Genomic DNA, 55203 nt, shown 5'->3' with positions numbered 1-55203 from the left:
ATGTTGACCTTTGTTTATTCTTTTACAGATAAAGCATGGCATTGAGTGAGGAGGAACAAATTCAAGTTTTTTGACTATAGGAACCCATATTCAGAAAGCAGTTGCTAATGAGTTATCAGGCTGCATCCAAACTGTTGTGTTTGATTGATGAGAGGTGTGGATGCATTCCATCAAAATGACTTGATTTCATTCCTCCTTACTCACAAATCATGCTTTACCTGTAAAAGGATAAACAAAGATCAACATAACACCTACAGTTCCATACTTATATAAAATGAATCTATAAGTGAGGTATATCAGCATGAATCTACAGGTGACATATATTGCAAAATGTTCTTAGATTTTCTACTTTTCATATTTATTGTTTTTAAATATTATTTTCTTATAACTTGTATTTCCTGTCATTTCTTATCTTTAAATTTTCTGTTAAACAGTGCTTCTGCTTATGGAAGAATCTCTTACTTTCCTTGCAGCATTATAGATATTCATCAAGATAAGAATACAAATATTAAACTTAGAATGAAATATATACATTAAAATGCATGAATTATCAGGAATGTGCCTAGTATTATTTACAAACATATATACTTATTCTTATATCAATGTATAGCATTTTTATGTTGATTTAGTTTTTCTATATACAATACAGTTAATAAATTTAACATGTAAATGGCAGTTTGTTTTATATTGTTTGTATAATTTGCACAAATTACAATTTTGTATCAATTTCACCTTTATCCAATGATGCTGATGAACTTATATAGCTGGAAGTTTCATGTGGAAGGTTGTCTTTTTGAGTTTTTTCTAATAATCTTGGAGCTGATACTGCTATTGCTGCAGCACCAATTGGAGCTGTTAGAAGAATTGAAAGTACTGCAATAGTTAGTACCTATAAAAACATTTGATTAACTTTAAAATAGAAACTCATATGATACATATTATGTAATGTGATACATACTTGTATCCCTAACTTTTCTTCTGTTTTATCGCTGCCTAACTTTCGAGCTAAATCTAATGCAAATGGACCTATAGCTGCCTGCAAAGAATCATTTTGTCATTTTATTTTATTTTTTTAATTCAGCTGTTCCCAGCTTGTGTTCCACAGAACCCCAGAGTTCTGCCAATAAAATTTGGGTTACAAATAAAATTAGTTCTTGAGTTTTAATTAATAGTTTTAAATAGTTTTTCAATATATATTTTAAAGAGTTTCAAAAATGATTAATATTCCTTAGAGATAGGGGACATAAGAACAGCTTACATTTGTGAAATATAAAACGGAATTGAGTCTAATGGTAGGAAAATCAAGTCATGTATTTGATTATTGGGCTGCAATTTGAAAAAATGCAGACTTATAAATTTCCACTGCCATCTGTCTGTCTGTCCTTCCTTAATCTCAAGATAGATAGATGAAAGTCAAGACCAGATATGGAAAACTTAGGAACAGGAGGCCCAGATTAACTATGTACAAACTTCCAGTACCAACTGGAAGTCATGTTATTTCAATTCAAAAATTTTCCTCTGAATGGAGTTAGATAGAGATGACCAACATGACTCTATTGCTAAGAGGAAAAGTGTGATGTACAAGGACAAGACACTACCAAAAATATTGAGAACAGTGTGATAAAAAATTGCAGCCCAGCCCTGTGCCAATGTCATAATAAATAATTGCTCATTTTCAAATTTTTGAATTGAAATAACAACTTCCAGTACAAACTGGAAGTTATGTTATAGTTAATCTGAGTCACCTGCCTCTAAGCTTTCCATATCTGGTCTCAACTTTCATTTGTCTAACTCCATTCTGACGATTAAGAAAGGAAAGACAAACAGACAACAATGGAAATTTATAAGTCTACAATTTTTTCAAATTGCAGCCCAACTAAGGTATCATTCCTGTTGGAGAAATTGTTGCTTAGAGATTAGCAATACTCAAATACTTGAGTGTTCATTTAGCAATTCACAAAAAATCAAATGTGTTGATTCTCCCACTGGTTGAGCTCCCACCATATCTGCTGACAAAATCATCTGCAAAAGTTAATCCTTCATATTAATTATTAGTTTGAATTAATATTATTTGCTTTTCAATTATTAATCTTTTTTCTTTTTGCATGTTAAATAAATCAGACAAAATTGTCAATTTTCAAAACATTTTGTTAAGATGAAAAGGGTTCTGTGATTAAATTAAGTTGGGAACTACTGTTTTAATTTATAATTTTTCAAATTAAACATTTAAAATAAAATTTAAATAATTCAATATAAGTATGGAAAAATTGATATTGTATATAGCAGGGGTGGCCAACTTTTGTGCACATAAGATCTACTTTTTATCGTAAAAATGTGTCGCGATCGACTCGTTGTCATAGGCATAGTCTAAGTGGGGAGGGGGAAGTGTGAAATACATACTATGTTTATACACTGTTTTAGTACGAAGTGCACTCACTGCTTGTGAGTCGAGTCATAACTGCATGCACACAGTTGCGTTCAGTTACAAATATAATACATTAAGTCAAGACATCGCTAGCGATCGACCAAAATTGACTTGGCGATCGACCGGTCGATCGCGATCGACTTGTTGGCCACCCCTGGTATATAGCAGTGACAAATAATTCATAAAGTTATTGGTATGTAATTTAAATTTATAGTGTAATAAAAATTGAAATTTATAATGTTAAAATATATATTTTTTATACTATCATACAGATTCACATACAGTAAACTTCCACTTTTACAACCAAATTGGTTCCTGGAAAAGTTTTCTTAAGTGATATACAGGTATCCCTTGATTAGAGTGATTAATTAATCTCTCAAAGCTACCATGTATATAAAAATTGCTTTAATCAAATACTATACATTGGTATCTTGAACAAATTTTCAGTTAATAATGAATATTTTTGTTTTAATTTTGTCATCTGTATGAAAAGTTTTTGATGATAAAAATCACATTTGGCATGTCTAACATTTAGGAGCATCTTCCCTATACAGTATGATTATTTTTTACTGTTTGTATAGCATTATATCCTTTATGAAACTTAAAAAGTATACATAATGTGCCTGATATGCATTTTATTTGCAGACAATTCAATTTGACTTTACATGAAAAAAGATATGAAGAAAAGTTTTAAAATTAACTTCTAAACAAAGAATGCAATATCACATTAGCATTAATGTGTTAAATTTTGCAAGTATCATGATTAAACTATATATCTATATCAGAAATCATCTTCAGCATGAAAATAGCAAATTCACCAACACCTTATTTGCTGAGAAAAACATATCTATATTAAGTAAAGACAGCTGTTACAGCTGCATTAATTAAAACCTCTGCCACATATATAAAAAGACTGCAAGATTTGAATGAAATCTTGCAGTTCCTTTATATACTCAAATCTCACATTAAACAAGGGATACCTGTATTACAAATCAAACACCACTTTCCTCATAGATCAGGGGTTCTCAACTTTTAAAGAAAAATATTTTTCCATTAACCCCTTCAATATTATATACCGTATTTTACGGACTATAAGACGCACTTTTTTCTTCGAAAAACTGCCTCCAAAATTCAGGTGCGTCTTATAGTCCCTAGCGTCTTATAGTCCGTAAAATACGGTACTACATATATTATATATAAATATACTGTATATGTCATAGTCTCTTACATAATTTTTAAAAACACCTTCCTATACTTATCCAAGAGCAAAAAGTGTGCAAAATTTTAAATATTTTTAAATAAATTTCTTATATTTGCAAAGTCATATTAACCCCCCTCAAACTTTGTTTGACCTGTAAGGGGTCAATACCAACCCATTTGGGAAACTCTCTCATAGAAAAAAACTGAAGTTTTATTCTGATGAAAAAATTTTCAGCTTTACAGAGTTTAAGTAAAATGTTTTTGAGCTATAATTTGAAAAACTGTAGACCTATAAATTCCCCCACTGTCATCTATCTGTCTGTCTATCTTTCCTTAATTTCGAGAACAGAGTTAGATAGATGAAAGTGGAGATCAGATATGGAAACCTTAAGAGGCAAAAGACAACAATTAACTATATACAAATTTCCAATGCAAACCAGAAGTCATGTTATTTCAATTCAAAAATTTTTCCGTAAAGGTGTTAGATAGATGACCAGCATGACTCTATTGTTAAAGGAAAAGTATGAAGTACAGGGGCAAGCCACTACTAATTTGAGATGGAGAGCATATAAATAAATTAAAAATATAATTAAAAATTGCAGCCTGGCATTGTGATGATGTCACAATAAATAATTGCTTGTTACTGTATGCATAGAATATATCTACCAACTTTGGCTACACAGAGAAAAATTTCTAGTCAACATAGGTCCAAAAATCTCTCATTTGCAAGAAAAAAGTCCTTTATACATATACAAACATCCCTAAACTTGGTCCCACTCCAGGCTGCATCTTTTCTTCCAGAACATTCTAAATTATTTAATTTAATTATAATTATTAAATTTAATAAGAGATGGTGCCTAACATCTCCCTCTAGTAACTAATTATTTAGAAATTAATTAAAACTAATTGCAGAAAAAGTAGCCCAATGTAATCCAGTAGTTGTTTGGCTTATTAAAAGTCTTTTAAAGTTGTAGCACAGTTCTGTTTAAAAATATACAGCAGGATATTTGCATATCTTATATATTTAAACAGACCCTTGCTACAATTTCATGGCACCTTTTCTCACAAATGAGAGATTTTTTGGACACACACAAACTAGACATTTTTCATTTGTTTTTATGCATAGAATACATCTACCAACTTTGGGTACACATTTTACATACACTCTGTATAATAATATTGTAGTAATATGTTAAATAAAAATGACATGCAATATTTAAATATGAATTTTCATACAATCATACTGGTAATAATTTGATACTAATCATAAAAATTGTGATTATAAAGCAAAAATTATTTTACAAAATAGAGGTTTACTGCAATTTTTTGAAAGTTTTGCAAATTTTAAGCATTAAAAAAAAAAAAAAAAAACAGAAATGAAAAGATTTTGCAATTCAACTATAAATAAAATTATAATTACATAAAAAATCTAAATGAGATTCAAATATATTTTAAATTTTAAAAATCTATTTCTAAACATATATTTTTGTATAAAAATTATTTTTGAAAGATCTTATGTATTGTTATATATAATGAGAGATTTACCTGGACTGTAGCTTTGGGAAGCCAAGCTATTGCTATGAAAAATTGTTCACGTAGAGATAGACCAGCTTTAAATACAACGAATGAATGAAGTTAGCATTCGAAAAACCAAGGCTATTAGTAGTATAGCTATTCCAAATCCTTGAGAAAATAAATAAATAAAACTTTTTAATTAATTCTAATATAAAAAATTTTAAAAAATATTTGTTTAAACTAGTTACAATTTACTGTATTATAAAGGATATTATAAACCTCTAATTTAATAAAATTTTTAAACTATTCTTTATAAGTAATATATTTAAAATTTCATAATAATTTGCTTAATTTTATAATTCTAATTACTGATTTATAATTACTGGTCTTGACAAGATTACTGAAATTGTGCAAGAGAAAAAAAGCAAATTGAAATGATTTATATGTAAAACTGTTAGTATTAAAAATTCAGGATTTGTTATCAAGTCAAAATATCTAAACATTTCATTTTTAATGCTACAGTTCAGCCAAACATTAATTAACAAAACTTTGGTGTAAAGCAAACAGTTAGGTTGGCATTTTGTATTAATAACAACTAAGATATTAAAAATAAATGAAACAGTTTAAAATATTCTAAAAGAAAAGAATGATCTAAAGCAGGGATGGGCGACCTTTTCCTATGTAAGGGCTGCATTCCAAAACTTTTGAAGTAACACAGGCCGCATACAAGAGAAAAGAGCCAATAAATCACAATTATTCATTCATATATAATTATAAATTAGCATAGGTATACTTAATTTATTCTCTGGAACTGATGTAAACATAATATATTGGAAATATTTGGTTAAATATTAGTCACCGCTAGTTTTAAATTAGTTTTGATGTCTCTGTTAGCCAGTTGCTTGTTTTAATTTTTACTAAATTCATTGTAGGAAAACTATTCACATACATAAGTTGTAGCAAATAGCATTTGAATTTTTGCTGCATACTTCCTTAAGCTGGGAAATTGATATATTTATTCATATTTTATGCGATATGGGCTGCAAAAAATATTAATACAACCCGAAGGCTGCGGGTTGCCCATCCCTGATCTAAAGCAAGATTTAAATCTGTAACTGTTAACTGTATTCAAGTATTGCCATTTATTCTATCTGCCCATCCATCAGATCCATTAATTACTGCAAAAAACTGGATATACTACTTATAATTAACTAAAATTACACCTAAATCCAGTAACAAAAAAACAAATTTAATAAATGAATTCACATTTTCAATCTTATTTAAAGATATCATCAGGTTCTTAAGACAGAACAGAAAATAACTTCAAAAATACAAACAATTAAATAATGTGAATCATATAACATATCACTTGTGCAAGGGTTGAATATACAAATTGATTAATATGTAACATAAGAATAGTAAAATAAAATATCTAATGAAAATTAATTCAAATAAAAATGTGAGGAGTCTAGTCTGAATTTTACTTTTATTTTCAGGGTTTTATTTAGTTCCTGTTAGTATTTATTTTGGAAACATTTTTATTTTGTTAAAGGACAAATCTCCACATCAAACCCAGAAAAAAAGTCTAAATTCTAAAAAATAGTAACCCTTACCATGTCTGACACCCATGCTGCCTATGTTGTCAGTCTACCATGGCATCTCAGATTAAGTGATTTCCAAATCAGAATTAAAGAATGGTCCCTTAATCCCAACTGTAACTGATTCTAAAAATCAGAATTGTTTTATGGAAAAGATGAATACGTTCAAAAGATTGTAAAAGAAAAATAACAATTATGTTAGACTAAGTATGTAAATGAGTTGGAGTGGCACAGCGGTGTGTTACATCACACTAGGGAGTATAAAAGCCTTAATTAGACTGAAGAAAAGTGAAGTGAAGCTACTGTAAGCATGAAATGAAGTTTCTGATCTGTGGTAATATTCTTTTAGTAATTTTGTAAATATTCTAGTTCTGTATTACTTGATAAGTTTTGTAGAGATAGTCTTAAGAACAGTTGTTAGTTCTAACTTCCCAAATGTTGGGAAGTTTTGTGAACTGTTGTTTTGGTTTTGTTTTTAAATAGATAAATTTTCATTGAGAATTTTATAACTTGTCTAAATCTTGTTTTCCAATGCTTTTCATATTTTGTATTAATAACATTGTACATAGTTGGTCTTGATTAATAATAAATCTACTTATTTTTTGACGAATAGTCAAGTATTTATTTTTGAATTTTTACCGATAACACTGATTGGTAGTTCTTTTTGAACAAATTCATTTGTGTTTGCCCATTTAAATGTCCAGGCCTGGCATCAATCAACTCTCATTTTTGGTTTATGTAACACCATAAATGCTATGTTAATTCCAGGTATTGAAAAATTAGATGTTATAAAAATAATACATAAAATGAATTTAAATGGAAAGTATGTTACATAAATGAGTAAACATATAACAACAGATGGTTAAAATTAATAAAAGTGTGACAATAACAAACATTCAATAAACTAAACTAGGTAACTTCAAACAAAGCCCTTCACAAATTTGACAGTGACTCCAGATCTCTGCTAGATCTAGCTAGGTCAATCTTTTCTTCTAAAATATTCTAAATCATTAATATTATTATAAAATGATAACTTATTTGCCTCCTTTTAGATCAAATTTGTTTTATCAATAAAAAATTTAGCTGAATTATAGCCAGAAAAATCCAGTATTTTGATTATAGATTTAAATAAAAACAAAAATTCTTATCACAAAAACATTTAGTCATAAATCTTTATATCTTTATGTCTTTGGTTACCATTTTTCAAAGAAAAAATATAATACAATAATGTGCTTTAAGCTGACTTTTTATTAAAAGAAAAACATTATTAAATGTTTACTTAATTATTGTAAAAATGAAAATAATGTAAAATTATTATTATTATAGTCTTGATGGAATTTTTGCTATGCAACATATATACAGTGCCTAATGTCATGCCAGACAAAAGTCAAGACATACTACAGAAAATAAAAGTTTTGTTTATGTACTGTTCATGTATGTATCTGTATGTAAGAATTTCCTGACTATGTGACATGTATTTAGTATGGCAGTGTAATGCATGTACAGTACTTTTATGAAGCCCTAATATTTTGAGACTTTTGTATACTGTATGGGTATAATGCCTGTACAAGAAAGGATTATTGGTACAATAAGTATCTTATTCATTCTCCACAGGCACTTTATTTCATGGGTGAGTTCTGAGTATTTACTAATTTTTTCAGTGTTTGTATTTTGTATGTTGTACTTTGAAGAGCTATGTCTGTAATGTATGTGATTTATTTTGTTTGTCAATAAATGTGATGTTGGATTCTGTTGCAAAGGATTGTTTTGTCTGTGATTTATAGCTTGGTCATAGTATATTTTGTGTTGTTTTCTATAACCATCTGAGGTGGTGTGTATTAGTTTGTTTGTATGCATGCTTTTGATGTATTACTTCTTCATACAGTAGAATCTCGTTTTAACAGACCATGGAACAATGGATTTCTTGGAATAACAAATTTTTTTTACCAAGGCCCACCAAATCAATGTAATTTTACCTCCTTTTTAGTAAATCTATAACTTGGAATAAGGGCTTTTTCTAGCCCCATCCATTGTAAACTTTGTGTTTTTTCTAAGTTTAAGTTAATATTTGGGTGTTTCTGGGAATTTTGTAGAATTTGATTATGCACTTGTTACATCTGGAATACGTACAGTACAATTGAAGAATTGTACAAAGGCTATCAGTAGGCTGATATGATTGAGGAGGAGCCACCTAGTGAACATTTTGACACAGGGCCAAGTGTAGTGCTGAAATTTAGCAAGGTCATTGAGTCTTTCCAAGTCATAAAGACCTTCCTTTCAAATTTCATAATAAAAGAACAGACTGTACATGACATTAATATCAGGTGGTGGTTGTATTTAATAGGCAGAAAAGCAGCATCAAAACAAACTGAGATGGACAAATATTTTTAACAAATTGAAGTCAAGTGAAATGCTAATGAGCTATATGATCTTGTAACAGGTGTTTCTATATACTAAAGAACAGAGATCTCAAGATTGAATAATTTTAAGTATTGGAATTTCTTACATGTAGTGGATCAAAACAAAAAATATTTTCAAATAACTGGATTTCCCATATGCTCAGGAAAATATCTTTGTCCATGATATAACATATTCTTGGAATAACGAATGATTTTCAGCTGCCCAAGCGATCTGTTAAAACGAGATTTATATTGTATTTGCTATTTGATTATGTCAAAGTAAGTAGTCATCCCTTAGTCATGTTTAAGTGACAATTAAATAATTGATATCTCAAATAGAAGACAAGTTGAGAAAATGGAGTCTTCTAAACTTAATGATCTTAAGTTTAAAAGCCTCCTGGTGTCCCTCCAAGAATCATTGTTTAGTTCAGTGTAAATTAGTAATAACTGTTGTATGGCTAGACTATACATAAGTTATGTAATAAGCATTTGTTTTGTTGTTTTAATACATTGACTATATTGTAGTGTTACACCCACTATTGTTGTTTTATGTGTTTTTTTTTTCTTCCATGTATATGTATTTCCTTTCATCTTGTGTCAGGTGTTACTATTTGTATGTTAATTCACATTGTGTATCCATTTTGTGCCTTGGTGGCACCTTTTCCATGTGGATCTGTGCAAGCTTGTTGGTTGGGCATATAGTGTGTCACGTGTGGGGAAATGTACTTCTGGATGGTGAAAGGTATAAATTGTAATGTTAGCACCTAACGAGGACCTTTTTACCTCTTCCCTTTTTTGTTGGGTTGTCTTTGGTAACCTTGCCTAGGAACTGTTTTTGTGAGAGGTAAGGTGCTGGTGAAGAGGTATGATGGAAATCGTGGCCAAGTTGGTGAATAACAAAGGGACTGATCAAACAGTCTCAGGGAATCCACATCCATCCATTAAGACTGAAAGGATTCAGCCAAGATTGTGCTAAAAACATGTAAAGGCGTACCAGTTGTCATTATTCAAACTATTATTTTTAATCAATATTAACCACGACCCTGTGTGGAAGGTATTTGTGATTAGTGAGTGGTTCTTAACGTGAGTTGGAGGAATCGCGTGCGTAAAGTCATGAGAGATTAAGGTCATCATATGCGAATGTGTTGATTGTGTATGTGTAGAGTGTAGCCGTGCGCCTTATTTTGTATATTGTATATATTATTCTTAGTATTTATTCCATTTTCTTCCTCTTCGTTAGTTCTTTTGTCTATCTTTTCCTAGAAACTTCTGTCTTCCCTAACCCTTCCCTGTTCAAATGGTGGTGACCTAATTAAAAGACAAAGAAAAGGTGGTAGCCTGAGAGCTAAGTAGAGGACAAGAGGTCACTTTTCGACTGGGACGTTGGAGAGATAGGACGTGTGGTGAAGGCCTCCAGGTCATTCTGGCATCGACTGGAGAACAAAGGAGATGACAAGCCTAAGCTGGCTTTCGAGAGAAAATCCGAAATATATCCCGATATAGAAACCCCGAAGCTTATTGAAAGAATCGGATAGACGTCCTCAATCAACAACCCGAAAAGTTAATAATCTAGCAAGTGCCACCATCACCCCAAGATTGCCAACACTTTGGGTACCCATTCTTTTCTATCGTCATATATCCAACTATCCTATTGTCTATCTTTTCTTCTCTCTTTTTTTTATTTGTATAAATAGTTTTAAGTATTTAGTCGTAGTTCTTGATTTTTGTACCGCGGTGTATGTTCTTTTGTCGCGAGGTTGCTTAACGATTCTACTGAATATCTGCAGGAATTATATGTAGAAAAGGTTAATAGTGAAAGAACGAGGAGTGTCGGAATTGTAAAAGAATCTTGTAAAGTAAATAAACACGGGTGACGAGAACATTTGTGTGTGTTATATTCTCTTGTTGAATAACTCACCACGTGCATATCCTACAAGAGATATATGTATATATATGTAACATAACCTCATGGAAATATTATCGTGTTACGTGTATCGGTGTGTTTCAGTTGTTGAGTGTACTTTCATTTTTGTTTTTATATATATGCATGTGACCACTTTATTTTCCTATAGTTATGTTACTGTGAAAGACCGATATCTATCTGGCAAATGTCGAGATTCTCCGGTGAATGTCAGCATTCACACAGTTGTTTCATGTATGTATGAAATATTTGCTAAATATCATTATTTCTCACTTACACTGGCAAATGTCGACATTCAGAATGCTCTGATGGTGAATGTTAAATAAAAATATTTTTCTTACATTAAGTCAAAAATGCAACTTTTTAATATGCAATATATGTCAAAATAGGAGAAAGCTTAAGTATAACAGCACATGTAAATAAACTGTTGAACCTAAGACAAACAGTATAATCTTAATCAGAAAAGAAAAATAATACCAATAATAAACTTATATATAAATTATGTGATTAACGTCATACAATCTTATTTATTGCAACAACTTAAACTGTTATGACACTTTGAATTGCACAAGACTCCCTTGCTTTTACAACTGCATTTACTCGTGGAACACTTCTTTTTGCAATTACAGCATGTATAGCTTTGCCTTCCACTTCTCAAATTAGTTGCAGCTGCTTCTCCCAGAGAGAAATCTTACCTAATCTAACCTAACATTGCACACACCAACAAACCTTGCATAAGACTGACAAACAGCAGTGTTCGAGAGTATAACAAATAGATGTGGCTTTTCATTTCAACCTCCACCAAAGCTTATCTGTGCTTGTCGACATACACCGACAATTGTTTGAATGTATAATAATATAGCCAAATATTCGGTCTTTCGCCAACGTATTTTGTATGTGTTGACATTCTCTAATTTAGGTCTTTCACAGTAACAGTTATATTAAATAGTTTTTGTGTCTTAATAACATACCAGACTAATGTGGTTAAGTCCTCAATTCATTACCCATCCTACATACTCTGTATATTATGATATGCTTGGGTTACTACAATATAAATTTGTAAGCATCTGGGGATTCTTTGTACTAAAAGTAAACAAAAATAATGAAAAACCTTTAACTGATGTTGACTTAATAAAAAATGAATGAGATGTTTGGAAAAGTAAATAAATCATAAGAGAAATATTTTATATATAAAAAAACTTTCATAATCAAACTATATAATTTCTACATTATAGGCTATGTAACATGCTTATAAGTCATTATTCTTAATGCAGGATCATAACTTTTCACAGTACATTAGCTATACTATATTCAAAATCATTAATTTCAATAATTAAGTACTAACTCACCAACAGTATCACCTTTTAAGTCTTCAAATTTTATTTCTGTACCAATTAATCCAAATAATATTGGCTGAAACAGTAGCCACAGATTACCCAGAGTAGAACTGACTAAACTCTATAATTTGAAGAAAAGCAGAACAATTTTTCTTCTTTAAATTTGAAATTTTTGTGTGTGTTTTTATATATATATAAGAATATTAATACAGTATCTATATAAAAATTTAATAATAATAACCTATATAATACAATCAGGCATAATATATCTTTATATATATCAGGGCTGTGGAGTCTCTAGATTTTTACACGACTCCGACCAGGGATGGACTTGTGAACAAAGTAGGCCCGAAAATTCTGATGTTATCATGTGACCTCAGAATATTAGTATCAATAAATATAGTTCTAATAAAGATAGAAAGTAGAAACAGAGGAATATTTTAGCTTTGGAATAAAAAACAAAGTAATGAGTTAATAGGATAATTTTTACTTTTCTGGCTGTTAAATGTTCTACTGAAACTTGGTTGGTGGCAATTCTATGACAATCAATGTTGTATTTTGGATAATGTCTGGATAGTGCAGTATTGCCGTTTTAACATCCAAACTTGAACAGTGGTCAATGTGAATTATTATTTTCAGTGAATAATAATTCATCATCTTCAAATTTTGTCAGATTTCCTTTTCTGTCTGTACTCATTAGAACTCAAGCTTAATTTTGAGGGTAGAGACGAGTTTTATAAGAAAAAACTAGCAGATGAGCAAGATGTTGCTCATGCAAAAAGTAACGATAACGAAGATTAAGATATTTAGATTATAGCCAATTTTACCCGTTTTCACTGAGTGCAAGAATTAGGTCCTCTCTCTTTTGAGACTAATTAGAGAATTTCTAGATGAGTCTAAAAGTATGTTCGATTTTTCACAAAAATGCAAAATACCGCATCTAAAATAGTACGGTAGAAATAGTACGAGTTCTTCAGTGTAATCCTTTACCCTCTCCCTCTTCCCTCCATGAGAGGAATTTCAAAAAATCCCTTCTTAGTGTACATTCTTATGATGAATCCTAACTGTGTACCAAATTTCAACTCTTAACTGTTTGAACTCTGAACTCATCATTATTATTATTATTATTAACCCATCTAGATTATATTATCAGATTGTGAATGCTAATAACAAGTAAAATATTCATTAAGCCCAACTACACTAGAGATATGACACATGACCCCTTCTATATCTCTACCCTGTCAACCTTTAATAAAGAACCAAAATTTAATAGCCTTAATGCCCTTTATACATATACTACTGTGCCAAATTTTGTTTCTTAAACTTTACTCATTCTGAGATAATGTTTAATATTTCAGAACAGAATAAAGAAATTAAACAAATTAGACGCCAACATACGCGCGTGCAAATTTTTCTCTTTATTTGACAATTTTTTGGTTCCAGAGATCTCCAAACGTATAGATTTGCAAAAAACTCGGAGGGTCAAATGTGACAGGATTCAAATACTTTTTCGTTTTTTATATACATAACAAGTTGGGAAAGTAAGGAGTCTGAGTTGGGGGATTTTTGACGACTCTGACTAAAACACCAAAACTCCACGACTCCTACTCCACAGCCCTGATATATATAATAAATACAAGATATAATGATAATTTATATTTATCTGGAACTGTCATGTATGAATAATCATTCTGTAATTACAGCAATCAAACATGGATTCTGAAGATTTTCACAAATCAATTCACATAAGAAATTTATAAGGTAAAACTTACTTTAAAATATTTTCAAAAATAACTTTTACCTCATCTTCAGAAAACAAAATAAAAGTATTTTCTGAAGACAAAGATAAAAATTTCATAAAATATTTTAATAAAAAATGTTGTGGAAAAATTTTTATTGAAGTAAAAGCAATATTTTTTATTTATTCTCTTAGGAATTTGGTTAAATAATAGTAGATGTGAAAACTTAAATTTTATCTCCATGGATAATGAAAGAAAACTACAGAAATGCTATATAAAGTATAGGAGTCAATATTTATTAATGGCCACATTGAAAAAATGGAGGTTAAGTCTGTTGTATTGTATTCAGTGTGATTTCTAATACTATTATTTATCGTTTTCAAAAATGCACCTTTATACATAAATTTTAAAATTCATCTTCAGGAAGATGTGTTTTTAAAGACTTTATCTTTACCACAATCAATTAAAAAATACAATTCAAAATCATAATACAGTATTTATTTATAAAATAGAAAAATTAATTTCAGAGTCTACATTAAAATCTAAATTAAAACACTTTGAAAGTTTAAATATATTTGTACAAAAAGCTTCATATAATTTTAAATCATGAAATTATTAAAATGCTGCGCTGCAATTTTTTCTCATCTTTTAATTTTAAAAAATTACGCTTTCTGATCCAGATCAGAAGTTTATATATGGTTAATTGGGGGTCTCCAACCCCTAAGCTTTCCATATCAGATCTGGGTTTTAGTGGAGTCTTTCCTATATACATCATACTTCTGATAAAAATTGAGTCATGCTGATCATCTATCTAACCTGTCTTGAGAAAATTTTGAATTGAAATCATGTGACTTCTAGGCCTTCAATCTGTAACTTTCCATATCTGGTTTCAATTTTCATCTAACTGTCATTGAGATTAACAGACTGTGGCAATATGCCATATTAATGTATATATTAGATATAGGTTTAGTTTTAAGTTTTCTTTCTTCTTTCTCTTGTTTTCTCAAATTTTCTGTTAACATTCCTTCCTGTGGGTGGGGTAACCCTTTCCACAAACCATGTTAACAATGGGAAGTGAAGTCCCTGAGGCTACTAGAACAATAAGAAGGTTCATTCTGGGTCAGACTCTCGGTGAAGGTAGACGTACGAAAGTTATGCTCCTGCTCGTTGTCTTGGGGGACATAAGGGAGACAAAGGTGGCCTACAGAAAGAGAAAGGATCCTGCTAACGTAAAGAGAGAGAGACAACATCCCTTGTATAAGAAGAATCTTCGAAGATATCCGAAAAAAATCAGCAAGAAATGATTTAGAGTGGTTCTCCACCAGAAGAGCGTCAATACCAAACAGAGAACCCGAGGTATATCCTTATAACCTCCTCTATCATACTAAAACTTCTTGCTATTCTTCCTTTCCTTTTTAGTTTATAATTTAGTGTAAGTTAGTTGTAAGATTACCAGTCCATCTTTTCATTTGTCGCAAACGTGTTATTTTGTTCTGTATTTGCTCAGTTCCTCGCCCAAGTTTGGGATATTGTATAACATTAAGAGTTGGAATCCAAAAGAATCCTGTACATTGCTAATCACGTAAAAATAAATAATTGTTATTTTTTTGTGTACGGCCTCTTGTGGACTATTGTACACTCGTGTGACTATCACAAGACAGACAAACAACAATAAGAATGTATAGGTCTGCGATATGAAAACTGCAGCTCAAAAAGAAAACATTAGTAGTGTTAGAAACAGTTGAACAGTGATCATTATAAAAAAACCAGGGAATTTGTGTAATAGATTTGGATATCTTTCATAGTGTACACTAGTACAAATGTAAGTATGGGAAGAAAATTTAGTACTTAATATCACTAGTGTTAATATTAGAGAAATATTATCAAAAGGTCTAAATTATAATGGTTTGTCAATAGTTAAAATAACAATTTACTTGTAGGTATGCATGAAGCTGTAAGACAAACAAATGTCTCCAAAGATATTTAAATGTTGATACAGCAAAACAAATAATTCACTTTTTACTCTGAATTAGAAATAACTATTACAATGAGTTAGTAAAAACTAATATAAAAGGTTAAAAGAAAATCCATTTAATAAAATTAAAATAGATCTGCAACATACAGGAAAAAACTGTAAAAAAGTTTATTTTCTTTGTTGAATGTAATTTTACATTAGAAGATAGATACTAGATACCAAAGTTAAAAATAAGGTTAAAAACACAAACCTGGAAATGAATATAGACTTATAGTGGATCATAAATACTCCCTTCTTTATAATTTAGAAATTCTACTAAAGCATAGATTATTCAGAATTTGAAATTTGATTTATAGTATTAAAAATGGTAATGATTTAATAGACTAAGAAATTGTCCTATTTGAGCTTCTTTGTGGATGATGTCACTAGATGTAGTTAGTATGTATCCTTTGATTACACATGTTAATTATAGACAGTTTAAGAAAATTAAATGTTAAGAATAATATAGTTAATTTAATTTGTTTTAAAAGATACCTGTTTTATTACAGAAGATAAAATATAAACCCATATTGAAAAACACATTAGAAAAACACAAAGGAACATAATGTTGCAATTAGATTGAATTATAGACAATCAGCAGTTTGCATACATCGTAAAAATAATAATTGTAATATAAATGCTAATTCGATAAAAATTCTAAAGAAAGAAAAAAATACATATAAAAGAAAATTATTCAAACATGTATTTATAATAAACAGTAATAATATCTCTGAAGGTAATAGAAACTAGTTTTTAAAAATTTGTAAAAACACAGTAAAATTGTTTTATAGTTGTTATTAATTTACATATTTAAAAAGGATTGCTGGGAAGTAAATTATTTTAATATTGTAATATGAGCAATGAAAATTCTTATTCTGGAGGTGTCAAAAGGTCGACTGTTTTTGTAAGATTTCAGCAATGAGTTTCTTAGAAATTAATTATTAATGTTGGAATAACTGCTGTTTAATTATTTTAGATTCTGATGTAGAAAAATATGGTACGTTACAAAGATCATGGAGTACCTTTATACAAATTTTTATGATTTGTATTTTTAAGAAAAAAATTATAGTATTTTATCAGTAAATTTTTAGAATGGTTTTACATTTTTTTAAAAATTGTAATCTTGTAATAATTTCAATTTCCTTTGTAGACTGAAGAGGACCTTTCTGAAAAAGGATAGTTGAAATGTGTGAGAATCTGCACTCACTACATAATTTAACATAACTAAATCACAACATAATGTCTTGACTATAAAACTTTGTCGAATAACTTAACAGACGATTCACTCAAAGTTAAGTTCTCAGCAGCAAAAGAAATGCTTTCTCACAACCTTCTGACCTGCTGTCTCGATTTCATCAGTTCAATATAGCAAGTAACTGCAAGTTTAGGCAGTTGTTGCCAGTCCCTCTAGGATTAAAGTCATTGAAATTTTCCTGTGTCAGTGCCAATCATACTCTATCAGAGTTTCATGTTACCCTCAACTATGCCCAGAAGAACTTTCCTGGATTGATCCAGAACTTTCTTGATCCAGACCTGTCCTGAATGATCCAAATCTGGACAATCCCAAGACCCTAGACCTCAGAGTCATCATGAAATCCAAATCAAGAAGTATCACCATCAACGCAGGTATTTCCCACTTCCGAACAATTGTAAACTCTCTCTCACAACCTCTAGATAGATAGGCTAAGCCAATATAACACAATATATATTGTATCGTGTACTCCTTTTTGTTGAAATTAAACAGTTATTTAGTTGTTAACTTTAGTGTATGAGTACTTTACTTCTGTCGGGCTGTCACTCAGTCTCCATCCAGAACCTGGCCGCTCGTGTGACCTACTTTTTAATCCAAACTAAACTTGCCATTGCAGCTCCTGTGTCAACTGAGATCTGGTCTTGGTCTCTGGAACATAGCCTATAACTCTATTCTGCACTTAAACGACACCCTGCCTCCTAGCTGTCGCATACAGGGCTACGCAGATGACACAATTATCCTAGCTTCACACAGGAACAGTAAACACTTACAGGACATATGCAACAACATTCTCAATAACATTCACCAGTAGAGTATTAAACATAGGCAACCCATTAACACAGACAAATGTGAAAGCATGATAGTTGGTAGGAACACACCACTCGTCAGGAAGCTTACCCTTCGAATAGGTGCTCACAGAATAAAGCAAACAATGGAAATTAAATATTTAGTTGTTACTCTTGACAAGAGATTTAACTTCACACCCCACACCAAATACATCATGGACAAAGCTAAAAAGATGGCCAATGCCCTCATTAGTATTGCTAGGAACAATGGGACCTTGGTCCTAACACTACTAAACTTATTTACAGGGGTGCAATTCGGCCAACACTCTTCTATGCCGTACAGGTCTGAGCCACGTGGCTGCCAAAGTTCATAACTGTAAAAAACTGTTATCTGTTCAAAGAATTGCAGCTCTCCACATTTGTAAGGCTTATAGGACCACACCCACTAGTGCCCTTTTGGTAATCTCTACTAATCTACAAAGTGAAAACCTTAGAGCAGCATTTCTCAACCTGGGGGTTGCGGTGATATTAAAGGGGGGTCGTGAAACAATAATGAAATCATTTTATGTGAAAAAATCATTTATTATAAACTTATAAACACTTCTCTGCTCCTTACCGACACTGGGTATTATAACTATAACTTCAAAAAACGAACCTGTTACCGGTGTAAATCTTCTTAAGAGCGTCTGGCTAACGTTTTCGAACCTAAAACAGTTCTTCTGTCTTTAGGTCGAAGATGAATAATTCAAAAGAAGAAGAACTGTTTTAGGTTCGAAACCGTTAGCCAGACGCATCTTAAGAAGATTTACACCGGTAACAGGTTCGTTTTTTGAAGTTAAACTTATAAACATTTTACTTACAATAAGTACACATGTAAAGAAAAGAAATTAATGTGATGGTTAAATTTGTTTTTCATTTAAAATTTTCCCTATACGTGGATCTACGTTAGAAACATACAAAAGCAAATTGTTTTCAAATGATAAAAGACGATTCCTGTATTCAGTTTTTAGCGCTGTATTTAAAAAAATTTACATTTATAATTACAGTCAAAATTCAATTAGTAATAGTAAGGCTTACTGTTATTATTCCTTTGGGTGGGGGTCACAAAATATTAATTTTATTTATATTTACTATTTGGGGGTCGTAGAGCTAAGATTGAGAATCACTGCCTTAGAGATTAGTAAAGTCAGCCACTAAAATTATAAAAATTGGTCTAGTATTCAAAATCATTTCAAAGATGTTCAATGAGATCCAGATCAGAATTCTGAATGCCAGACAAGTTCTTCAATTTCATTCATCTCACTAAACCATTCTTTTAATTTCATTCTACACTAAAGGTTCTCTTTGCTATCATTTTAAATATTAAAACTTTTAAATAAACATTATTCACATAAAAGTGTGTGAAGTTATAATATATTAATAGTTTCAGTCTATTTTATAGATGATTAATTGTTTTAAACATGATTTATTTATATTAATTCCGAATATAGGGAAACCTACTGTTTTTAAAATACAGTAGTAGTTATTATTGTATAAAGAAAAAAAAAAAAAATACTATTTATTATTTTACATGACTCATATGATTCTTTTCATATGTGTTTGAAAAGTTTCTTCTTTATTGATCTACTTTTCTAGTTTCCTCTTGTCATTCTTAAGAGTATGCATCAAACAATTGAAGTTTTTTAATTTTCCATACAATGAAGTCCAACAGAATATCAATAAAAACTGATTTTGGTTTTTATTGTTGAATTATCCAGAATGTTAGTATAAACCATAACACTAAGAGTCTGCTTCATTGAACAATTAAAACTATAAAAAACAAATCCAAATCAATCCTTTCTCTTCCAAACTTCACAGTTGGCACAACATACTCAAGCAAGAATTCTCCTGGCATTTGCCAAACACTTGACAATCTAATGGATAGATCTATCCATTAGATTGCCAAATGGTGGACCTTGATAATTCACAGAACATGTTTCCATACCTAACAAACCAATAAGTTTTGTTATTCTAATTGATGCTTGGCATTATTTGCAATGATCTGAAGAAAGAGTCATCATCTGCATATTCCATCCCAACACTGGCACCTATGCAGATTTTACGACTGTGGATTACATTCTATCACTAACTAAACCACATCATATGATAATTACATCCACTAATAAGATAGGATGTCTGAATACTTTTGATAATATAGTTATATGTAAAATAATAAACAGTACATTTTTATTGCTTCCTTATACAATAATAACCATTTTAAAAACAGAATAGCTTTTTCTATATTTGGAATTAATATAAATAAATCATGTTTAAAACAATTAACATATTGGAGAAAAATAGACTTGGTAAAAATAAACACCACAATAAGACATTTGAAAAGTTTTTCAATATGTTACATTGCGCTAATATTCTTGTGCATATACAGTAATTATACAAAATTTGAAAAAAATATATTATTATTACTTTTTAAATAAGGTATAATTGTAGTCATAATGTATTCATAAACCCTAGAGATTGTATCTAGGGTTTATAAATAGCCTTTATAAATAGGCTAGCCTTCAGCAAACACACCAGGTTTTTTTGTCAGATTATAAAGTTAAGGGGCTTGGCCATTTAAGAACAAGATGGAATAATTATTCCTAATCTAGATTAAAATAGGGAGAGTAAGAAAGCACATTCAGCCATAAAATAAAACCAAATCAGAAAAACAGTGATCCCAAATGGGACTAATAATGCTGAAGAATGAAAAGAAACACTCTGGTAAAATATTTTTTTGATATACACGAGTCCATTTTAAATAAAATATAAAACTTAAAAAATAAATATTTGAAAGATTATAGGATCTTTCAAGCACTTATTTTTTGGGTTTTAAATCAGTTAAAATATAATAACTGTATTATCATTTATACTTTTTACTTACATCTTCATTGCTAAATGATTTTTTCCTCCAACCATAAGCAGCAACAAATGCTAAAGTTAAACAAGCAAGTGCTCCAATACCACCAAATTTAACTGCACGCCCACCAAACATTGCAAACAATCCTCCAAACAGAAGTTCCAACACTCGAAATAAATTCACTTTTTTCTATTGGAAATATACAATGTAATTTAATTATTGATAAATTTTGTATTTTAACATATAAGCATAACTAAATTATAATAGAATTATTGATAAATTCATCTAAAAACTTGCTGCTCATTTTTAATTTTGATTAAATCACAAATAACTAAGATTAAGAAGTAAATCAGAAAATAATAATAAATTTGAATTAAAATGGCAGATGGTATATTTCACAATATAAAAAATATAGAAGAAACTAAAATGTCTTCAAAATTCTGCTATTTTTTTATATTGTGAAATATACCATCTGCCATTTTAATTCAAATTATGTATATTTTTAAAGGTTTGGCTTATCATCTGAACTTTTTAACTGTTTTACATAATGTTGTAGAGGCACAGCCTCTAATAAAGGGTTGTCTCTGCAAAGCAAGGACTGTTTGTTCCTGGTGATTAGACATAACAGAAGTTTTTTGAAAAAGTTTTAATTTCTTCTATATTTTTTATATAATAAATTTTCAATATTTCAAGCCTATAACCAAGTCAATTTCAAAATATGAAAATTTTCTCATTCAATTTAAACTTTCATTCAAAATTTCTCAAATGTACTTGGTCATGTACGAAACAAACATCAGACATACAGGCACTTCATGACACCTGATTGGATTTTACTGCACAGCACAGACTTGGATGTATTTTGGAATCTCCTCAGCCAACCATTCCTATTATCTCTATCAAATTATAAATTTTCATTTAGATACCAATAAATCTGCAATTTCTCTTTACAATTTGGGACTAGTTACATACTTCAAGTTCTATGAATCACAAACCACACTCGTGCTGTAGTTCCTTACATTGAAATGTTCTATATCATAAATATCTTATATGGTACCCTTAGTTATTTATCTTAAAATTAGATGTTAAATTATCACCTACAAGCTTCATACATAAAAACCTTTCTATTTACTCTTTTTAATATATATGCAAAGTAAAACTTTTAACCCTTAACCCAAGAGGTGGGGTCACTGCGTCTCCAGTAAAACTTTAACTGAATTCTACTAGTCTGTCAGCCAGTGTCAGTGCCAGACTCAAGGTACCTTCAAGTTAGTTGTCCTTGAGCTGTCAGAACGTACATGTGTTTCACTGTCGTTCTATATTTTTTTTACACAGGCTTAAATTTTTTGCTTTGAGGTCATTATGACCTCACCTCACGGGTTATGCAGCTATTTTCTTTAGTCTAATAGTGTTGTGAAGGTGGCATACATGGCATCAAAACAGTGGTTTATGAACATCAATGGTTTTTCAGACTGGGCAAGATATATCTTGGATGATAAAGGAAGTGTTTTCAGTGTAAAGACAATGATGAAAATCCTTAAGATTTCATTAGTGACAATAAATCTACATCAGAATTTGAGGCACCGTGGACATCAATCCACAAAAAACAAAAGATCATTTTTCTGGCAAAATAATTTTAAGTGGTCCAAAAATGCACCTTCTAGAGCCATTAGAACTCAAAAGCACAATATCATTACAAATCTTTCAAGAATAACTGGACCAGCTAAGCTTCTTGGATCTCACTGTTTTTCTGGCCCTTGCAGATGAAAGAAAACAACATGAAATAGATTGTTTCTTCTTTTATTAACTTATGAGTAATGTTCAGTTTCCAAAAATATTGGAATGGAGGCCATACACAGTGCCTTTAGTGTGTAGAAGTATATTTAATTAAGTGCCTTACTTTTTGAAGTGTTGATCAGCTCTGCGATGTTGGAGTATATTTGCTTCCTCGTTATGCGTATTGCTCGATTCAAGCACATATTCTGTACTTTTGGCAGCAAAGGACTTTTATGCAAAAACGAAAAAGTACTACCTATGTCTTTTTTCCGAATTCGACTCCCACCGGGTAGTGAACCTTTGCTGCCAAAAGTACAGAATATGTGCTTGAATCGAGCAATACGCATAACGAGGAAGCAAATATACTCCAACATCGCAGAGCTGATCAAGATTGAGAACGCACTTTTTGAAGTGTTATTAGTACTCTAAAAGTTAGATTTTTTTAAATCCTAATATATTTTTAAAAATTTTACTTTATATTTCTAGTGTGTTAAATAAAGCGTAAAAAGTATTTTATGATTATATTTTTCTTTTTCTTCCTTTTCTGAATTACACAAATTGTAAAATGATATGAAGCTGTTGGGAACCACATCCAAAAGTTGTGTTAGCACCAATATCACACTCTACAACAATACTTCTAAGGTAAACTTAACCATATCCATTCTTACAGTATTTTTGTGGAATGATGAGCATGTCACATAAAAATAGAGAAGACCAGTTAAACTGCAGATAAAATATAAAATTAATCAGATCTAATAAAACTACTTGTTAATTAAACATTAAAGAAAATATTCTTCTGAGTACAATAAAATAATAACATTGTAATTTTGACCAACTTAAAATCAGAAAGAAAGTTTTCATTTACAAGACAATAAAACAATTAATGCACCCTTTAGAGAGGGATGTATAACCTCACTTAAACTGGCATGCTGTTTTAAAACGGAAATATCTGATTTTATGGTCTCCCCAGATAGATCGGCATGTCAGTCATTCTGCAAAAATACAGTATTTATACTCCGTCAATAATTTGCATAATTCTACACCCAAGATTCCAAAACACAGAAAAAACAACTTTTACACATCTTGTTCAAGTTTAATTATGTATGTTATTTTTAAAAAATCCCTCCTCCCAAACATTACTTATACTCATGCTTAAATTTTTATTCAATGCATTGAGTATCCTTAAAATATAAACATGTTCTTTAAATTTTATTTTATAAGTATCTATTTCTTCCAATATTTTTATATTATTATTATTATTATTAATTTTAAAACTGCTTACACTACAATTGTCAAATAAATGCTGAATTTTATCTGTTTTGAATCTACTTAATGCTCTTTAATTTTTCATTTTAGTTTTCTGTGTTTCACCTATATAAACTTTTTTATTTTGACAAGTACAAGGTAATAAATATACATTTGATTTTTCCAATTTATTAACTTTATTTTTTATTTTTTTTTATATTTAATTCTTTTTTTAAAATTATCTGAACGTTGGTATTAATTGTATCTTAAATTTCTCTAATTAATTTTACTCTTAATGTTTCATACAATCCTGCTAACAAAGAAAAAATATATTATAAAGTATAACTGTATAAAAATAAATATTATTATTTTTCTGATTTATTTCTTTAATCATTTATAATTTACTCTTAAAATTAAAATAATAATTAACACATCACTGCAATATAGTATTTTATTTTTACTTTTCCGGCCATTATATATATAACAGAAGGAAAGGATAGCAATTGGCCAAAAATGACCTCCCCCCAAGATTTTTACATTTTTGGATTCAGAAAACCTCGAAACATTGAGAAATGCAAAAATATTAAAGGGTTTTTCTGTATGTATGGATGTTAGTGTGTATATGAGGAACAATTTTGTTTACCCTCTTTGAAGCTTAATAACTCCTGTGCTTTTTGTCAAAAATTTCTTAAATTTTGAAGGGAGGTTTATTTATTAGGGAGAGTGATGCTATTAAATCAAGGAGGATTGTGTGTATCTTCAATAGGGTCAGACAATGGCAATTTTACTTGTTATCATCATTCAAAATTTTTTATAAAACCCATCCCTACCCTCGACATTAAGCTTTTTGCCATTTTATAATAGTTAAAAATATAAAAAGTTTTTTAATATAATATGATAACAGATGGTGCCACCAAATGTCACCTGCAAAGTTAAGCAACTCATTGCTGGATTTTTATTATTTTAGATTTTTATTAAACACAATGATTGTTTTAGGCATGATAACCTTTTTGCATAAAACTTTATGGTTTTAAGGGCTTTACATATGCCTATTGATGCTTGATCTAATACTTGGAATTCTGTATTAGCTAGTACCTTAGATCTTGAATAGTATCAAGTATTAGGAGATAACAAGCTATACATTATGCTATATGAAAAAATGAAAAACTGACTTACAAGAAGTAAAGCAAGAAGTTTAACAGTGCCACGAAGTAGATAACATAAATGAACTAGTGTCACCCAATTAACTCATTACCATGGACCCTACAACTAAAACCTCCCAGTCCACCCTATATCTTCTTCTGATATAGTGCTTTCAGTTTATCAAATTTCTTTTTTCTCCTTTTAGCACTTGAAATTATATAAATTGATTTTTTAGACTTCACATTACATAGATTGGAAATTTAATAATGAGAATTATGCTATAATTTCATAAAAATACAAAATATTGAGATTTGTGGACAGCAGTATGATAAAATAAGGTGTGCCTAATGTCTATTCATGATGATGTCCAAATCATCCAAAAAAAGAAGTTGTTGCAATAGTTGTTTGAGATATTGGTGTTTGAACTGATTGTCCTAAACAATATTTTCAGTTTGTACATTTTGTATTGTTTTTGCTTTTTGCCCTTACTATCTACTAACTTAAGGTAGCTATTTATATTAGGGCTTATCACACCAGTGAACATGAACACAACATTTCTTAAATTTAATATATATTTAAGTTTTCATAAAAAGAGATTTACAATAATTAAAACATTCAATATGTACAAAATATGTAAAATACACCCAAAATGCATTTTGGACTTTGAAATAGTCCCTCTTCAGTTGGTGTTTTAAATAAACACACGAGAAAGTATACATACAAGTTATATTAAAAAACTGTAATAACGATGAAGATGACACAATTAAGAAACTGGCGCTATCTCACAAGTGTGGTATAATAACTTCATATTTTCACAATCAAGCCAGCCGTAAGGAGTTAACTGTGCTTCTGAAGGATTGACTGAAACGTTACACCTTGTAATTTTTCCTCATAGAAAACTCTGCCCTTTCCTCAACCTCACACTTCATTTAAGCCAAATCTCTCCAGATCTTGGAATTTAGATAAAATGGATGTCTATAAGTTTGTTGATAACATAAAAATCATTAATTCACATAAAATTCCTATGGATTAGTCAAATAAATAATTTAACGTTTTCTCTAAGTGTAGAAAAAAAAGCATCTTAGTATTTTCAAGCTTAACATCTCATCTTCAGAAATAGCGCAAAAATACTAAATTCAAATACATGCACAGAATTTCAAAAGTTTGAAAAACGTGAATGATTGAGGACACTTAAGACCATGGCCCCCACATCCTACAGTGGAGCCCCCAGACCAAGATCATTGGTGAGCTCTCTTCCTCTTCCCCTCCCCACTCAAACCCAAGATCTTAATGGTGTGAGTCAAGGGGCAAACCCACTCCTCTGCTTTGTAATATGGTAAAACAGCTAAATGACAAAAAATATTATTTTCATTCACAAATTAAGCAAGCATTTACAAAAATATAATTAAATTTATTAGAGACAATACAGGAATTACACCGATAAATTTTACAATGACGAACATGACATTAAAAACAAACAAAATATGAATCAACACAAGAACTGAAAGAATGGCAGAAATTGAAAAACAAAGCACATCAACAAGACAAAACCCAAGAAACTATCGATTAAATTATTTTGCAGTATTTGAAAGATATTGTTTGGCTGTCAATTGCCATAATTGTAAATGGAAAAATTCTGATAAAAATTTTTTCAGCTTTCCTCGTGACTCAGAAAAATAATTTTTATACTTTTATGATTGTTACATTAAGTGAAAAATAATAGCTTAGAATATTAATTAAACTATGTCAAGAATTAATATTCCAATTAAATTTAACTCAATATTCCACAAGAAAACCCAAGCAAAGCAAAAAGTACAAGTTGGCCATCTTCATACCGGGCCTCTATGAACCCGGACCGCCTCACTAGGGTCCAGTCAGTCACTACCATGTGAGGGCCATGCTTAAGACCTAAACATTAAATGATGTTATGACACCCCATGATAAAATTTACTTACAAGCAAGAAAAAACACAATGTGACAATAACCAATAGAAAAGAGTCGCATAATAAGTTTAGCAAAGAGTTCCTGTACATCTTCCATTGTGCCCTCTGTATTTATCATGTGTTTATACTCTTATGCTACAGATACCATTTCCATGTGTTAGGAAGAGTTTCTGCATCCTTAACATTTGATTTTGCTTATACCTTTTGTTTATATTTATTTGGTAACCCTTTGCTTATACTTATAATGTGACTCCTCCTTTTTTTTTGGTTATTATCATATTGTGTTTTTTTTTGCTTGTAAGTAAATTCAATTAGCATTAACGAGCCTATTCTCTCTCGCTGTTCTCCTTTCACCCAGAGATGATTTAATGGAAAGAGAACACCCAGAGTGTCGAGTCTTGTTAATGCTAATTGGATTTAGTTTCAGTTCCTGATTTAAAAAATACATATATTTTTCTATGACTGAATTTTGTGTTATTCTATATGATCTTAGAGAAAGTTTGTTCTTATTTTCAAATTTGTAAATGTGTATTTTTCCTTATATATTTCATATACATTGTTCTAATGTACAGTTCAGTTCATCTGATGATCAATTAAAATGACCAAAGATGTTAGCATGCTATTAAAGCTGTTCTTGCTGGAAATTTAAGAAGTTGATAATTCTGCTATTGATTAAATGTGAATAAAAATTGATGACAGGAAGATGTAAAATATCAAAATAAAATTTAATTAAAAACACTGATTTTAAGATCACACTTAAAACTTCAGATATAAATTTAATACATTAATAAAAATAAACATATATAGAAAAAAAGCAGAAAAGAAACTTAATACTTCTTAATATAATTTTATTTAAAAAAAAGGAAATTCCTTTGAAAGAGTAATATAATGAAATCTTAAAGGTAATAAATTTGTTTTCATCAAACAAATTATTTTAGGAAAATACAACCACCAAACTTTCTTCCAAAAACCAAACCATTTGAACAGTGCCTGATCTATCATACAGAAAAATTTTAAGATAAAGGAAAAAAATATATTAGAAAGATATAGAATTAAATTTCTATGGAAGTAACAAAAACCAGATTTGAATTCAAAGTGTCATCCACATGCATATCTTTTTAGAATAAATCTTTCTTCTCACTGATAGAAAACATTAATATCTTAAATATTTCAATTAAAAATCGATTTGTTCAGTTCTATTAAATACATTTTTGTTCCCATAAATATAGTTCTCAAGATGTTTTAGATGTAATAAAACAAACATTTGAAAAAAACTAGTTTTAATTAATTTTGAATAATTAAATTTAATTAATAATTTAATTTAATAATTTAATTAATTTATACATTTAAAATATATAGTTTTCTTATTATATAAAATGTTAAAGTTATCATATATTTTCAAAATTACAATTAGTTTTATTAAATTTAAGTAATAAAAAAATAGTGTATATAATTTACATCTGAATCATCAGGAACAAACCACATAATCCATCCTAAAATGCAACCATATACAATACCAATCACTGCTTCTAATGGACCTTTGGCAATATTCCATGCTAAACTTCCTATAAAAATATGTTAATATAAACAAATTAATTATTTTAAATTAAAATTAAGGTATTTAGTTCATACCAGTAGAGAATGTAATTCCTAAAACAACACCAAATCCTGTTATTGCTAATATATCATCCACACTTGCAGCTGCAATCACAAGAGTTGGTATCCCTTTGTTAACTCCTAATCCTTTTTCTTCAAGCAATAACATACTTGGAACAACAACAGCAGGTGATACAGCAGCAATAACAAATCTACAATTGAATTAGATTACATATTAAATATTTTTTGAATCAAAGAATCAAAATATAATAAGAAAATATCCAATTTTTATTTCATTAAGTCAGCAGTGTTAAAACTTTTTGATCAATGAGCTAAATTGCATAGAGAATAGTTAAATCATCTACAAACATTTTTACACATTCCAAATATACCAATTTGAGACAACACACATGCTTATTTGAATAAAAAAATATAAAATAACAAAGTTTGCACTTAAAAATTGTGAAATTTTGTATGAGGGATTTTCCAAATTCTTGAACTGTGCTAGAGCAAAACTGTTGTACAAGTGCCATGTTGTATGAGGGATACCTGTATATTATACTAGGGCAGCGGTTCCCAACCTTTTTTTGACCAGGGACCACTTTGATTTCATTGTTGTTAGCAGGGACCACAAGGTTTAAGAAAAATAAACTGTCAATCTAAAAATAAACTTTAATCAAAACTTTTAACATAAGTAATCATTAAACTCAAGAGTAACATGCTTTAACAGTACTATTATAATAGAAAACATAACATTTTTAGTAAAAATTAAATTCAGTTTGTATCAACGTGGAAATAATAATTTAAAATGAATAAAACTTTTAAATCTTTTGCGGACCACTGGTTGGGAACTGCTGTACTAGGGGGTCAACCCAATCCCCTTTGGTAGCATAGGCCCATCACTCCACAATTCTCTCCTCCATGTTGCATTTTTTTATAATAATTCTTTGTATGAATAATTAGAATATTTTTTAAAATAAAATTGTAAATTAAATACAGATTTTTAAAATTAGCGGTTTTAAGTTTTAAAAATAATCTGCAACTTGTCAATAAAATAAATGTCTGTATTAACTGTGGAAATGTTAAAATATGAAAGGTTCAACAGTGTGTGGTAATGATTTATCTGATCTGATTTTAAAATTTCATAATTGTTTAATTTATGAATTTCCAAGAATTTCAATGTATTTTTTATACATTGAAATTCATAAATTTTACATAGGAATAGTTTTACTTAAAAAGTTACATTAAAAATTTTACATTACATAAACTATTGTTTATGCATATTTAATCTCTCATCATTGTAGTTTCAAAAGCACATTAGGAAATTGTATAATTATAAAATTTCTATTTTTTTATCATCTACTCATATGACAGATTCTTCAAATATCCTTGTGGACCAAATAAAATTGTGCAGTGAGCCAGATCTGGCCTGCATACTTTAGTTTGAACACTACTGCATTAAATCACCAAATAAAAGCTAAAAAGTGTTATGTAACATTGACTAATTTTAAAGGTTTACTTACCCAAGAATGAAACCCCATAACCAAGGAAATGCTAATAAAAAGTGTGAAACTATTGCTATAGTAATGCACTCTACTATACATGGAGTGAAAGCCAAGCGAAAACACGCTCCACTTAATTTCCTAAGTACAATAGGATCTAGACCTAATCCGGCCCGTAACAATATGATAACTAAAGCTATACTTCTGTAATAAAATTTTATATTCAATACAAATATTTCCATTGTTTTCAATATTAATAAAACAAGAAAATCACCTTAGATCTGATGACCATTTTGGATTTAAATCTTTTGCAACATCAATATATGGTACATTTTGTAAAATCATCCCCATTATAAGCATTCCTAGAATAAATTAAAAAATTTAATTTAACAAACTATACTTAGTTTTACAATATTACACAGAGGCTTACCTAACAATGGAGGTAATGTCAACAGTGAAACAATTTGTCCGCCAATGTAGCAAACAGCGACAACAACAACAAGTGCAAATATTTCACCTCCCGGTAGTGCTAAATGATTCAATAAACCCCATAATGATCCCCAAACTAATGAAGTTGACAATATTAATCCAAGCCATGATAAAACTGACGGTGATAATAAAAATGCCTTTAAAAAATGTTTCTTCTTTGATGAAAAATTTGCATTAGATATCTGAAGAGGTGACTGTTGTTGACTAGGAGGTGTCTGAAAATCTAAAAACATGTAAATATATATGTTAATTTTATATAATTTATTAATTTATAAAACGTTGCTATATTAAATTTACTTAATAAATGAACAAATATTTCTCTTATAAATTAATAAATTATTAAATTATACAGAATTGTGCTTTAAGTTGATTTTTATGGTGATTTTTAATGTTGTTATAAATTAAGATTTAAAAAAATTAGGTTAATGTTACTTTAGGTAGCCAAGATGGCAGCTCGTCTCTAATTCCAGCAAGGAAACAGTGGGACGCATGTTCTAACCTAACCTAACCTATTCTAATAATTTGGTTGCTAATAATTATGGTAGTTTATTAGAATAGGTTAGGTTAGGTTAGGTTAGAACGTGCGTCCCACTGTTTCCTTGCTGGAATCAGAGACGAGCTGCCATCTTGGCTACCTAAGGTAACATTAACCAAAAATTATAATGAATTAAAATCAGATTATCCTTAATTTATAATAAAAAGAATGGTAATTTTCACCAAATTTATCAGTTAAATATAACATAAAATTAAATTGAATTAAATGTTTATTTTTATGAAACTTAATCATTAGCTTTCATTAGATTAAAAAATAATGTCAAAGTTTTGAATTAATTTCTCTTCCTATTTAATATTGAAAGTTTAGAAGATTGCATATAATTGTATTTAGCTTTTATTTTTTCAACACACATAAAACTCCTTTGGATTTGTAAATAAATGATTCTGCACTTTAAAGTCTTAAGTGTTCTTAACCATTGACAATTTTCAAACTATCAGAATTTTTTGGATATGTTCAAATTTAGTTTCTTGTAGCTTCTGAAGATGTAGCTTCAAAAGTACTAAGGCATTTTTGAATTTTCTGTACTCCTGAACATCCAACACCACTTGGTCAGTGGTGACACATTTTAAATTTATTGGAAGATAGGATATATGTGAAGTATTTACTTTTGGTATTGGCATAAAAGTAGTTCCTAGAGTTCCAAAGACTTTATTCTAGTCAAAAATATGTATAAACATTACAACAAGATTTGAATGATTAACTGCCTAACATCTAGCTGCTTTAATGACAGGAAATATAATTCTCATTGTTTTAATTGGAATCAATTTGTCTCATTAATATATTTTAAAAAACAAATGAATATTTAGAAAATGAACATTGCTATTAAAATTAAAACAAAAAACTATTATTATATAACTTATATTCATACAGTAGTTTCACTTAACATTATCAATCAGTTATCATCATCAGTATAATTTTTGTTTGCTGTATATCATGTGAAAATTAATATTGTGACAATGATGTCTTGCCAGAGCAAAGTAAAATTTGCTTTATTGGTGTTTGTTTTAAGGCAAGTTGACTGTATTTTATTAGGCTTCATTTGTTAAAAATCTATATTTATATTTTTAATTTGTATAAAATTACTATATATGCTTTCAACTAATAAATACCATCATGAGTTATTCAATAACCTTTTATAAACTAATAATTATATCTATTATTTACTAAAATCACTAAATTATATGAAAGTTAGCTGACATCATATAACTGATTAGAACAGAAAGGAATTGAATATGAAAACTGTTTTTACAAATTTAATAAATTTCAGAATAAAAAGCATTCAGATAAAAGTTTAAGATCATTGTCTTTGGCATTAATAAAGTTTTGACAAGTAAAGCACAAAAACACAAAATATTTTTGTGCTTTAAACTTTTGTGGCTGTACGCCATGTAATTGTATATAATTTATATATTTTATTTTTTAGTTTTATTTCGCTTCATGTGCTTTTCTCCCCTTTCTTTTCTTTATCTATTGTCTTCCCTCTTTGGAATGTCTCCGAAATTCCTTTCCTTTTATGGCCATCGGATATCCCCTAAAACAAAGAAAGGGTGCGCGACCCCTGAGGGGACGAGTACAATACTAGAGGGCAGGAGGGTCGTAAACCAGAGAGAGACGGAATTCGAACTCAAGAGAGAAAGGAAGGAGACCAGCTTCTGGTGCATTGTTGGCAGCGTGCAGAAGAAAGAAAGGTAGAGCTTCAGAGACTGAATAAAGATCTCTGTGATAGATTCGAAGAGTTAACGGTAAATTATCGAATCCGAACTGTCACCGAGTGATTGAACTGAAAGAAACAAAGGAAATACCCTCGTTCCTTTGTGTAAAACCTTCGCTACAGACATTACAAAGAAAAGGGCCGTTTTTCAAAGATCTTAAGAACCAACACTGGGTACCCCTATCTAATTTCTTACTTTTCCTTCCTGTCCCCTATTCTCCTACTATAGTTTAATATTAGTCTTAGTTTTTATCTTTATTCGTATTTTTGATAGTTTAATATTAGCGTAAGATTAATTTTAATTATTTCTCTTTTGTCGCGTAACATATATATTCGGGATTTTGTATGTACCACCTTGTTCTTTCATACGAGTGTTTCCATCTGTCAGGATAGAAAATATTCTGACATCCTAGAAAAGAACCTGTAGATATTTTTTTTGCCATAATTAAAGTTTCCGCTTTGTTTTTTTTTGTTACACGTGTTTTTCTTTTGACAAAGAAAAAAGCATATTTTCACACTTTGTATTCATCAAAACTTTATTAATCCAAAAGACAGTGATCTTAAATCTGATAAAAATCTGGTGTGACAAAATAATTTCTTTTGTAAAAAGCATTAATACAACTAAAAAGAAATTACAATTAGTAGTATTTTAGAATATTTTAAAAAATCTTACCTTCAAAAGAACTGCATGAAGATTCATTTAATACTTTTATAGTATTGTCATAATTTATTAATTTATCTGGAGAACATGGATTGTAATCACTCTTTTCTGCTGAATCATTAGAACTGTTTCTCATGTTTATTATTTCACAGAAAGAACTACTGGTTGTAGCAGCATCTTGATTTTTCTCACATGTTTTATTATTGCTTTCCATTTCTAAAATTAAAATTTTTTAAATGATATTATAGTGATTAATATTTTTAATAAGTAATATAAAAATATTATAATTATAGAAAATAAAATGCAATCTCTTGAAAAGCAGTTAATGAATATATTTTATAAAATAATTTTAAGCATAAAAATTATGATAAACAATATTCTGTAAGTTATGATAACTAATAATCAATTTTCCACTCTGATGGACTCTCAAGTACAGGATTGTTCAACTTGATATACAGATTCTATTACTCACTATTTAAGCTTACACATTGTGAGCCAGTCAAAAACCATGATTTGCATAATAAAGAAAAATTATTTTACTGTCCATAGCAGAAAGAGTTTTTTAAAAAAACATGTTCAGTTTTTTTTTAAATTCTTTCTGCCCTGTGGCCACAAAGAGGTCCTTTTCCATACCCATTCTGGGTTTGGAAGGCTTACAATGAAAGTAGCTGGATGATGAAGGAAAGGCCCAACATAACTAGAACAGACCACCCATAAAAAATTCTTAGCAAATTGCTTGATCCTAGGTCCTCAGAGTGTCTTCTTAATTGCTTTGCCCTTCTGACTGTCAAACTATAATGTTATCAAATATTGTAGAAAGACATATGTTCAGTAATAAGACTTGATAAATTTTAATTTCCAAACATCTTAAAGGAAAGTAAGAAAAAGATGAAATGAAGTTAACAACCCTTATGAAACTATAAATAATCATTTCATAATTTTAAACAATTACTACACTGTAAAAATATTATTTATTGTTATATATGACAACCTGTTTAGATTAATAAATATATTTGATTTTAACTGTAAGATAAAAGTAATAAATGCTAAATATAAATTTTGTTTATCACATTTTAAAATGAAGAAATAAATATACTGGTATTTTTTAAATTGTTTATTAAAGAAATATTTTTATTTATAATGAAAATAAATAAAACAAATAGGATCTAAATTATATGAAAAGATTAATTTCTTTTATATTATGTAATTGGAAGCTCTTATCAAATATAATTTTATATGACAACATATTGAGCAATTATTAAGAAAAACAAATTATTTACTTTAAAATATAATTGAAACTTGTTTTTGCTCCAGATATCATAATATTCAAATTTTGATTCCTTCATAATTGTATTTATAGTGTGAGATAAGAAAATTTATTACTTATTCATACTTACATTAAAAAATTTTATTGATTAAATTACTTATTAAAATAATGAAAAAAAATTTGAATAATAATGTAATGTGTTGGTGAAAAGTAACTAGACATTGAGAAATTGCTGTAATTTTTGTAATAATAATGCAATCATAATAAAAATTATGTGTGCATTTACATCAATCAACAGGATTTTATAATTCCTGCAATAGTGGTGTGGGTAGTGACTGAGAGAGGCTATATATGCAGTGGCAAAGACGGCCAACTACTTGTCTGTCCAGGAGCAAATGCAGATTGCTACAAGCTATGAGGTGTGGAAATCAATGGTTACTGTGCAGAGATATGGTGATGCCACAATCTGTCTGAAAACAACCATAAATTGTCATTTGAAGTTAAAATGATCAAAGGGTAGGTTGTGAGCATACAGAAATGTGGCTGTCCATCCACATCACAATCTGAGGAAAACATGTCATGGCACTGGTGTCTACATTTAATTTTAAAGTATGCATCTGTATTTCTATTTAATAAGTATGTGCCAAATAATTTTCATCATCTTTTCTTAGAAATATAGAAATTATAGCAAATTTCTCAATGCCTACTTATTTTCCACCAACCTTATATACTAAATCATATAATTTATCCTTCTGCTTCTATTCCAGTTTTTTGAATTTCAATATGTAACTGGTTCAGACACCATTATTTTCTAGAAATTATCACATTCACAAACTCCAAAAATACTAGCCAATCAATGACTTTATTTTACCCATAGGCATTTCAGAAATTACAATATTTTCCTTCTCAGTGGGCTTTCATATAAGCTAAACAAGGCACAAACAATTTTCAATATTGTGAGTATTTTACTTATTATCTGCAGTCCTTGCTGTGAACTGTGGATAATATAATTCAGTTTACCCTATTTTGTATTTATAAATTAAGTTACATCATTTTGTAGAACTGCAGGTTATTCTAGGAGTTTTGTGAAAATTTATAAAATTAAATACAGTATTTTTAACTTTAATATGCAAAATATAGAATTTGTGAAATTCTTTCTGAATCATGCTGAAGGAAAGCCAAAATAGTCTGCAAATATTTAACGAACGTTATACATGAGATATTTATATTTATAATGTTGTATAAAATGAACAAAATTTCTACTTCATTAAAATTTCCAGTAAATAAGCAAGCTCTAGTAGAGGCCATCCATTAATTATGTATAGTTTTTGCACTACTTTTGACAGTCTCTATTCCTGTTGTGTGTTCAATATTTTTGTCAAACTCTCTCTCATTTAATTATGTATACAATAGTTCATGTCCACCCTGTTACTAATGGTTTTAAAAAATTCTACAAATATTTTCTAACTGATAATTTATTCACATGACTAAGTAAGTAATTTATAAGAACAAATTTGTATGCCACTAATACCACTAAAAAAACTCCATGTAGACAATGCCTTGAGCCCTTTTCTTCCATTCTGTACAATTATGTATTTTTCATGACCCCCTTTATCTTTCAAATTGTATATGTAATTAAGGGACGGATCTGTAAAAACATTAAATTACAGTATAGATAAACTTCAGAATATATTTCAAAAAATATGTGAATAAAAATAAAACTTTGAAAACAATATATATTTAAACTCAGTAAAGCAGAAGTTTTGTTCATTTGTAAAAGTATTAAAGTTACTCTTACACATTTGAAGTTGATATTTGGATGTTTCAGTTAAAATTATATTTTAATCAATGTTAATAAAGTAAATATTTCATGTAAACTTAGTGTATTAAAATGTAAAAATTATATTTCAATATTTGACTTAGCATAAAAAACCAATTTGTTCCTGACTTTTGAAAGATACATTGTTAATATTTGAATAATCATTCTTCTGAACTGTTAACTATCTATATTGAATTATACAGCTATAACAACATACGAGATAATAATCTGCATTATTTTATACATAACAAAATAAGTACAAATCTTATAAAATGTATTATACAATAATTTAACATAATCAAAATAAAATTTAAACTATTTTGATTGGAAATTATTAAGAATTGAATAAAACACTCACAAATGATCTGCAGAAATTTTAGTTTGAAAATATATATTTGAACTAACTTCAAACACTTTAAAGTTGTTTTAATTTTAATGATAGTGTCAGTAAAACAAGTGAACGGCAATAACATAATAACATTACAGCATATATCAGAGTTATAATATTAATAAATGGAAGTGGATATTGTATAAGCATATTTAAAAATTTCATTTTTATATCAAATAAAACATCATCACCATTTATTTGTACCAATACATATGCAAATACAGAAAAAGAGACTCTCCTGGAGAAATCAAGTATAATAAATTTGCTTAGATAAAAAAAATATATATATATATATAAAGAAAGCATGTATTATCATTTATCATGTTTTATGGATGTGAAAGCATTAAAATTTTTATTATTTAAAATAACAGACTAGAAATTTTTTAAAATTCTCAATAATTTTTACATGGGTCACCGATTATATATGCATAAACTACTTCCTATATGCATATAGGAAAAATGAAAGTATCTAAAATACTATGTATATAAAGCACCCAAGTAACTTCTACACTTTAATTAAAGAACTCTTTTTGCTCATTTTTACTACAAAACATAAACATGTCTGAAAATAAATTATAATTTCTTAAGATATTTGCTTTGTTTATTTATTTTTTTATCTTTAAAGATTACATTTAAAGAGCGAAAGGTCACGCTGTAATTTGTTTACAAAAAATGAATGGGCGCGTGTCGGTTTCATTATTTGATTTCTAATCGCTTTCGAATGCGGAACGAGTGACGTATAACACAGAAAATATATTATTCAGCAATTTTTTGTCATCGATACAACAAAATGCATTAATATTACAAAAGAAATAATAATATATAAAAAGACTTTACCTATAAATAATTATTTCTTTCACGCAGGAACCATTACCCTTCCTGATAATATATTATCTTTGATTATCTGGCATTAATTAAAATATTTAATAATAAATATTTTTTAAAATTATTAATTTATAAATTTATTTTGTTAAAATTCAATTATTTTTTAATTATTTTCTCTTTTCATTAAGAAAATTATTTTGTGTTGTCGATTGATGGCAACATGCCACTGACTTATTTTTGAAAAAAGTAACTTATAACAAAAAATAATACTCAAATTTAGTTTTTAAATTTATTTTAATTATGACGTGATGTTAAAAATAATTTATGTATTTAATAAAATACAAAAGGCATGAATTGTTTTTATAAGTAAAAGAACACGTGCAAAATAGCAATTTATACTCAATATTTTTACAGAGAAACACGACGTAGAATAGCTTCGTGTCCATATAATAAATTATTTACAATTTTAAAATATAATGTTTTAAAAATTTAAGCCATGAATTAATTTAAATATCAATCTAATTGCTAATTCATTTTTATTTTTTACTTTTTCTGTTCTGTGGTACTAGGAGGATATTTTTTTCAAGCCCATTGTGAGTTCGGCCAAATCCACAATGAGGTAACCAGTCGGAAAAAGACAGAGCCTGCCATATTTAGGTCCGACGACCCTCGAAAAATTCCTGGGATTGGTTGCTCGGATTTGATCTCAGATCCCCCGTAGAAGTAGATTGGCGCTTAACCGCTCGACCATCCAGCACATACAGTTGAGAGTCGTTAATCCGAACTCCGGTTATCCGAACGATTTTCAGTCGGACTGTGTCGTGCCGAATCGAACGTTTTTATACTAGATTTACTTCTAAAGTATAATTTTCATGTTTTTATATTCTTCAATATATTTATTTTGTTTGTACAAAATGCAAAAATAATTTTTAACGATACAATAGCCTCGATTATTATTATAAAAGTTTTCGTTAGGCTTTAAATCGACGAAAATTCAACACGAAGCGACACGCAACGGAGAAAAATTTCAACATCGGATAGGTTAATATATTTTTCGTACATAATCGGTTATCCGAACAAATCACTTATCCGAACAACCCCAGTCCCCAATTGATTCGGATTACGACTCTCTACTGTAATATGTATTCATAACTATTTCTTGTTTTGATTCTTTACAGTCTAGAATCTAGACTAAACGTCAAATGTCGTAATTATGATTTTTTATTGTTAATGTATATTTAAACATTTTCCAATTTTCATAAATATACTCGGCTTATTACAGAAAAAAATATGATTTTGAGTTTGGCACATAGGAGACCTGTCGACGGGGGATGCCTCACGGGAAAACTTTCTAAGAGAAACTGATCCCTATTTAGGTATTACAAACGTGGAGAAAAACCTGGAAAACTCCATGTAACCAGTCCGTCGGCAAAGCGTGAACCCACGACCAGTGTTCAGTGGTTTTAACCACTCTGCTACTGGTAGGCCTCGCCGCCTAAAAGATTTGGTTTGGAATTCAATTTGGATGTTATTATTTTTCACAGATAGTTCTGGTTCAGATGACGTTCTCCATCGCTCACTCAATTCATTGTGCCACATCCGTGTTTATGAATTTATTGTTAATCAATGACTTGTTGTAGAAGACAAAATTTAGGTTAGACCGTAGACATAGCTTATGTATTTTAATACCTTGCAAAAAATCCAGTCTAGATAAGCTCCGTAATCTGTAATTTATATAATCTTGCTTCTTTCCTGTTTGTTTTATTTATGACAAATCATTTTAAATTTATTTTATATCATAATTTCTTCACAAAAATAAAATTTATAGCTCTTTTAGTTTTATTTTAATGTACTAGCATTAGTCTTCTAAATAAAACATGTATTGTTGACAAACTTTAAATCAGTTTTCTATTACAAAATATTAAAATCATTGTATAAAAGATATTAAAGATATAATTTCATTAAGAAAAGTCTTTAATTTTATATAAATTAAATTTCAACTTTTTAAAATTAATATAAAAAATATACAGCACATTTGCAACATAATATTTCATCCAGTGTCGTAACTAGGTAAGTGCAACAGGTGCACCCGCACAGGGTCCACTTGAAAGGGGTTCCAAAATGCATGTATTTGTTTTATTATTTTTCCAAACCTAATTAATTAAGGGGCCTAAATGGAAATTCTTGCACAGGACACAGGAATGACTAGTTACGGTACCGATTTCATCAATCTGTATGTCTTTTTTTCTGAAAATGGCAGCCAATAATTACAGCAATTTAAAGATTTAAAAAAATAATAATTTAATTAACATCATATTTTCTTTAATATTCTAAGTCTACTCCCAATTATACTTTATTTAACTCTTCTCAACATACTTAAAGAATTTAGCATTACATTATGTTAATAGTTCATAAATTTATTTACATCGGTTACGGCCTTGACTAGTATTTTTATTGACGGGGATTATATTTATGCTGACTCATAATGATTATTCATTGTTTATATTCTGCTTAACTGTACTAGAAAAAGTATATTACAAACAATTATATACACTTTACTAAAGTTAAAAAAAAAACTATCAAATTTCAAACCAAATTTATTATGAATCATATTTGCTATTTCTTTACGATTATTTAGTTTAAATTTTAAATAAAAATAACAATGCATTTATTAATTATTTTTATCTACTAAGTTATTTCTAATTAATTTCATTAAGAGAATATGGAAAGAACAAATTCTGATTGGGGAAGAAATTTGGAACCATATGAAAGCACATCCATTTCTCAGCGCCAGATCCAATAGGTGCGAGGCCCGATTGAATTTTTTTTTGCGGGGCCCCTCAAACTTTAGATAACAAAATTAATTAACTGTTAATTTACATATTGAAATATGTTGTTTTATTTTTAATAATAATATATCTAGATATTTATTTTTGTAACATGTACTATTTTTAAATATATAAATTTTGACGTGATGCGGGGCCCCTTCAAGCGCGGGGCCCGATTGGCACCAATCGCTCCAATCGCCTAAAATCCGGCCCTGCCATTTCTTATCGCTACCTTGACAATTCTGATATAAATTTGTATAAATTAATGAAAGAGAATACCAAAGAGTGTTGTAGGAGGAAATTTAAATATCACTTAGGAAAGTTAATTGAAGAGGCAGCAATTATGACAATAGACAGAGGTCGAATGGCCGAGCGATTAAGTAAGCCTATCGGTACCTGGGATTAGAATGATAGCTACCTCTCAGAAGATGCTAGTTTGAATCGGACAGGTCAAAAAACTCCAGGAATTTTTCGGGAGCAGTCCGCGAGGATATGTTGGGCCCCGTCTCTCACCATCTGGCCATTATGAGTGGGCTTAGCCGAACTCATAATGGGCTTGTTAAAAACATGCCTTCTTAGTACCCATAGGACGGAAAGAGTTTTAAACAAAATTAACTCACAATAGGTACGATTAAAAAGACCCTCTTGCTATCTATAGAGCGAATAAAACACGAAACTGAAAATATATAGTGGTACTTCGTACGACTCTAACTTCAAACACTTCAGTTTGTTTGTTTAGTTTAGTAATGGCAACGCAACACTTGGGCGATCTGCCTAGGGAGGGTGCCTTCCGGGAAGTCTTTTAAAGGAAAACTGGCTCCTATTTAGGCGTTACAGACGTGGAGAAAACCCGGAAAACTCCATGTGGCCAGCCCGTCCGAGCGAGGCGCGTACCCACGACCGAACTCACAGTGTACAGGGAACAAAGACCGCTTGGCCACTGGTGGGAACCCAAACACTTCAGACTTTGAAAGTTAAATTCGAAAAAAAATTTGTCTCGGAGTTCGAAGTGAGCGGACAGTCAAAAACATGCTTGAAGTGTAAATGCAATTCGCTTGTGCCAACGATAGATGTGACACCTAGCGGTATTAGTGAGAACTACATAATGGCGGTTGCTATGGGTATAAAGTAGTTCGTATTCGTATTCGTATTCTAGAGGCGTCTGCGGCCGCTCAGGCCTTTACGCCGGAAGAGAACAGAGTCGGAAGAGTCGGCCTTATAGAAGACAGCCAATCCGAGAAGACAGAGGAGAGGTCACGGACGCGACCAAAGTCGGCCTTATAGGAGACGGCCCCCGCGAGAAAGGGAGATAGAAGTGCCTTCCGGGAGGACTTGGGGGGAAGCTGGCCCCTATTCAGGCGTCAGTATAAAGTAGTTTGTTAGAATAGAAAGTGTTCACCCTTGCTAATATTGCGTTGTGTCCTTTGTCGGTTGGTTGGTTGGTTCGAGTTTTTTGGCACAAGAGCCATATAGGCTATGCTGCGCCATGCCAAATAGTAAAATGAAACAAAGCTAAATATATACATCAAAAAATATTAATATAACACAAAAACATAAACAAGTGCAATTATTCTGTTTATTTGCACTTGTTTATGTTTTTGTGTTATAATATTTTTTGATATATATATTTAGCTTTGTTTCATTTTACTATTTGGCATGGCGCAGCATAGCCTATATGGCTCTTGTGCCAAAAAACTCGAACCAACCAACCAACCGACAAAGAACACAACACAATATTAGCAAGGGTGAACACTTTCTATTCTAACAAACTACTTTATACCCATAGCAACCGCCATTATGTAGTTCTCACTAATACCGCTAGGTGTCACATCTATCGTTGGCACAAGCGAATTGCATTTACACTTCAAGTATGTTTTTGACTGTCCGCTCACTTCGAACTCCGAGACAAATTTTTTTTCGAATTTAACTTTCAAAGTCTGAAGTGTTTGGGTTCCCACCAGTGGCCAAGCGGTCTTTGTTCCCTGAACACTGTGAGTTCGGTCGTGGGTACGCGCCTCGCTCGGACGGGCTGGCCACATGTGTCCTTTGTCAAAACTGTATGTATGTTATCGCAGACGTACCGCCAGGTTTCTTCTAGTCATACCCACATAATCTTTTTCGATTCCTAACTGTTGATTTTCAAATGGAATTTTATATACCCCAGCTTTACCTTCCTTTTTTACGCTGTCTTTATCGTTCTGTAGCAAGCTACAGATATTAGGTGCTCTTTTATAGATCATTCTCGATTTTTATAAGAAAAAGAGCATTTGATACAACGTTGACAAACGACACAACAGCACAATATTATCAATTATAGCACAGACTGAAGGAGCGATTGTAAAATGGGAAGAGGCTAAAGTCATTTAAACGGTGCACTCTCCATCCATTGCGTTGGAGATGGAAAAGGTGGAAATTTATAAAAGTAAAATGAAAAACCGTTGCCTAAATGTATGGAGCTAATGCGCTTCCAACAGCGTGGAAATATATAATAGAAAAAAGAATGACACTTAAAAACCCTTAAATCATATCTTTCTACTTAGCTTTGTTTTCTATGTTTTATTTGTTTATTTATTTATTTAATATACACACTTCTTTCAATTTATTTTAAAGTTAAATTATTTTATTGAATTTTAAATATGTAAAATATTCGAAAACGGTACGTTCCATTTTGGAACATTTATAATATTAAACCTGACGATGGCCTATATTAGATAGAGTGAAAACATTTGTATAAAAGAATTTTAAGCTCAGCAAAATTAGCTGTGGGAAACTGAAGTGAATTGTTTGCTGAGAAAGAGATGGATAGATATGAAGTTATCAGTTTTGGTATTTCCTCTCCTTCTGTAAGACATCTTTTTCGATCAGCCACATATTCTAAAATGTCAAAGTGTAATCATAGTGACTTAAACAACTATGAAATCAGCTAGGATTAATGTCGGATACAAATGCGAATAAAACGTTTTGACTACAGAGAGAAAAGTTATTAAAAAGACAACACACAGGTAACTCTCGTACATTGTCAGGCACGCTATAACCTTTGTGGCAGCCATTTTGGTCGACTCATACGTGTTGTTTGAAAAAAGTATTTTTTATTGTTAGCAAGGAAAAAGACATAGTTAGTTTCTCCAGATTTTCTCTACAAGCGGTAATTTTTTCATTGTTTATTCAGTATTTTTATTAATTTTTTATTGACAAGACTATGTCTTGTTTATACAGTCAAATCGTACTGCCTGCTGTGTTACCAGCTTAGAGGTATGAAGGAGTACATGTCAGAAGTTGCAATTCGACACAGAGTATTAGGTGCCCAAATCATGCGCGCAAAAAAAAAAAAAAAAAAAAAAAAAAAAAAAACAGACTTGTAAGTACTCAGGAGACCGAGAACGGAGTCAAAATAAAATTCAAAATGGCGACACTCTCTACAAACAGGCAGTGCGAGATTTGCGCTTGCGTTGCTCGTTGGAAAGTTGGAAATGCCACAGGGGTACGCTAATGAAAAAAGATTGGGAACCGCTGTATAGGCCATCTAACTATGTAAATTAAAAGAAAGGTTTTTAACAGATGTTTAATATAAAATTAAAAGCTGTCTTATGCTATATAAATTGTACTGTGTACTCTCATAGCTCACGATAAACTGGAAACGCTACAGTGATGTCTGGGATCCTCTCTACTACCATCTGTACCTTTTCCACCTTGGATTCATTTGGATTTCATAACAAAAAAATCGGAACACAATTTTCAAGAGAGTTCGAGAGCGTATTTTGAGATTTAAGAGGGTGCCGATCACTAAAAAGGTTAAGAAACACTGTTTTAAATGAAAAATATGACATTAGATTGGGTAATTTTCTGTTTACCAAATTTTATTGTTGCTGAAAGATTAGAAAATATTAAGAAACTGTTGCTTTGGCATAAATGTTAGAAAAACTGAAATAAAAAAGATTTTACCATGGAGTAACTAAATAATTTTTAAACAAAAATGTTTCACAAAAATCTTTTATAATATTCTAATGACGTGTTATAAAACGGCGTTTCCAGATATCACTGTGAGCGACGTAGAGAAATAGAAATTAGGTTCTTCATAAAATTACTTTTATGGATAAATCTAACAAGAATTATATACATAAAGAATGAAACACTCATATGAATAAATAAATTTTAAGGATTTATCACAAATTTTCTTTATGTATTTGTGGCAGTGACGTCAAACAAAACCCCAACTTGCAAGAAAACACAAAGACCAAGACTTGTAATTCAAGATCAAGGCGCAAAATCCTGATATCTTACGACACTGCCTTTTTTATTGCAAGAATTTAAAAATCCTTATATAAAATATACCGTATTTTACGGACTATAAGACGCACCTTAATTTTTAAGCAATTTTCTAAAAAATACCTATAAGACGCACCTGAATTTTGGAGGCGATTTTTCGAAGAAAAAGATGCATCTTATAGTCCGTAAAATACGGTAATTAAAATACAATATAATTTACAAAGCAAAAAATACTGTATAAAAAAGAAATACCATTGCGAAAAAATAAACACAGTTGACAAAATGGTAAGATGAAAGTAGGCGATGCGATACATGGGCGATTCGGCAAGGGGAGAACTTTCGATGGTTCCTATTTCGGTGAAGAAAATCACATGGCCAGCCCATTGGTCAGGCACGAACCTGCGACCAACTATTTTTTTTTTTTTTTTTTAACTCTTTCCGCTCTGTGGGCACTAAGAGGGCCTCTTTTAGTAGGCCCATTATGGGTTCGGCCAGGCCCACAATGGGGCGACCGGGTGGTGAGGGACGGGACCCGACATATCCGAACGGACCACCCCCGAAAAATTCCTGGGGATTATTCGACCCGTTCGGATTTGATCCCGGGTCCCCCAGAGCGGTAAGCTGCCACCTTTACCGCTCGGCCATCCGGCCGTCGCGACCAACTACAGTAGACCGTCGATAAGTGGAACGTCGGTAAGTGGAATGGCCGGAAAGTGGAACGATTTTCAGTCGGACTGTGTCGTGCTGAATCGAATGTTTTTGATACTAAATTTACTTCTAAAGTATAATTTTCATGTTTTTTATATTCTTTAATATATTTATTTTGTTTGTACAAAATGAAGAAATAATTTTTAACGATACGATAGCCTCGATGATTATTATAAAAATTTTCGTTAGGCTTAAAATCGACGAAAATTCAACACGAAGCGACACGCAACGGAGAAAAATTTGAACATCGGACAGGTTAATGTATTTTTTCGTACAAAGTCGGAAACTGGAACAAATCATTAACTGGAAGGACCCCAGTCCCAATTGGTTCCACTTATCGACGCTCTACTGTATTAGTATTCAATAATTTTAACTACTGGGCTACGTTTTTACAGCTCTTTCCTCCCTGTGGTCACTAAGAGGGCTTTTTTTTTAGCAAGCTCTTTATGAGTTTGGCCAGGCTCGCAATGGTGCGACCGGGTGAATGACCCCGACTTATCTGGACAGATCGTCTCCGAAAAATTTTTAGGGTTTGTCGATCGGTCCGAATTCGATCCTAGGTCTTCAGAGCGGTAGGCTTTCATCTTTACCACTCGGCTACTGGTAAAAAGCATTGCTAGTCAAAATGGCATATACTGCCGTGATAGACTATCTACATGGCCAGATCACCGAAAAATCTATTCCAACAGCACTAATTATTTATGAAACTGGAATAAAAGATATTATTACGAATTTAGTCTCTGTAATTCAAAAAACTTTTGGTAGACTAATTTCACAGCAATATGGTTGGCAAATTGATTTTATTTAGAACTACATCATATACATTTCGGGTTGGTCTAATTTGGAATAAAGGAGAAAGACATTTACAAATATTTTTAAGAAATGTGTTTATTATTCATTTTGTCTTAATTTTAAAACATTCGATAGACTTTCATTTTAGGAGAACATTTACGCTCCAAAGAACTCAATATATTGATACTGCTGCTGTTATGATATAAAATGCCGAATAGTTAAAAAAAAGGAATGCGGACCAATACAACACACTACTAATAAGTGCAGAGACCAGACTAAAACACTACTTCACAGGATTACGACGAGATCAAGACATTTTTACGACACTCTTCACACTGTCTCTAGACGTAACATCACTGATTTGGGGCAAAGGAAATATGTTAGCTCTGTCCGCTGAATACACTTAGGATAAAGTAATTTATTTCGTTGTAAAATTTTAATATTTAAATCATATTTACTAATCCAATAACATATAATTGTTTATATAATCGTCAACAAATTTTTTAATTGTCTTCTTACGTATTACTTTTTAAATAAAAATATGAATTAATTTCCATGTTAATTCTTTCTTCTGCATTAATATTTTCATTAATGTAAAATGATATTGTGTACAGTTTAAAATAAAAATATGTAATATTATATACTAGCAGACAATCCGCAATACTCGCGGGATGAAATATCGAATAGAAAAGGTTAATTTACTATTAAAAATTGGAATTAATGCCTAAGTTTGTAGTCTCAACTACACGAAACATAAACTACTTACGTTGCCAACACCAATTACAAAAATCCAACGAGTTGCTTAACTTTCCCGGCAACATTTGGCGGCGCCATCTGTTATGATATCTTATTAAAAAACTGCTTATGTTTTTAATTATTATAAAATGGCAAAAAACGTAATCTCGAGGGTAGGGTTGGGTTTTATAAAAAAAAAAAAAAAAAAAAAAAAAAAAAAAAAAACTGTAAATGCGAATAACTAGTAAAATCGTTAAGACCGATTTCTCTCGACATATGATACGATTTCCTTTATCTCCCCATCCCCTCGAATTTTAACCGCCAAAATTTAATACCGTCAATCCCCCTAATAAACAAACCTCCCTGCAAAATTTTAGAAATTTTCGACAAAAAGCATAGGAGTTATTAAGCTTCAAAGAGGGTAACTAAAATTATGCTCTCTCACATACACTAACATCATACATACAGAAAAACCTCCGAATTTTTTTAGATTTCTCTACGTTTCACGGTGTTCCGAGTCCAAAAATGTAAAAATCTTCGGGAGTCATTTTTTGAACCCATCGCCACACTTTCCCTGTGTTATACAGTATAACAGAGCCGGGAAAGTAATATAATCACTGCATCATCATTATATCTGTTATACAATCTACACCATAACTATCGTGTTAACTTTGCACTCTCTTACCTTCAACTATGGCTTCTAGTTTAATTCACAATATTAATTTATCTCATCTTTATACATAAATTATTAAATAATTATATAATTTTTCAATATATATTATTTAATAATTTTTGATTTTATTAAATAATATAGTTAGAACAAAATTAATTAACTCGAATTTGATTATTTTCATAATTCAAATTTTTTTCGTAGCGGCGATTTAATTAAAAACGATATTTTGGAAGCCGAAAATGTATTTTAGAAATATTCAAAAATTATAAAAATCCGAAGAAATTTTGAATTTTTTCCCATAAAATTAGTAATTATATTGTGAATTTTTATATTTTAAATAATATATAAATATTTAATTAAAATTTATTTTGTAGTTAGGACTATGTATCCTACTATAACCAATTAATTTCATAAACATTAACATTTGTTCTAAATCATCCATTAAATTTGTAATATAATAATTAAACACGATACTTGTACTCTATAAAGTAAAAATTCGCACTCTTAACAATATTTGACATTAATAATATATTAATGTGCTGATACAGAAAAATGTGTAGGGCTTATTCACAAGCAAACAGTAAGGAATTAGGACTCAAAATAAATAGAACAAACATTCTTTGTTAGAAAAGTTTCAATAGCACTTAAACGATTACATAAACTCCTCTCTACAAATGATTAAATCAATAACAGTCTTAATTTGGTTGGTAAATATAAGTGGAAAATCCAATAAGTGTTCATTATTAGGGTTACAATCAGTGAATTTCTAATCAATTAAAAAGTTTTAATTCTACAATAGTTAATTTAAAGCTTTTAAAAATGTATCGAATTAATTTAACGTCGCTTTGACACATTAATAAATTAAATATTTTAATAACTAGACATTTAATTCATTATAAAGTATGAAAGAATTTATTTTTTATTTCAGATTCATTCTACTTTGTATAAATTTTATATTTTTAATCATTTTATAAAATTATAATAAGTATGCAACCACAAAATCCCGAGTTTCAAAGTCCTCAATACCATCACAATCATCAGGTACGATGTCTTTAATTCATTTTATGTCCTTTATTTTTTTTTTAAATTGTTAAAATTTTATTAAAACGTCATCTATTGATATAAATTGAGACTCATGTCTAGTTATTTATTGACTGAATTTTTAAAAATAAACAATCTCTCGTCGGTTTTATTTGTTCGTGTTATAATGATGAAATGTTTAAATTTGATTTGTTTCTGTAAATAAACTTTTTAAAATTGCTTTTCTTAATTTAGTATCTAGACTTGTTTACAAAAAAAAGTTACAATGTAAGATTTAATTAACCTTACTTAAATATTTTTACTGTATTTTTGAGAAATAATTATATATATTTTAGATGTCTAATATTTTTAATAGCTACATATAACGATAAAAATATTTTAAAGAGTCATTATTTATAGATGTAAATTGAGATATAGCAGACGAGAACACCTGTTCGGCAGGTGATTTAAACAAAACTTAGGATATTCAAGATTGATTCCTTTAAATTCCACTTTAATAATGACCGACGTTGCCACGATCTAAGCCGTCTTTTGAATTAAACTTATCTCGAATGTAAAAAACGGATTGAAGTCTTAAATATTCAAAGTATCTGCTATAATCACAGCCACTTTATTCTTGTAAATGTTATAAATTAATACATAAAAGCTACGAATTTGTGTCTTATATACACGCTTAGATTACTTTTTAGAATAAAGTTTATATTGTAGCACGCTAGAAAATCCCAGCTTAGAAATGAAACATAAAAAATTAATTTACAAAATAAGAGATTTGTAACACCATGCTCCATCAATGAAGTTCGAAATTAAATTTTTACTGAGCTAAAATAAAAATAAAATAAATAAAAAATTACATAACTCGGATTTTTTTAGGTTTCAAATTATATATATTTAATATTGATAATATATAATATGTTTGCAGGAATTATTTTAGTGGAATAATTAATTAAACTCTATAGGTATATATTGTATGGATTCCTAATTAAAACGTTACATTGACCAATATTAAATTTAAATATTAGATGAAATAAAGTTGAAAATTATTGGTAAATGATCAGTCATTAAGCTAATATAAATTTCATTAATATTCACCTTTTCAAGAATAATATATTTTAGCATTTTTTAAAATAATTCCTAACTGTAAAGTGCGACTCAAAATTTTGATTTTTTAAGTTATTTATATATTGCTTATTATATTAAGTTGACGTTGATTGAATTATAATTTGTGCTGTTATTTGACTTCGAATTTATAAGTTGACTGAAACTGACAAGTCTCAGTTAGTTTATAAATTTTCCAGTAGTTGTTATATATCATTCATTTAAAACACAGAACAACAGTAATTGTATCTTCTAAGTATTTTTGAGTAAAAAATTTATTTTGCACACAAATTTCTAGCATTTTCTGTTAGTGATTTCGTGTTTTTAGTAAGGTTATTGTACTTTCTTTCGTGTTCTCTTAAGATGATAAAATCATGAATATTTATGAAGTTATTATCTTTCTCACGAACTTTTTCACATTAAATTTGCAATATTGGGTGTTTAATTTGAATAACTTTCTTAAACAAAAAACTTTATCATCTAACAAAATTTATCTGAGCCTCATATCTTATTAAAAGAAAATGCGATTATTGATTAAAATACATTTCCATTTTGCCTCTTATTTTTTATTATTAGAGTCGTTAACATGGCAAAAAATATTATGATTATTCCCATTAATCACACTTCGATATTTAAATTATTTTGAAAGTTAAAGATTAAAACTATTCTGTAAATTATTTTGTAGTTTTTAAAGAGATTTTTGGGATTTATATATAAGATAATCATTTAATTCTTTGTGTACAGGGAGCACCACCACCTTATCCACAAAACGAACAGTTTATTTACTACCCATCTACACTTGCATCTCCAGGCATGTTTTATGCTACTCCGCCTCCTCCTCCCGTTTCTCCTCCTTATCCTCTACAGTATCCATACGGTCACACCGTGTAAGTACCTATATTAAACTAAGTAAATGTATAAATTAAAAATAATCTTACTTGAAACAAAATCTGAATGCCAGTCGACTTGACCCTTGCCACGCATTAATGCAATTCACGAATTAACAAACTTATATACACAATGATAATTTATCTGGGAAAAATTTTATCTTTACGTACATCTACGTAATAATAATTTATATGACAGGTACAACAGAGGAGCAACGTTTATACGTTTCACATACGTATTTTTACATTAGTCCGAAAACAATCACTTTCCTTTTGATGGTAAAACATTTCGTTTATACGACTAAATTCATTACGAGTTTCATTCAAACGTCATTTCCTTTCTGGTGAAGATACTAATAATATTCTTTTAAAAAATGCACTCAAAATTTCTAGAACACATTCTTTGCTCTATTGTCTCACCTTCCTCTTTTCGCATTCTCAGAATTTAATGGTGTAAAATTGATTCAATCAGATTATCTCTTGCAGAAGTGATTAGCATTAGGTTATTGCTAATGAGTGAACCGATCGCAACATAGATTTTTGTAATATTCTATAACAGTAAAAGAATTCATAAACGTTTTTGTTTTATCACAGCAACTTTCCAATGTAAATTATTAACTATTCTAACATAGAATTCCAAATGGTTTTTAATGGATATTCTAAACCTTAAAAAATAATAATAATGTATTTAGAGGGCAGTGTACCATCTGTTGAGAGTGGCATTCGTCTCGAACAGATGAAAATCATTTTAGAATTTATTGCTATTCATAGGATATGTGAATTATGCCAACTCAACGAAAATAAACATGATACTTCTGTTTAATAAAAATGTAAAGTAAAATATAAATATTGTATTGCTGATTTTGGCATAAAAGCTATTAGTGGTGCACATCCTGAGTAAATTTCGATGAGGCCGATGAGGAATCTTTTCGGTTCGTGAGAGGCGTATAAACGATGCGCCACTATATTTAAAAAGTTTCTATCGTACGATATTTATATTATACATAAGATAATACAAGTTCCTATAGGAAATGATTGATTCGTATTACTTTATGCAATATGTTAAACCGTTTGAAACACTATGTAAATTGTATTACAGCAAATTTACAAGTTATTTGTAAAATATTATTTAGAATATTAATAACTTTTATATATAATATATATATATATATGTGTGTGTGTGTGTGTGTGTGTGTGTGTGTGTGTGTGTGTGTGTGTGTGTGTGTGTGTGTGTTAAGTTATGTTTAAAAATAAATTTAACAAATTTTAAATTTTTTTACATTTAGAATTTTGCGAGAACACTCCCGGAATGGCTTAATGGAGAAGTGTTGGTTCTTAGCTTGCTGCTATCCCTTGCTGTTTTGTTTAAGTCCCTGCTGTTGGTGCTACGACTGTTTTGACTAACTTCAGTTTATTTTTATTTTAAGTACATTTTTTATTTTTATCATCATCTCTTTCGATGACAGGTATACTCCACGACAGAATATTTTATGATAAAACTCGTACATTAATTAAAAACGCGTCAAAATTTTTGAAGCTAAGTGGTGGTGAATTAAAATTTAACAAAAGAAAAAAGAAAAAATACAAGTAAAAAGTTACATCTGATTTAAAACTTTATGTAATAATATATATATTTTTAATTCTATTTTAATGAATGCCACAAGTAATATTACAGCACATGATTAATTCTCGAGTTTGACACTTAAAAAATGAATGATACATTCGGATAAAATGATTTCCCGTTTGATAAAGAACATAAATATGCTACTATATATGTCGATATCCGCGTCACGATTCATAAAACATACGAATGACTTCAAATACGACTTATAACATTCGAGACATTTCAGTGAAACGGCGACTCGCCCCACTGCCACATGTTCAGTATGATAACCGATAACATTAATAGTAAGGAAAGCCTCCAAGAGATGGCGGAGTTGCAACCGTCAGTAGAACAGGTGTAAATGCAAGAGCGATATTCCCTCTCGTCACCTGGCCTCTGCACGTATTCACAATAGTTACCATTATCACGAGACGAACAGAACCTCTTAGTTCCTATCTCACCTGTACAAAAAAAAAAAAAAAAAAAAAAAAAATATATACGTCTTAACAGCTTATTCGTAGTTTTCTACACAAATTTTTCCACGATAGAATACATGTTAATATATCTCACAAACAAGACATTAATTATAAGTTATATAAATACGTTTTATAACTATATTAATAATTATTTAAAAGAGTATAAATTTTGATAAATTAATTTAAAAAGGTTATTGTTTAACAGTGTAGTTAATGACCAAATAAAGTCGAAAATATGTAGTTATTCTTTCCAAGAAATACTTTGTTAACAATCTCTAAAGACATTCCAATTACCTTTAATTGTCTGTAGTTTTTACGGTTGTTACTCTGTATACTAAACTGTATAAAGGCATAGAAGTGTATACACTCCAAACTACAGTTATAATTCAAAATAGCTATTTATATGAAGTTTAATCTTCATATACAGTATAATGTATGATTTTTATATTATAAATTATAAAAAATTGGTAACAAAAGCACTTTTTGTAAAGATTAACTATATCTTTATCCAGTTTATTATAATTTTCTACGTAAAGAAATGTATAATTTATACAAATACAGATTTATATTTACATCGAGATTTAAATAAGTATAAAAATGCGCTTAGATATACATAAATAGAAAATTTGTATTTCAAATACAGATATATTTTTTTTTATTTACGTCATATAAATTTAGATAGATATTTTTACAAAATGACAACAATATACCGCGTGAAAAATGGCAGGAAATCGGATATAACCTACTCGACAGACAGAATTACCTTGCAATATTTTTTCTACTCACCCTGGAACATTCCTGTAGTTTTGATGCAATATTGCGCTTCGAATATGTCAGAACAACTTTCGGGTTGTAAATTAGCATTTTCGTGATCGAACTTCTCGGAACAGTGCAAATGTGTCTTCGATTCGCATCGATAACACTTTATACACGACACTGCAACAATAAAAAAAATAATATTTAAAAAATATATATATGTATCGATGAAATTTATTAAATTTGACAGAGTAAAATTACGCTTGGTGCAAGTTCTAAAACCTCTAAAAATTGTTTTACATTACAATCATTTTTTGTAAATTATAAAATCGTTTTTTTACTTTAAAAGGAATTGCTTTTGACACGTGTTTCTAAATTTCGTGTATTTAAAAACTTTTATAATTTTTTTTTTTTTTAGTTAAAAGGAATTCTTGTCCTTTTTATAAGAAATAAGTCTGATACTATTTACCAATAATTGGAAACTAAATTTAGTATCAGACTTGATTTAGTTGGCAATTAACAGCACTTTTATATATTATACGATACAGGTTAGTCGTTACTATAGTGATGTTACGTTGTCAGTTTCGTTTCATTCAGTTCATTGAACTTCAGTTACGTTCACGTGTTTTCAATAAACATGAATGAATCGCGTAACCGTTATTCGTAGATTAGAATATCAATTCGATCACATCTTCAGTTATTTGAGTGTATATCTTTCATAAATTAACATATAAAAACATCACTCGGCAATCATCCTGTTTTCAATTAAAAACGTCATCTTATACAGAGTGACCCAGATGTCAGTTAAGCTTAAATCGTTCAAAACGAGAACTTTCTTGCATAATTTATACGACCTTTGTGATTCGCATTCACAAAGCACAGTACCTAGAAACCCACAATAAAGTGGTTAATGAAGAGCTGAAAATCATTAATGTAATAAACTTAGTATTTAATAAATCTTTGATAAAAACCTTTTTTAAGCTTATATTAATATATTTTTAGAGTTGCTAGTGGATTTGTAATAAATATGGTCATTTGTTTCTAAAATTTTGTAAACTCGATGTTAAATGCATCAAAACGAGAGTTTTTCTTAATCGTAAACTAAAAATAAACTTAATTAGTATATTAATTAACATATTTACTGTTGTTCTTAATAACATTTAAGTTAGATGTTTGCCGTATCGCATTCTCCACCCTCACTTCAGCTTTTGAATTTATTTTATATCGTTAATAACTTAGTTTTTTAGGTTTGAATCGCTCTGCGAACAATATTGTAACACGGCATAGATTTTCTTGAATTAAAATGATTTATTTCAACATTAAATTTGGCCAGTGTCATCGAGA

At 29.7% G+C, this 55203-nt stretch overlaps 2 protein-coding genes and 1 long non-coding RNA gene across 3 annotated transcripts in view; 1 reads left to right on the top strand and 2 right to left on the bottom strand.

Moving 5' to 3' along the window:
• Positions 1–328: 328 nt before the first annotated feature.
• On the bottom strand, positions 329–38056 carry LOC136976066 (sodium/hydrogen exchanger 9B2-like). The gene is given in 13 exon segments (XM_067271256.1): positions 329–889; positions 959–1036; positions 5171–5248; positions 5250–5308; positions 12408–12516; positions 21106–21270; positions 28644–28750; positions 28818–28993; positions 30305–30487; positions 30558–30645; positions 30714–30995; positions 33713–33916; positions 38012–38056. Coding segments are annotated over 12 exon segments (1707 nt in total). The 5' UTR covers positions 33915–33916; positions 38012–38056; the 3' UTR covers positions 329–709.
• A 10956-nt stretch (positions 38057–49012) lies between these two features.
• LOC136976065 (uncharacterized) lies at positions 49013–52600 on the top strand. Its single transcript, XR_010880872.1, has 3 exons — positions 49013–49042; positions 50882–51024; positions 52311–52600. It is a non-coding gene; the product is annotated as an uncharacterized lncRNA (long non-coding RNA).
• Positions 52601–52629: 29 nt separating this feature from the next.
• bou (boudin) overlaps positions 52630–55203 on the bottom strand; it is a 9932-nt gene continuing 7358 nt past the window's right edge. Inside the window, exons 2-3 of the mRNA XM_067271255.1 lie at positions 53890–54039; positions 52630–53088 (exon numbers count right to left, since the gene is read on the bottom strand). Of these exons, the coding sequence (XP_067127356.1) occupies positions 52871–53088; positions 53890–54039 (368 nt within the window). The 3' untranslated portion in view covers positions 52630–52870. The remainder of the gene's footprint in view (positions 53089–53889; positions 54040–55203) is intronic.

The sequence above is a fragment of the Centruroides vittatus genome, unplaced genomic scaffold (assembly GCF_030686945.1).
Source record: "Centruroides vittatus isolate TY-2023 unplaced genomic scaffold, ASM3068694v2 contig_393, whole genome shotgun sequence".
In the NCBI taxonomy this organism is placed as follows: Eukaryota; Metazoa; Arthropoda; class Arachnida; order Scorpiones; family Buthidae; genus Centruroides; species Centruroides vittatus.
Note: the sequence above shows the minus strand (reverse complement) of the source record. Positions and strands in the feature narration are given on the sequence as shown.